Source organism: Prionailurus viverrinus, chromosome A3 (genome assembly GCF_022837055.1).
Source record: "Prionailurus viverrinus isolate Anna chromosome A3, UM_Priviv_1.0, whole genome shotgun sequence".
Taxonomy (NCBI): Eukaryota; Metazoa; Chordata; class Mammalia; order Carnivora; family Felidae; genus Prionailurus; species Prionailurus viverrinus.
The window spans coordinates 21,116,327-21,186,529 of record NC_062563.1 but is presented as its reverse complement, the minus strand read 5'-3'; the positions used below and the strand labels follow the sequence as shown (position 1 = coordinate 21,186,529).

At 50.9% G+C, this 70,203-nt stretch overlaps 2 protein-coding genes across 2 annotated transcripts; both read left to right on the top strand.

Moving 5' to 3' along the window:
* The first annotated feature begins 30,807 nt into the window (after positions 1-30,807).
* Positions 30,808-34,565, top strand: SLC32A1 (solute carrier family 32 member 1). Its single transcript, XM_047854397.1, has 2 exons — positions 30,808-31,200; positions 33,378-34,565. Exons 1-2 carry the CDS (start codon positions 30,808-30,810, stop codon positions 34,563-34,565), a joined length of 1,581 nt encoding a protein of 526 aa, XP_047710353.1.
* A 7,754-nt stretch (positions 34,566-42,319) lies between these two features.
* Positions 42,320-69,982, top strand: ACTR5 (actin related protein 5). Its single transcript, XM_047853221.1, has 9 exons — positions 42,320-42,759; positions 43,957-44,186; positions 46,292-46,461; positions 52,776-52,993; positions 53,794-53,976; positions 62,598-62,714; positions 63,650-63,789; positions 64,795-64,927; positions 69,367-69,982. Exons 1-9 carry the CDS (start codon positions 42,361-42,363, stop codon positions 69,622-69,624), a joined length of 1,848 nt encoding a protein of 615 aa, XP_047709177.1. The 5' UTR covers positions 42,320-42,360; the 3' UTR covers positions 69,625-69,982.
* The last annotated feature ends 221 nt before the right edge of the window (positions 69,983-70,203 follow it).

Genomic DNA, 70,203 nt, shown 5'->3' with positions numbered 1-70,203 from the left:
CAGCTCCTTGCCACTGACCTAGAGATGCTCCAGAGCAGGCATGGTCTCTTTTCACTGCACGAGCTGCTGCAATCAGTGCACAAGGCAGTGAGCAAGGCAGGGAGGGGACTCCGCTGGAGTGAGAAGATGAAGAAATCGAGAAGCCAGCACAGCAGTAGCGAGAGCTCATTGACTCCTTCTCCCCAAGGGCCAGGCCGGCCAGCTGGGGAGGTCTGTCATTAACTCTCTTTATTGTCTACATTTTCTGCCTCACTGGCTCATCTGAGAAGGCAAATGGGACTCCTTGCATGGACATTGCTTCGTTGGCTTCTGGAACTGGGAAGAGCTGGAATCACTGAAAACATTTGCTTCCCAGGAGGCGTTCAAACATGTGCGATGGGGAGCTGGGTGTACACATAACTTGGGGTTTCCCTGAGAGCTTATCCATAAAGGAGCGTGGTAGTTTCTGTCTAACCACGCCTTGTTTTGAGCCCAAAGTCTCTTACCACCACCATTTGGAGAGTCAGCCATGTCCTTTATAACCAGACTCATACATCTCCCCCCTTGAATTTTTTTTTAATTTTTTTTCTTAATGTTTTTTATTTACTTTTGAGACAGAGAGAGACAGAGCATGAGCAGAGAAGGGGCAGAGAGAGAGGGAGACAGAATCGGAAGCAGGCTCCAGGCTCTGAGCCATCAACACAGAGCCCGATGTGGGGCTCGAACTCACAGACCGTGAGATCATGACCTGAACCGAAGTCGGACGCTCAACTGACTGAGCCACCCAGGCGCCCCTCCCCCCTTGAATTTTAAAAGATGTGTTCATATGGTATTCCTCCACAAGGGTAGAAGCAGTATGGTATGGGCTTTGCATGTAGATACTGATGTGCTGCTTATTAGCCATAAAACCTTAGACTCTCTGAGACCCAGTCTCCCTGTCTGTAAAATGCGAAGGATTACACCTACCTTGAAGTGCCGAGTGAAGATTAATAGTATTATTTTCCATATTGAGCATTTACCAGATCTTAAGTGTTAGAATAGGTGTTATTTCAATCCAACGCTCCAAACAATCCAATGAAGTAGGTACTGTTAACACCCCTATTTTGAGGACGAAGAAACTGAGACACAGATAAATTAAGCAACTTATCCAAAGTAATACATCTGTCTCTCTCAACCTCCCCCGTGGAACTCATTCATTCCCATGGCTTCTATGTTTATTTTTCTAGCCCCATTCTCATTTCTGAGGTCTATCTTTGTACATCCTATGGCATACTTGACTTGCCAACTTGGGGGTTAAACAGACCTCTCAAACTCAACTGTCCCCAGACAGAAGACACTGAAGCAACTTGTCCAAGGTCAGAGAAACAACTAGGGAGTCATTGAGCCAGAATCTGAACCTGGGTCTCTGACTGCAAAGCTTGCACTCTTGGGCACACACTACCTATGAATTGATTTTTCTCTTCAAAATATCCCTCTACATTTTCTGGCTTATTAAGCCAGATCTTAGATAAGACTGTATATCTTATCTGATCTAAGTCAGAATGACCAGATCACCAGGAATTATGTTCTTGAGGATTTCAATGTGCATGAAGTATTAGGGAGGATCTCTGAGCTTTCCCCAAAGACTCATAGTATGTGACAACTCTCACTTATCCAAACTTTCTCTTATTCGCCATACACCTATCCCCATCTTGCCCAGTGTCAAGGTCCCTGTAACAGATGCTCTGTTATCTCCATCTGTAGTCCCATATTCAGTGTAGAACTCAGGCTCAGGCACTCAGATGGGAGTAGGCTATAAGACAGGGAAGCCGTTCTTGACTTTGCAAAGACAATTAGATAGCGAAAACTCCATCATATTCTGTTCCGTCATGGTTTGTAGTATGAGGATGTGATAGCTGGGTGGATTATGTGAGTTGTAGCATATAAAGAACTTAGCACAGAACAAGGCACAGTAAACTAACTTGCTTATCATTGTCATCCCTTCCTTCAAGTTCCTTCTCTGGCTGCTATTGGTGTATCTAGTTGTCCCAAGTCCTTCTTGTCCATGGTCAGAGAATTTTTATTCTCACTCACCTTGCCTTGGTGTTTTCTTCAACCACGGGGCAAGTTGAAAAGTACAGACCCAGAAATAATGCACCATTATTTGCCCTGCAAAAGAATTCTCCTTCCTCTTCCTTCATCATATTCTTTCCCCTTTTCCTCCCTCACTTCTCCTCCCTCTTTTCTTTTCTCCCTCCCTCCTCCCTCCCTCCTTCCCTCCTTCCTTCCTTCCTTCCTTCCTAGCTTCCTTCTTTCCTTCCCTCCACCTCTTAGTGGAAAACCTCACAACATGCTGTCCTTGGTACTGACTCATTTTTTCTCCCTTGTTTAGCCAAGGAAGGAAACTGTATACAAATGAAAATATGTGTAATGCCACACAGCTAGTGCAGATTGAACATTTCCCAAGCTAAGTTCTGTATTTTTTGGTGTGGCCAGGGCTGCCACAGTACCTTCAGAGAGATGCCCAGAGATGCCGTCTGACCTGGACTGGAGATGCCTGCCTGGGTGTTGCCCTTCCCCACGGCCATTGACTTCAGAGCTCAGAGCACAGACAGCGCCTTATCTGGGTACCCTAGAGACTGCTTTGGCACAGTGATGGCTCCACTGGGACTGTGAACGTGGAGCCCAAGCAGGATACACAGACCGGAGATAAGGCCAAGAACAGATTCCCTTTGGCGCTCAGGTGCTGTTCATCAGAAATCGACAGTCTCACAGCCCTGGCTGATGACAGGCACAGGGTGATAACAATGCCATGTGACCAGCAGCCTTGGAGGACGGCTGTCACTGTTTCTCAGAGATAAAGGAACAATGAGCAACACTTTTACCTAGGGAGGGGCCTGCACGGAGCCTACAGGGTAAATCAGCAAGAGCTGAAGCTTGCCTGGGCTCTCTCTTCCCAGCAGGCCCCCGGAGCTCCCTCCTGTCACTCAGGAACCCCAGTCCCTATTATGCACCCACCCTTCCGACCCCTGTTCTCTGGAGTTAATCATGTTATCTCTAGAGCACAGGCATTAGCGGATAACGGACAAGAGGTTTCTTTCCCACCTCTCTGCCCCACAGAGCCTGCTGAGAGAGTAAAGCATTGGCGGGGGTGTGGAGGGGTGTTGCTGGAAAATACATCTTCCTCCAAATGGTTTATCCAGGCCACAGACTCCACACTAACAACCCTCTCCACGATCAGACCCCTCAAGTCAGCCTCGGAGGCCAACCTGAGGCCAACCTAGGACTCTTAAGGAATCAGGAGGGTAGGCATGGAGGGGCTGCAAGCAGCAGTGTTTGGTATCTTCCCATCCCACCTCCAATGGAGCAAAGCTGCTGACCTCACGCCCAGGTCTTAGTTTTGGAACAGATTCTGCTCCCTAGTTCCTCTCTACCCTTCCCCCATTTCTGCACACCCCTTTCCCTCTCAGGTCACAATAGCCATGAAGTGGAGAGTCAGGATGGCTGGGTTCTGGTCCCTTCTCTGGCCCAACTTTGATGAGTGATCTTAAGGATCATGGGTGAGTCACTTCACTGCCCAGTCTCAGTTTCTTCACCTGTAAATTGGGTTACTAATGTGTGACTATCAGATCTACCAGGTGGTAAGAATCTCCAGTGGAGGAGGGAGGTCTGAGATTCGCCCTCCACAAAACAGGCCCACTGAGCAGGGCTGGGTCTCAGCCTGGGTGTCGTCTCTGCCTGACTCCCAGGGGGTGAGCTCACCCTCCCTCAGTGTCCCCTTTATATTCTTTCTGCTCCTCTTCTTACATGCCTATGCTGTGATTGCTCACAGCAATTGTGCAATTTCCCTCCATATCTGTCATCCAGTTGATGCCCCTTTGCTGATTGTTTATGCACATCTCTAAACCTCACACTGCTTTTTCACTTGCTGCCTGTGAGGGATGTAGGCAAAGGACTATTTACCTAGCCCATATTTTAATACTATTATGGGTGCCTTGGATGTTGTTATGGATGGTCATACAACATCCTGGAGTTGGGTACTTCGACCTCCTTTACCCTTTCTGTTTGTAATCACGGACAATTTTCTAGACTTTGTCATCACCCTTAATCTTCCCAACTTTGAAATATTAAACCTTCTGACGACAGCCTCCCATGTTCTTGGTTCTCTAATTCCACTCTGCCTTCTCTCTGACATTATTAAGATCTCCAGTTTCTTACCACTTCCATTTTTACCAACATACGTGCCTCCTGCTTGCACTATAGCCCAAGACTCCTGGATTCATCATATGAAATGTCTTTCTGTCACTAGCTCTCTTGTCCTTATGCTGTCCTCATTTTTCACCCACTCATTCATTTGTTTATTTATCCAATACATTGTTATTGAGCATCTAATACGCTCAGGCACAGTGCTAGTTTCTAGAGAGACTATGGTCAGCAAAATAGACATTAACTCTCTTCCAGAGTCCCAGAATTTAATCCATTCCAATTCACTCTTGGATCTTATGTTTGGGATACTGAATGTTCCTAAAAATGTCTGGTTTCCAACATTCTCTGGACCCTCATTGTTGCCAGAGTTCCTTCTATATGCTTTCTACACTCCTTCTCCCATTCCTCAGGGACCGTCTCAAACATTAACTCATTTTTAAGCTTCCACTATGAAAACTGTCCTGAATCTTTCTGGTCTGATGACCTTGTTTTCCGAATCTCTGCAAAAAACAGAGGCTATTAATTCTGAACAATGAGGTTATACTATATGTGGTATAAAAACAGGAGCGACCATCCTCTGCAATGTGTAGGCTCTAATCTTGCCTCTGGTATAGTCTTGCTGGGCAACCTCAGATGCTGCTACATTGGGTCAGTGGTTCTAGATATCTCACAGTCCTGACACCTTCAGAAATTGTACTGAAGCTATGAACACTCTCCCCAGAGGAGTACCCTTGCAAATACCAACAATTTCAGAAAGTTCACAGACTCTGTGAAGCCCAGCTAAGAGCTTGTGGATTAGATGAACACCATGAACCTTTCAACTTTCTAGCCTAAGAGTTGCTGATCATACGTTGCCTTCAACCCCGACACCAGTGTGGTCCCACATCAGGGTGCAGAGGGTAAGGGGTGAGTTCAGGAATCTGCTCGAAGGAGCAGATATGAAGGAAGATGGAGCAGGGCTTGTTCATTCCCTCCAATGGGCATAATAGTATAAAAGAACCTCTCTTCCTTTGTCAGTTTCCAAGAATGCCACATTGGGAAATGTGAATGTATTACCTATTTCTGAGTAAAAATAAATTGCCCCAACTTAGCAGTTTAAAACAACAATAAATATTTATTACCTCTCATAGTTTCTGTGAGTTAAGAATTCAGGATTAACTTATTCAAATGGTTTTGGTTTGAGTCTCTCAAGAGACTGTAGTCAAGAATCAGCTGTCACCTGATGGCTTGAATGGGCCTGAAGATCCACTTCCAAGAGGGTTTACTCACTTGGGCAACAGATGGGTCCTGGCTGTTAGTGAAAGGCCCCAGTGCCTCCCCACGTGAGCCTCTCCTTAGGCCCAAGTGTCCTCAGGACATGGTGACTGGCTTCCTCCAGATTGAGTGATCCAAGAGAAAGTAAGGTGGCACCTGTGACGTCCTTTCTGACCTAGTATGTGTCACCATTTCTGCAATACCCCATTGGTCATGCAGATCAGTACAATCCAATGTGAAAGAGACCTTCACCAGGGCACGAATTCTGGGAGGTGATCATCATTGGAAGCCATCTTGAGGGCTGGTTACCACAGTGGGAGATGTTCCCAGTGGGGAAGCCACCATGCTTGCTCAGAAGCTGGGAGTTTCTCAGGCACATGTGCCTGTACTTTGGGGGATGTCTGTTAGTCTTTGTTCATTTCCCTTTGTGTTCCAACTCCATGAGGCTAGCTAGCAAAGCACATTTTTCTTTTGTTACAAATGCAGTAAGTTACCACCATGTTGGGTCCAATGATAACAGCCACCCCCTTGTGCAGCAGTCACTTCATGCCGTGCACTGTCCTAAGCACCATACATATATGAACTCATTTAACCATTAAAAAGACCTACGAGGCAGAAGTCATCATTGCCCCCAGTTTACAAATGAGAAAATCGAGGCACACAAAATCAAAGTAACTTCCCCAAGGCAACACAGTTAGCAAGTGTCAAAGCAAGGGTTTGAACCAAGGCAATCTAGGGAGTATGTGCTCTTAACCATCACACGTGACCACCTGCAGAAGGTGGTATAGGTGGCATGGGGTATGGGAGTTCCCAAGTTCTGTGGGAGCAGAGCAGATCAAAGACTGGGAGCTGGGGGGCACAGGCATGTAAGGGCAAAGGAAGCACTTGGGAAGGGGATGGGAAGGGGCAAGCTAAGAGGCAGGAAAAGAAGCCGGAGCTGTGGATGGGAGGGGTGGGGATCAGACAAGACAGGAGAGAATTTGACCAAAAGCTTCACAGGCCACCAAGTGGTTGAGGAGAATGAGGATGACATTGGGGCTCTTGGAGGAAGCAGTTCGGGAGAGTGGGGAGTGGCAGCCAGATTACAGTGGGCTGGGGGCATGTGAGTGGGAGGCAGCAGGTGTAGACCAGTCTTAGGAGAGGCTGGCTGTGAGTGAAAGGGAGGCAGCCTGAGGAGTGGGGGGTGGGGGAGGGTGCAGGGCCATCCCAGGGCGACATGAGGGGTCCAGGACAGACTCCAGCCTGAGTCCCCACCTACTGCCCAGGCCAAGAAGCACAGAATCTGCCTGGCAAAGGCTTGTTCCCAACCCCAGAAGGAAACCCCCATCACAGGGAGTGCCAAGTGAGGCCTGAAGACATAAATATTTGCTCGGCTTCTGCCCTTCTTGTTCAAATAGGGCATTGCTTTGGGGATGGAGGCTGGCTGCATAGCAAGGAAGTGAGAAATCAGTGAGGGTGGAAGAGTGTGAAGGAGCAATGATTGCTCTTGGGGCCACTAATGAATCCCCCAGGCTCTGGAGCTACTGGAATCCATTAGCTCATCAAAGCAGCTAAATAACACCCCTGCTCCTTTATGAGACATCTGTTCAAACAAAGCCAACCTTTCCCCTCCCGGCCAGTCTCCACCCGCACCCTGTGCCTGCTCTGCTCTGTCTGCCTGTGGCTGAATCAGTCAGGTTGGGCTGTAGTTCTGCCTGTCTCCTTGGCTGTAACATGGTGTGCTATTTCAACAGGGTCTATTGTTATGTTATGACCCTGACCATGGGCTTCTCTGGGGCTGTGCCCTGCATGGGTTTCTTTATGCCAGTATTTAAGAATCTCTGTGTGCTAGCTACTGTGAACTGAGCTTATTGTGTGTGTGTGTGCGTGTGTGTGTCTGTGTCTGTGTATGTTTGCAACACTGTCTTGCTGTGCAACCATTTGTGTGATGTGTGGCTCTATCACCATAAGACTCAAATGTTGTTTTTTTTACATGCGGTGACAATCTGTGCAGTGTGTGTTGTGATGGTATGTTCCTGTGTATGACTTGGTGGGGTGCTGTGAGACATCTCCTCTGTATGTGTGTGTTGGTGTGCACATGGGCTGTAAAACTGTCCCTGAGCCTGTACATAGCTATGTTATGCCTCCTGGTCATATACAAGGGTACTTGAACAAAGTTGTGACCGTGTGTAACTCTTTGAAGTGGGCGTTGGGCTACGTCCAGTGAAGTCATGTTGTCACCATGAGACGCTGTTTTAGTAGGATGCTTTATTATGATTTAGGAAGGACCTAAATCCCTAATTTGTCTTCCCAGGAGACCAGGGCTACCCTGAGGAGCATCTGGCCAGATGTGGCAAATCTGGATGGATGGTAGATGGGGCAGGGCACCACTTCTCCTCAACTGTTGGATGTAAGTCCAAGCCCTGAATCCTAGGAAACATCAGGCCGAAGCAAAGGCAACACCCAAGAGGAAATCAGCCCAGTATTCAGATGAGGGGAAGAACCTGGAGAGAAGTGAGGCAGTCAGACAAGCCTGAGGAATCCGTGGCCAAGTGGGGGCAAGGACAGGGGCTAAAGATTCTGGAACTGGCCAGTGAATCCGTTGCCACCACGGTGTAGTGGGGTTAGACTAGCAGCTTCCACATGTATCAGAACCAACTGAGATATTTGTTTCAATGCAGGTTCCTAGACCCATAACCAAAGGTTCTGAGTTAGTAGGGCTGGGCAGGGCCCTGGTGTCTACATTTTTAACAAGAATCCTGGGTACTCAGGACCACAGTTTAAGAAAGCCTGGATTCCAGGAACCCTAGGAAAAGATGCTGAGAACATGAGGTACAGCAAGAATCTAGAAGGGAGGAGGAAAGCAAGTTGAGAAAAGGAGGGAGGGGAGGAAAGCTAGAGACCAGGGCATGGCTGTTGTCCTCGGTCCCCGCCCGTATCTCCCAGGTACACCCCATTCCAGACCGTGCCAGTCCTCTGGGCGCTTCATTGGAGCCTGTGCATAGGGCAGCCTGAGTGCCTGGGACTTAATCCACCACCCCCCACCCCACCCTCTGCACTGGGCAGCCTTCAGCCCAGATGCATGGGAGTGGAGAATAAACACCTGGCTCTCTCATTCTTCAGGGGGTACAATCAGTATAATTGGAGATGAGTTCTGCTGTGTCTCCCAGAGGGCCCCAGTGGGACCGAACCCCACTTGTCCACAGCAAAACCTGCTCAATAATTACCCATCCCACTTACTTGGGGCTTTTTCCCCTTCCTGCTCCCTCTTGCTCTCCTGCTGATGCTCCCTGGAATCCCTTGCCATCTAAACTACTAGCACCTACATCCATGTCTCAGGGTTGGCTTCTTGGGGGATTTCAACCTAAGACAGGGGAGGGAGAGAAATCCCCAAGCTCCTGAGCATGAAGAATCAAGGGATGCTGGATGGAGCAAGAACAGCTGGGGAGGGGAGTCCCAGGCTTCTTCCTCCTCCACTGGCTGTTTGAGACCTTCCCCTGCTTTTGGAGAGGGCTAGAGCGGCCTGCTCACGGCCCCTGAAGAATGAGTGAAGGTTCTCTCAATGTACCTGCTTCCCCTCTAGTCTTTGATGTGCCGGATCAACGCGATGGATCGTTGGGAGTCTCCACTTCCAGCATGTTGTTCTTGAGGCCACAGCTTGTGGCCCCCAGCAGTTCCACCCAAGGGCACCTTCTAGGGCCACCTTCTTAACCCTTGGCCTGGGGTGGTGGGGGGGGAGGCAGCTGTGGGCCTGGCAGGATCTGCTGAAACCTCCAGCAGCTCCAGTTCTGGAGGCTTCTTTCCAGCTCCATTTGGATTGAATTCCTCCGGTCAGCCTGCTTGGAAGCGGTCTCTGCACGGTCAGATGCTGCTGCTCTTTGGTAAGCCCAGCCTGGCTCCCTTGGGCAGCTCCACCATCTGCCTTGGCAATTTCCTGCAGGAATGTACTGCATGAAAAAAGACCCCTCTATGAGGAGACCCAGCTGCCCAAAGGTCAGCCCCTCTGAGTAGAGCGTTTGGGCTTTGTTCTGGGGTCATTTCAATGCCCAGAACTTCTTAGTATACACAGTACCGTCCCAGCCTTGCCCTCCAGTGCTGGGAAGTGGGGGCTCTGGGTGTGATCCGTGGGCCCATGGGTCTTCACTAGAAAAGCAAGTACGTGTCTTTGTGAATGTCACCCCGGTGAATGGCTGGCTGTCCAGGGCACCACAGTGAGACAGATTCTGAAGCTGTGTCTGGGCCCAGAGGAGGGTTGTGGAGTGGCTTGTTGATGGCCTGGAGTGGGGAATGGTAGCAGGCTGCTGACGCCCCACTCCACATTCCCTTGGCCACCTCCAAGCTCATCTCCAGCTTTGGTGGACAGTGTCTGGGCCTGCTGGCAGCTTCCCATGTCAGATGTCAGATTCCGTACTCTTCTCGGCTTTCTCTGGGGCCATGACAGTTAGTTCAACCCACTCTACGTGCAGCCGGAAGTGCTGGGGGGCAACAGACATGAGGGGTTGGGAGGGTGGGCAACCCTCAGCCTGCGAGGCTGGGAGTCAGTGGATCCATGCTCCAGGCTCCTCATCTGATGGAGGGACAATTCTGAGACACATTCTGCATGATTCCTCAGAGTCTCTCCAATGGATTGAGCCCTAATTGTCCCTACGGCACCCACTCATTCACACACCTTTCCTTCACTGGCTTTCTCCCTCCCCTGCTTCCAGGGACCACTCCCAAATACTCCACTTTCTCCCAAGTTCTTGTTTTTGGTGGGAACCCCGACTAAGACAAGCATGACAGCAAATGTGTCCATCCTCAATCTGTAATGTGGCCGTGATAACACTTTGTGTTAACAGCTTCTTACTGCCAGCAGGAGCTGGGGGCTTGGGGGAGGAGGACAAAGGCAAAAAATGGGCCAGAGCCAGAGCCTTGGAAAGGCCCAGTGTGCTGGGGCTGGTGGACACCTAAATAAATAACACAAGTGATGTCCTAAGTAACACAACACAGGGGGAGCACAGAGAAGGAAGCATTTGCTTCTGCACAAAGAGGCCAGCGAAGGCTTTCTTTGGAGGAGCTAACACATGAGCTGAGCCTTAGGAACGAACATTATTCCCTGTACTCCATGTCCACGATATCGTGTCCGCTCTTCTTCAAGAAGAGCTTTCCTGCTATCTCCTACCTCCTCGCCTGGGTCACATCCCCCTGGCATCGGCCTCTCCTGCAGAGCACTCCATGGCACAGGGCTATTTGTTGGATTATTTGACCAGACCTCTGGCTCCACTAGATTAGAAGCTCCATGAGGGCAGGGACTAGGCCTGGTTTTGGTGACTTGGCAGTCCCCAGCATGGAGGGCACCTCCTGCCCCTCCCTTCTGCTGTCACCTTCAGTCTGATTTCATCGCTTCCCACCTGGATGATGGTACCTGCCTCCTCATTGGTCTCTCTTCTCTTCAAAGTCACCCTGCACGACTGCTGGTGTCAGCATCTGCTTCCCCAGCTCCCGGAGGCTATAGTCAGTCCCCCCCTCCCAGGAGAGGAGCCAATTCAGACCTAGAAGGAGAGGGTTGGCAGCCCCTGCCCCCCTCCAGCAGGACCAGAATGTAGGCGCTGGGATTATTTCTGCCAGTTGAATCCTTCACAGGCCCCGAGTAAGTCCTGGACACCTACCCACTGAGCCAAGCCTTACCCCTAGCGTGTACAAGGTGATAAACTGAGGTAGATCCCCATTTTAATCCCTCAGAGCTCCTGGATTTCTCCTCCTCCAGGAAGTCTACCCTGGCCTGCTCCCTGAGCCAAGTCAAGTGCCTGCTTGTTATGCCCGTAGTCCCCATGCTTCCCTCTAGCATAGGTCCTATTGTGTAGCATATTTCATTCATTCATTCATTCATTCATTCACTCATTCCACAAATATTTACTGAGCCCGTACTATGTGAAAGACTCTGTTCTAGAAGCTGGGATATACCAGTGCACAACATAGAAAAAAAAAAATCTCTGCTTCATGGTGTTTCATTCTTGCGGGCAGATTGATACTAAAGAAGATAAACAACTTCAATATGCAGTAGATCAGATGACGGGAAGTGCCATGGAGAAAAAGAAATCCAAGACAAGTGACAGAAAGTGTGTACCTACAGCAATTTTAAAAGGGTGGGGACAGAGAGCGCTGCATCAAGACGGTGGCATTGAGGACAGACTGAAGGAGGAGGAGGAGGAAGCCATGTGGATACTGGAGGAGAGGGTTTCAGGAGAAAGGGACAGCCAGGGCAAGCTCCTGGGGCAGAAGAGAACCTGGCTGACCCAGCCAGTCCTCCAAGTACAATGGGAGCCCCTGGGCTTTGAGCAGAGAGGACAGGATGGGACCTAAGTTGGGACAGCCTCATCTGGGCATTCGTGTTGAGTGGAGACTCCAGGAGGGACAAAGACCAAAGCAGGCAGATAGGAGACTTCTGCAATAATCCAGCTGAGAGATGCTGGTGGTTTGGACTGGGCTGTGGTACATGCAGTGACCAATCTCTGGAGAGCAGACTCATTGAGTAGGAAAGCTGGTTTTCCAAATTTGCCTTCCAGGACCCTACTGGGTCTGGACCCCTGCCACAAGCCCGGCCTTCTCCAGACCCCCTCTTTCCCTGGGAACTGCTTCCTTTGCCCCCCCAGCCCTGGCCCACCCCATATGCTGGGATCGCAGTGCTGTTACTCCTCACAGACTCCTGCTGTCATCCCCACCCTGGGGTCCTGAGCACTGGTCCATCAGGTCCCTCTGACGGGGGGTGTCTGTCTCTGCCTCAGACCAGATCTCCAGTGCCAGCCCTTCCTACTCTTCAGCAGCCCACGTGGCTTGACCCTCCCTTTTGTACCAAAGTCTCTGCTTCCCTCTCTATGTCTGTCCCCTGCTACAGCCATGGAAATGCTTGCACATTCCCAAATGCACCAGGCCTTTTCCCATCCTGGGACCTATTAGAAAGCCCTTTCCCCACCCTCTTCACCTGGGTTGAACTCCCTCAGGGCTCAACTAAGGTGTCACCTCTTCCAGGAACCCTTCTGAGAGCCCTCAAGCTAAGACACACGTTCCCCCCATTCTTCTGGTCACACACTCTTTCTTTGGGGGCAGGCTCTCCCTCACAATACTCTAAATCTAAGCTCCCTCAAGTGAGCCCAGTTCTATAGCCTTGCTGCTGAACAGTCCATGGCTCCCTGATGCCTGATGCTTAAAAGACCATGTGGCCTCATTCATCCTTACAGCTCTATCTTTTGGACTTGCTTTCTCTGTTCCCCAGCTCCCCCCACACCTGACATTCCCATTTCTGGACCTTGCCCTGAGACTTTTCAGGTCAGCGGCAAGAGGTGGTTCAGCACACCCCCAGGACCGCCTCAACAGATACGCTATATGATGCCTAGACATTTGGAGCTGGGGGATGAGAACAGAGGCCTGCCCAGGGGAGCGAGGTGAGGCTGCAAATGCCCCTGTGTTCCTAAGAGTGTGGGATCAGACAGGCTGGGGGTTGAAACTTGGACTTGCCACATCCTAGCTGTGTCTCCTTGGACAAGCCACTTCAACTTTCTGAGGTGTGGCTTCCTCTTTGTAAGCGGAAACATTAATACCCTCTTTGCAGGCTTGCTGTGAGTCCCGTGAAATAATGAACATAGAATCCTTAGCCCATGCCTGTGGTAAATAGTCAGCATCACCAGATTGTAAAAATAATTGTCATGGGACAAGTCAATTGGAAAACCTCTGCCACTTTTCCAGCCACAGCGGTGACCGGAAGTGGCCATTTTGCTCACGCCTGGCCGTGCCCGGCTGGTGAAGGTTTGGGGTCCTCCGCAAGAACCAGCTCTGGGGGGTTCGAGACAAGCCAATGCAGTTTGGGAATCTGCATTGAGGAGCTGGGTCATGGAACTCTGCGAGTGAGGAGACTGGTCTCCTCTGTGGCCCAAGATGGGACCATGGGCATCCCGGCTGCAGGGAGTTTTTTTGGGGGGAGGGCGGGGGGATCCAGCTGCAGCCTTTCTCTTGGGCATCTTCATCAGATCTGTCCCGACTGGCAGAATTTTTTGGCCATGAGTCTTGACCAAACTGTAAACCCCAAGCTGAGGATTGAAGATGAGCTATGGGTCAACCAGCAATGGCTGGATAGGTGGGCTACCAACCGGGCCAGAGGGGGGCCTCAACTACAGACCCCCACACTACATAACTCTGCTCATCTGCTTTGAGCCTCCTACCAATTCTTCTGCCCAGGAACACTCCAGGGCTTGAGAACATAGCAGCTTTTTTGTTGCGGGGGGGGGGGGGGGGGGGAGGGGGGGAGGGCAGGGGGAGAGGTCTTTAATTCTCCTCTCATGTCCAAGCCAAGCTCTCAATCATTGGTGCAGGAAGCGCTCCCATAGCTCTGGCTTTGGCTAGATAAATTCACCTCTGTATCCTATGGGGCCATATCTGGTTTCTAGTTTGAGGTCTGTGAGAAATAAGGCCACTGTCCCAGTCAAAGGAGGACGCCGGAGGCTCGGAGCACAGTGAAGCGAGGCTTTAAACAACGTTCTTGCAAGAGCCGGTATCTGATGGACAGGCACACCCCGGGCAATCACAGCAGACAGTTTATCTCCTAGCGTACAAGTCCCTCCCCTAGTTCCTCATTGGCTAAGTACTTCAGAGGCAAGTCCCTCCCCTGGTTCCTCATTGGCTAAGGACTACAGAGGTCACAGCCTTATCTGGACGTTGCCTATGCCCACGTAAGGCAAAAAATAGTCTGACTGGAACAAACGTACATTCCCTGAGGTGATGCAGAGACTTTCAGTCCCTCCTCCCTTTATTCTATGGCGCATGCTCATTGCAAAGCCTGTGAAACTAAGCCCACGAAAAGGAGGGGGGAAGAAGGGTCTAAGGGTCCAGTGTGGGGATGTGGGGAGGGTTATACCTATTTCCAATAGGTTGTAAACCTATTGTTAACTAGACAGCACAGCTTTTATTTGGTATTTCTGGAAATGAATCATCTCACTCTTTTCTCACAAGGTCCTGCGTTTGCTCATAGTATCAGAGGCGTCACTTAACCTTGAACCTCCACCTCCAACCGGGGAGTGGTGAATAAAGCATGACCAGTACGTACACGGTCCCCTCCTACCCCCCAGGGCAAACATCACTAACTAATCGGATAACCCTTCCCACTGAGGATACACCTAGCCTCAGAATCCAGGGCTTCTGCAAAACACTGCCAAATGATTGGAAAACTCATCTGCATTTGAGCAAAAGTCTTTGGGCCCAGGCCACAACCGTGATAATGATGATGATAATGATGATGCTGGCGATGGTGTTGGTGAAGAGAGTGGTGATGACGATCGTATTCACAGATGTCCATTGTGATTTGAGGCTTGCAAAGTACTATCAGCAACCTCACTTCCATAGCTTTACCCCTTCAACCTTCAAAGATAGGTCGTTGCTTTATTCAGGCCTCATTGGGTTGTAACTAACAGAAGATTTTTCCCCCCTTCAAACATGCTTGAATAAAGCCCCATGGAGAATGCCGATGTCTAGGCCTGGGTCACAACTCTGTCCCTGGGATCCACAGAAGGATGATTATGAAATGGACAGGGAGCAAGTGATTCTCGGAGGGAATGGATTCTGGAGGTCCAAACGCACGAGTCCATGGGAGCATGATTGCCCATGCCCACCCTGTTTTCCAGAGGGGGGAATGGATGCTCAGAGATGGCAGATGCCTTACCCAAAGTCACACAGCCGGCAGGTGGGAGTGCCAGTATGAAAACCCAGGGTCCTAAATCTCTGAGTCCGGGATGCTTTTCCCTTCATTAAGGCTGCCCCTCAGAGGCTAAAACCAAGTGACCCTTACTACCTTCCATAAATTCCCCAGACCGAGCACTCTGCGGCCATCTCTAGTCCCCCTGGCCAGGACCACAAGGCCTTTTTATCGAAGTGGACAGAAGGGACCTCTGCTCTGTCATGATCCCTCCCCAAAGGGCTGGGCATGGGTTCAGAGGGGGTGGCGTGGGCAGGATGAGTAAGGACACTCCCAGCACTCCCACCCAGGCAGACCCATCCTGCATCCCCCATCCAGGAGACAGCAGGCGGCCAAATAGGCAATTAATTACTGCCTGGCGGGCTGCTGGCTCCCCTGCCCCCTCTGTTCAGCCAAGTGTGTAATGGAAATGAGACTCAAACAGACTCCCCTGCCCAGAGGGACCCTGGCCTGCTCAACAGAGGATCAGCCCCAGGGAGCCAGGGAAAGGGCTGTGACGCAGAGGTGAATTTATTAAAACAATGAGCTTCTTCTGGCTCCTTGTCCTGCCTTTTCTCTGACTCCTGGTGACAGGCACAGTCTTCTTGGGGGTGGGCTCTGCTCAGAAGTGGCCCTTTCTTGGCAGCCGGAGTAGAGGAGTATTGTTAGTATTAGTCTTCTGTAATATTAACCGCCGTGTATTGAGTGATGTCCTGCATTCTTTACAAGCATTATCTCTGCAAATGTTCAAGAAAGTCCTTTGATGTGATTGTTTTATCCCTCTTTTACAGCTGGAATATCCCTCTTTTACAGCTAAGAAAGACTAAGGCCCAGAGCAGTGACCCGGGCTCTCAGGGGATGGGAAAATGGAATGGTTGGAGCACAGACTCTCCCTCGCTACTCATTTGCCCTGAGCCAGATACTTACCTTCCCTGTGCCTCAGTTTCCTCATCTACGAAGGGGTGACGATGGTCACACCCACCTCATAGGGTTGCTCGGACAGTGTTTGGGTTGAATGTGAAGCATTCAATAAACGGCAGTTGTGTGGCTTTAGAAGGTAGACGGGGTGTTGTTGTTTTTTTTTTTAAGTTTATTTATTTTAAGAGAGAGTGCGTGTGTGGGAGGGGCAGAGAGAGGGGAAGACAGAGAATCCCAAGAAGGCTCCGCACCATCAGTGTGGAGACCAATGCGGGACTCAAATGTACGAACTGGGAGCTCATGACCTGAGCTGAAATCGAGAGTTGGACGCTCAGCTGACAGCCACCCAGGCGTCCAGAAGGAAAATGCTTCCATACCGTGTTGCACAACAACTTTAACACAGTAAATGCATTAGGTGCGCAACGTGGACCATAATACATGCTATTTGCACCCTACGCACATGATAAACACAAGTAACTCAAGAACGTTTCATTCACAAAATGCCGGGCATGTTCTGAATCTTCTCTCTCTACCTTCTTGATCCCTCAGCAGCCCACGCCTCAGGGGGCTAGCATTTTCCGTCCTTTGTATGAAGACTGTCGGGGGAATTTTTGTCTGTTCCCAGGTGAGTCATGTAAATTCTGCGGATGGATTTGTTTTTATTAAGCTTACACAGACACTCCCGCTACAGATTCTTAGGAATCGCCCAGCCTCGTTTGAAAAAGTATCGCCCCAGAAGAAAGGAAATTGGCTCTCCTGGACATCCAGATGGACAGACTGGCAAGCGTGCGGCCAGGGTGCAGTAAAGGGAAGAAAAGAGAAAGACCCGGTCCAGATCAAGGCACACAAAGAGAAGTCACACGCTGCCAAAGTCAGCCAGGGATTGTCCCCTCCCCCACTCATGGCTTGCTGGTGTCCTGGCGCCCCTGATCCTCTGAGCCCTGGGGAAAGGGCCTGGGAGAATTCACTGATGTCACCCCAGCACCCAGCATGAGACCCAGCCCTGAACAGGGCGTCTGGGAAGGCTGAAGAAAGAAACAAATGAACGAACGAAAGAATGAATGAATGGCATGTCTATTTGGAGGAAGCTGTAAAGAATAAAGAAAAGAGGGAAGGAGAAATAATTAGTGCTATTTTCGGTGCCTTTAGAATACTGAACAATCTCTATATTCTGATGTGAAAGATCTCCAAAGACAAATTAGGTAAAAAAAAACAAAAAACAAAAAACAAAAACCAAAAAACCCAAACAAACCAATGCACACAACTGAACGTAGAATATGCTACCTTTTTGTATTTAAAAAGGGGAAGGGGACAACAAGAACACATTTGTATTTACTTATATCCTTGTACATGTTGTATAGGCAAATGGAAGGGTCCTTAGGAAACCAGCAACAGTGGTTTTGGAGAAATGGAAGGTGGGTAGGCCGATGGATGACAGGAGCTACAGGGCCACTTTTCATTATATTTTATATAATATATAATAATACACATATTTTTTTTCTGAGCCACGTGGGAAAAAAATCAAGAAAAGGAAAAAAAAAAAAGAAAAAAAGAAAATTTCCCCTCCAAGAACACACACAAGAGTCACCCTTTGCTTGATGCTGGGGAAAGGAAAGGCTGCTTAGTTATCTTCTCAAGGACTTAGTTTAATTAAGGCCTTAGAGATCTCCTAACCTATTGATCTCGGACCAGAAAGCATTAGGTGAGTTCCCAGGAGCTCCAGGCTTTCAGAAATCATTCCCCTAAACTCCACATCTCTTTTGTAGCCTCTGCACCATTCCCTGGGGTGGTGGCCACTGGGACAACAGGCAGCAGGAGAGAATTCTTGGGGGGTCCGGAAGCTGTCCTGGAGGAGGAGAAGGGGAGAAGCCCAAAGGCCTGGGTACAAGAGGCCCAGGAGCAAAAAGAAGGAAACTTTGTCTCTGGCTTCACTGCACCCCTCCCCACACCCACCTGCTGAAAGGGCAGGAAAGATCCACCAGCCTTGGAATTAGGGCGGGGGCTGTCCTGGGTGGGGACCCTCTCCCGGATGTCCAGGGACAGAGAGCACCCGCTGACATCAGGGCTCCATTTATAACAGTCCAGTGTGGAAATCGCACAAGTGTTTTTATGCCACGCTGGGCACTGAGGGGCCCAGGAGCTGAGCCCCAGCACCGTGAACTGGGAGAATGGGGAAAGGGTGCCTGTAGTACCCACATCTGGGGTCAGATTGATTCAGGAGCCAGCGGCTGGGTCTCGCTGTCCAGGCACCGGGATCTTTCCATGTTTATGGGATCTAGACTCAGGGAGCCTGCAGAGAGCCCCTGCCTCAAGCAGGCCTATGGCCTTTGAATTTCTGACACTGAGGGGTGCCCTCTACCAGAGGCTCTTTGGTAAGTGCATTCATTTGGTTTTAATATCTTTGCTTGGAGGAGGCCTCCTAACCCTTCAGTGACCTTCACATTGACAATGTAGCCCAGGCCGTGAGGAAAACCCCAGCCTTGGTCTGCAGCGGGAAGGATCAAGGCCAGCGGGAGGACTCCTGCAGGCTCATAGAGAGCCCCATCCTTTGAACCTGCCCCGAAGCCCGGTCAAATCCCTGGCTGCCGTGACAGGCTGGGTCCAGGGCACGGTCTTCAGAACAGGGTTTGTTCATCCTCAGAACAGACCCACACGTCGTGGGCACCAGCCTCACATGCCTACCTGTGAGTGCAGCATCCTCTCAGGCTGAGCGTGGTCCACTCTGGTGATACCACCACTGTTAATAACAACAAAAGCGATGTTAATCCCAGCTGCCATTTACTGAGCCCTTCCCAAGAGGCACAGGACTTTGTGCACGTTATCTCCCTTGATCCTCACATCAGCCTCACCGGGGAGGTAGACCCTTATTTCCAGCTGCCTGGGACTTTTCAAACAGCCGGTCCCACTCTGGTGGTGACGACTTAGGATACGGGAGGCTCGAGAGCTGTAGGCAGTCATGTTTCCCTCAACCTGGAAGGCCAGGCAGAAAACAAAAGTTCCGTGCTGAGGGCACAGCCGCAGACGTGGGAAACGGAGAGGGATCCCCGGTCCCAGCTTTCCCGAGGCCGTGCCCCTGTCCGCCTTCCATAGTTACCTGAGACTGCAGCATGCTTCCAGCAATGCCCATCTGGACCTAAGCTAGGGGCTGAGGGTGAGGATAAATGAGATAACACATTTAGCTCTTTAGACGGAAAAAATGTCTTCCATAAGTGATAGCTGTTATCGCTCTAATTAAGAGGACACAGACTCGGGGCGCCTGGGTGGCGCAGTCGGTTAAGCGTCCGACTTCAACCAGGTCACGATCTCGCCGTCCGTGAGTTCGAGCCCCGCGTCAGGCTCTGGGCTGATGGCTCAGAGCCTGGAGCCTGTCTCCGATTCTGTGTCTGCCTCTCTCTCTGCCCCTCCCCCGTTCATGCTCTGTCTCTCTCTGTCCCAAAAATAAATAAACGTTGAAAAAAAAAATTTAAAAAAGAGGACACAGACTCAGCTCAATGCACACCCTGAGAGGCGGCCTCGGCGGGGCACAGGAGCACGATCTATTTTCCACGTGCTACCGCGAGTGGTCCTGGAAAGCCCCATAGACAGACTTGTGGGAGGGGAGGCTTGGGGGTTCACCTTCCTGGGTCCAGCCTCTTGGGGGCCAGGGGTGCTGGGCATCCCCATCTGCCCCTGGCGGTCAGCGCGATGGTTTGTCCAGAGGTTAGTAAGGAGCGTCCTCCAGGGCAGACTCTGTGCCCTGAGTGCCAGGCTACACGGACAAGTAAGACACAGGCCACACCTGTGTGTGCATGCAGCAGGCCAGGGCAAAGTATGAGAGGGTTGTAGGAATACTTGGGAGAGGTGAACCCAATCTTGGGGAATCGAAGAGGGCTTCCAAGAGGAGGTAACCTCGAAACAGCCACCTAAGAATGCTTAAGAATACTAGCTAATATCCACAAAGGGTGTATTATTATGAGATCTTTCAGATCCTTTACATCCTTTGATGTAATCCTTTCGGCCACCCTGGGAGGGAGGTCTGATTATCCCCATTGAACAGGTGAGACTCCTGGTCCCGCGTCTACAAAGTGGCGGAGATTGGATTTGAATTCGGCCCTTCCTGGTTTAAGTGTGGGTTCTGAGCCGCAGAAACGAGAGTGGATGGGAGCAGGGGTGGGCAGCAGGTCCCTCCTTGCAGGGGGAGCAAAGAGATCTCCCTGAGCTGCTGGATAGGAGGCTGCTGAGGCAGGCCTGGGGTCAGAACTCACGGGGCCTTGCCCACTGGGAGTGCTGGGGAGGGAGTTTGGACTTTGTCGTGAGGGCAGCTGGATGATGGAGAAGGCCAGATGTGACGTTAGAACCCTGCAAGTTAATGGGGCGCCTGGGTGGCTCAGTCGGTTAAGCGGCCGACTTCGGCTCAGGTCATGATCTCACGGTCCGTGAGTTCGAGCCCCGCATCGGGCTCTGTGCTGACAGCTCAGAGCCTGGAGCCTGTTTCAGATTCTGTGTCTCCCTCTCTCTGACCCTCCCCCGTTCATGCTCTGTGTCTCTCTGTCTCAAAAATAAAGAAACGTTAAAAAAAAAAAATTAAAAAAAGAACCCTACCAGTTAAGCGTCTGGCCACAGATGAAGCCTTAGGTGGCTGGGGATGGCGGGCCTGAGTGGGGCTCAGAGCCTCCTTCTGAGCCCTGCCTTCAGAGCCCTTCTGCCTGGCCTGGGGCCAGGGGCTGGAGGGAGGGGGCTGAGGGACTGGGTTTCCAGCCGCCAGGCTCAGACCCTCTTCCTCCAAGTGGGGAGCGAGCTGGTGCATCTCAGCCAATCACCAAGCCCACCCTAAATGAGCCATAATGACTCCTGATTGCTCCTTTGTCGCTGGGCTTTCAATGCCACTTCCATCTGAGGCTGTGGGGAGGAGGAAATAGGGGCCCTGTAGACCAACGCAGGCACGCTGCTTGGTTTTCTATTTTAGGATAAATGCACGTGGGGAGGGGGTTGAGCCTCCCCAGGCTCTCAGATCCACGTGCCAGGCACAGATGAGTGGGGGTGAAGGTGGAGACGAACGGAACCAGTTGCCACAGTTTACAAGGCAGATCTCTGACCGACTGACCGTGGGGTAGGATTGTATCCTTATTTGACTAATGGGTAATCAGGGCCCAGGGAGGGGTTAGTATACAATCACGGATGGTGAAGAGTGGAACCAAGTCAGCCGACATTTATTGAGCACCTACTCTGTGTCAGGCGCCACGCTACGTGTCAACTATAAACCCAGAGCTTTTCCAATGGTGACGACAATGATAATAGCTAGCTTTTATTGAGCATTTACTAGGTGCCAGGTACTCGTCATGGTACAGTTCGCCATTCTTGCCACCCACACCGTAAAGGAGAGTGAAACGGGCACTTGGATGGGGCAGGAAGTGTTTCTCTCTGTCTCCACAGACCTGAGATGGTTCACAAACAGGAGCATTCGGAGACAAGGAGGACTAGAGCCTAAGGACATAAGAGAGAGGGCCCAAAGGGGAGGGCTCATCGCAAGGTGGATGGCCACATGGACAATTCCAGAAGATCTGATCCAAGAACCCACAGCCTGCAGAGCCTGGGTGGGCTAATTAGAACAGAACACACACACACACACACACACACACACACACAGCCACAGATTGTGCTGAATTGAAAGATCCCGATGAACACAAAGTGATTCTTTCAATTTTTTAAAATTTTATTTTAAAGAGGCTCCACGCCCAACATGGCCCTTGAACTGAGGACCCTGAGATCAAGAGTCGCATGCTCAGGGTGCCTGGGTGGCTCAGTCGGTTGAGTGTCCGACTCTTGATTTCAGCTCAGGTCATGGTCTTACCCTTTTGTGGGTTCAAGCCCCGTGTCGGGCTCTGCACTGACTGACTGCACAGAGCGTGCTTGGGATTCTCTCTCTCCCCCCCTCTCTCTGCCCCTCCCACGCTCGTGTTCTTTCTCTCAAAATGAATACAAATTAATTAATTAGTTTTTGAAAAATCCCATGCTCTACCGACGGAGCCAGCCAGGCGCCCCTCCGTGTGCATTTCTGAGCACTGACCAGTTTAACAGTGAATGCCTCATCCCTCCTTCCTACTGCCTTCGTTCTAGGACAATCCTTTTTGTCCCTTTTTAATAGATGGGTAATTTGAAGCTGAGAGACCCTGAGCCACCTGCCCAGGGTCACTCGACCAACAGTGGCAGAGGGGACTTCCAGAACTGAGCTCTGAACCAGCATTCCCCTCAGGCTGTCCCTGGACCCACTAGTCGTGAGGCTGGCCTGGGTGCCCTGGGTACCTAGTGGGCAGCGGGACGATCAGCCTCTGCGCCCACTGTAGAGCAGCAAACCCCTCCCCCTCTTTCTGCCCCTCCTCCCCGCAGCCCGTCTGGGCTCAGAGCTATTAACCAGGTCACGCTGGCTTGTCCCAGTCCAATAGTTCCCTTAATTGCCTTTTTATAGCACGTCGTACAACTGTTCATTACGCTGTCATATTTCCCCTCGAAGGCAGCAGTGGGGGAGCCAAACTGAGGATGGGGACCCGTCCAGGTGGCAGGGGCTGTGTGTGGGGCACCAATGTGTGAAGCTTATTTTCTACTTGGTCAGAATGAATTAAACGCATGCTTCTCACACTTGAGCGATACACAAACCACTTTTAAAGGGGGAAAAAAATTACAGCCCCTTGCCAACAATTGATGGATTATCTTTATTACAATTTTACCGAAATATGTACAAACATAAAGCTAAGTATAAAGCTTTATCCTTTTAGCTCTATACAACAGGAAAAGCTAGGACGATGTGCTAGTGGGATACAAACAAAGCTACACACACACACACACACACACACACACACACATCAAAATAACACGATTAATTTAATGTGATGGATGATGTACTGCTGAAATTAAATCGCCACTTGCATAGTGAGTATGGTTCTGTGTGCTTTAGCATTTAGCCCCCCTCTGTTCTTTTGTCGTGAGACCTATGACAATTAAAGCAGTCTGGTCATCCAGGAGACCTAGAATCTGCTGGTAGACTTTTTAGATATAAAATAATATCATAAAGGGGCGCCTGGCTGGTTCAGTGGGTGGAGCATATGACTCGATCTCAGGATTGTGAGTTCAAGCCCCACATGGGGTGTAGAGATTACTTAAAAATAAAATCTTAAACAATAATAATAATATAGAGGCACCTGGGTGGCTCTGTCAGTTGAGGGTCCGACTCCGGCTTAGGTTATGATCTCACAGTTCATGAGTTCCAGCCCCACAGTTCATGAGCTGTCAGCTCAGAGCCCAGAGCCTGCTTCAGATTCTGTGTCTCCCTCTCTCTCTGCCCCTCCTCTGCTCATGCTCTGTCTCCCTCTCTCTCTCAAAAATAAATACACATTAAAGAATAATAATATAAAAAGAACCAATTCTGGGTGAGAGCTCACACATCACAGGTGAGGAAACAACTGATTTCCCAGGAGCCTTTATCAACTCTGCTGGGCTAAGCCATCCTGTGGGGGAAGAGCCACAAGACTCTTGAGGCTGGAAAGCCCAAGACACAGGACGCAGCTCCCCGGGACCAGAGTTTAGTGAAATCCACAAGCTCTCCTGAGCACCAACTGTGTGCCCACCCTGTGCCTCCCCACCTCCCTGTCCCAGAGGAGTCACCTGAATAGTTGGAAGAAGAAGGTGCCAGAGTGGACATAGACACCAGTCAGTGCATGGAGATCTATCTGGTCATTGGGAGCCAGATCCGGATTGTAGCCCCTCCCTGGAGCCCAGGGTCCAAGTCCTTCCAGGCGAGCTCACCTAGGGCACTAAGGTTGTAAGGACAGCTCTCAACCTGGGTTTGAATCCTGGATCTACCACAACCTATCTGTGAGACCTTAGGCAAGTTATTGAACCTCTCTGTGCTCCAGGGTCCTCATCTGTCAATGGACACGAAACCAATCCAAGCTCACAGGGACGCCGTAAGGCAATCACATACGAATACACGCACAGAATAAACACTTGTTAAATATTAACATTGGCATCTCACCCGGGGCCAGCTCTCAGCACGACTGGGAGGGAGACAAACTTAACAGATTGGGCTCTTAAGCTGAAGGCCATGGAGTCATCACGCGCAGGCTATAGAGAATTGGAAAGTCTGTGTGACGTGTGTGTGACCTAGAAAAATCTTTGCCCGCTAAGCTAGTGCTGGTCAGGGGCTGGCAGAGGCCCTCAGTGTCTTAGTCAGCTGGAGTGCCGTAACAAAACACCACAGGCTGGGTGGCTTACACAACCGGCATTAATTCTCTCACAGTTCGGAGGCTGGAACTTCCAGATCAAGATCTGGCAGGGTCTGTTTCTGAGGATTCTTCCTGGCCTGCAGAGGGCCACCTTGTCACTTTGTCCTTCCTTACCCGGCAGAGAGAACAAGCAAGGTTTGAGGGTCCAGGAGCCCCGTTGCACTCCTGGAGCCCGGGGTCCTCGAGGCAGGGCTCACCAGACTCAGAGCCTCCTCCGTGGCTGTCTCTCCCAGTCGCTATAACCAGTGACCCACAGATTCCTAAGGGTGCTGAGTGGTCTGGAAAGGAGTCCCTGAATCTGTGTGTGCACCCCAAGCCCATTCTGAACAAAGATCCCACCTTACATGCGTATTGCATGACTAGCTTTCAACTCTGCAGAAGGTGATGTGGGCATAAAAGACGGATCCATTTAGAGGGGCTACAGAACCCAGAATTCAGGGCTGGATTTTGGCCATTGTGTATGTGTGTTTCTTCAACCAATTATACTGAACGTTCATGGGTGCAAATGGTTTTATGACATCAATTTAACACAACCCCGCCTACGTTTATTGAGTGTCTACTGTGCACTGGGTACCCAGCGGGGAGTGAGGTCGCTGTGTTCCCTGTTTTCCAGCATAACAGGAGGCTGTGCTCCCAGAAAAAGGCAAAAATCACTGATCTAACCCATCAAGTCTGGTCCAGCACTCCTCCTTCACTTCCAGGCGGCTTCTTCTGGTTTCAAAGGCTGCTGAGGGCCAGGCCTGGGTCCCCACGGGCCCTGGCCCTGGACTCTTCTCAGAGCCACCTTCACAGAAGGCTTGGCCCTAGAAGCCCAGAAGTTATGAAATCCTGGAGCGCGTGGGTGGCTCAGTCAGTTGAGCGTTCACCTCTTGATTTCAGCTCAGGTCATGATCCCAGGGTTGTGTGATCCAGCCTCAATGGGGCTCCATGCTGACAGCATGGAGCCTGCTTAAGATTCTCTTTCTCGTTCTCTCTCTCTCTCTCTCTCCCTCTGCCCTTTTCCCCTGCTCTCTCTCTAAAATAAAATAAAATAAAATAAAATAAAATAAAGTAAAGTAAAGTAAAGTAAAATAAAATAAAATAAAATAAAATAAAATAAAATAAAATAAAACAAAAAGTTGTGAAATCCAGCCTCCCTTGCCCTGAGACAAGACTCCCTTGGACATTGTCCCTGATAGGAATCCAGCCTCTGCCTGCATACCCCCAGAGATGGGATGCTAATTCAGCAAGGAAAACCACTAATATTTAGTCATTAATGTATTTTAATATCTTTTACCCTGAGCTATCAGAGGCAGCACTGATACCCTCCATGGTCCCACCTGATTTGTCACACCAAAGCAGGGGAAGAATCGGGGTCTTTGTTCCACTCGGAACCGTCAGCCTTGCTGGTCCCTCTCCTCCTTTGTGCCCATAGACACAGCATCAGGAAATTGAGTTCCGGTTTCGGGCAAGGTAGCCGTGGCTTTCTCCAACCGTAGGAAAACCTCACCAATGCCCCAGCTTGAGGGAGGGGGCCTGATGTATAGAGCCAGCTTCTGTCCCTTCAGCAGGAAAAGGCTCACAGACAGAACTTGCTCTGGAAAAGGAAGAGGAGGAGGGGGGTCTGTCTGTGATCATTCAGCCCCGAAATGATGCTCATGATGTTGGCTTTCCAGGCCATTAATTCAAGGGCTTCCTGCCCCATCCCCCATGTTGCTGCCTGCTCTGGCAGATAAGCCCAGTTCTATTTAACCCTATTTATTCCCCCCAAAAGTGGCCTCCAACTCCATCAGCCAGGCATTTAACCCCTTGGGTACTGAAGGCATCAAAAAGAGAGAGACCGGATCTCATGTTGGGAGAGGGATACGTTTTCCCCCTGGGCTCAGGCTTCAGGACTGATCCAGAGTACTGTCCTTGTATCATGGGGCTTGGCAGGAGTCCTGGGGTCCCCTCACACTCCCTCTTATGTGGCCCAAGCCCCTCAAGACTTTAGGACCTTGTGTGGCCCTGAGAGGAGAGCCCCTGCCCCCACTCCCAGGGTGGGCTGCAGGGACAGGTCCTCCTCCCCCTCCACAAGCCCTCCCAGCTGCCATTTTCTTAGTCAGCATTGGTTCTGGGTTCTGGCATTGGCCAAAAGGAGGCAGTGGCACCTCTCTCTTTTGTGCTCCTGCCTGGAAGGTCCTCTTCCCTCTGTCTTCCTCTTCCCTCTTCCAGCACGTTCCTTTTTGTGTCTCCTCCACCCTGTTCCTCCTATTCCTCCCTTTTTTTCTCCCCTATTTTCCCCTTCAGTAATCAGATAGGGGTATTCTTTCGTTCGGGGGTGCCTATCGGTCTCAGTATGAACCTGCATGTGTGTTCCCATGTCTGGGCGTCTGTCAGTGTGTGCACAACTCTCCACGTCCATGCCTGTCCTGTGCTGCTGTTGTGTCTAAGTCTATTATCCGGGTGCCGGTGCGCATGGGGATCCATCTGTGGGTGTCTGTCCTGGCTTCTTTGTGTGGCAGGCAGTGTCAGTTCAAATCTTGTGTCTGTGTGCTGGCCTGTCCTTGACCTGTGTGCGTTGCCCAGTGTAAATCTGCAGGTGTACTTGAAGCTATGTGCCGGCCCTCGTTTCTTTGTGCATCTGTTGGTTGGCTTGTCCTTCTCTGTTGTGTGAGTGTATGTGTATATGTGTGTGTTGTTTCAACGCAGGGGGCCACGTTGCTGCAAATTCCTCTCTCGAGGGTGCCCCGAGAGGAGCTATCAGAAGAATCTGGAGGTTGATGGCTTCACTAGAGCGGGCCCAGCTCATTACCAGCTAGGCAGGTTGTCCGGTTTGCCTCCTGGGGCTGCCTGCCAGGTCCCCCGCCCTCCGTCCAACTCCTGACCTCCATTCCTTTCCTTGGAAGGGGTGAGGACAGGGAGGTGAGACAAAGACAGAAGACTGCACATGCCAACTCACTCTGACTTTCACACCCAATCACAGACTTTCTCTTGTACACTCACTTTTTCCTAAACAATGAGACCTGGCTATTTGGTATGGCAACAACAACAGGATGATAAAGTAATTGCTACCAAGCATCGGGCACTGAGCGTCCATTGCTCGGCATTTTATATACAGGACTCACTGAATCCTTTCAAGAACCGAATGAGGCAGTTATTATTTTCACATTTTAGTGTTGAGGAAGTAGAAGCTAAGGGAGGTTAAGTGAGTAGGCCAATGTCACACAGCTAATACATGATGGAGCAGAATTTTCTAGTAAAGGAAGGCTGCTTGGGAGCATGCCACCCTGGCCTGGGAAGAGGCATTTATTGCAAATAGCAAGAAAGAGGGATAAAGGGGCACCTGGGTGGCTCAATCGGTTAAGCATCCGGCTCTTAATTTCAGCTCAGGTCATGATCTCATGGTTCATGAGTTCGAGCCCCAAGTCAGGCTCTGTGGTAGCAAAGCCTGGTTGGGATTCTCTCTCTCCCTCTCTCTCTGCCCCTTCCCTGCTCACTCTTTCTCTCAAAAATAAATAAACATTAAAAAAAAAAAGAGGGATACAGAGGCTTTCCTCCTCCAACGTTGGCATCTAATTACTGCCAAAAGAACTAATGTCTGCTCGAAATGTCATCCCTTTTGACGGTGAGGTGACCGAATACCATACAACCAGGGAGAGGAGATGGGAGGACAGACAAGGTCATGGAAGAGAAGGCACAGGAGGGGCATCAGGATTCCTGCGGCCTAGACTGCCTCTACCCTGGGCTCTGAATGACCTTGAGCAGGACACCTCACTGCCAGGCCTGAGTGTGCCTATCTGTAAATGTGAGGCTCTGTTGAGATGTTTTAGGGACGGTGTAAGCATCGCAGAAAGGATGATTGGACTGAATATTCTCCAGTGTCCCCACCGACCCAAGAATTGCCACGGGAGCCCAGACAGGGGTCATGCTTGCATTGTCTTGGTGGTTCCCACAACAGTGGGAAGAGAGTCACATGCACAGTAGGGTGCTGAGAAGGTTTGCTGAATGCATGAATGATGAATGACACCATTTCTCACTAATGAAAGAACTTCCCAGTCCACCTTGGGTCTTAGGGCAGCAAACATCATAAGGGAAAAGGAAAGAGAGGATAAGCATTTTGGACCATCGTAAATCAACCCATAAATCAGGAATGACCAACTGATACATAGTTGTCAAAAGGCATCCATGGCCACCCCCAGGTGTATGGGGTGTATGGGGTAGAGGAAGACACTAGGGACCCCTCGTCTCTGCCTGGACCACCTCGTGTGGAACTAAAGAATTTCACCAGGAACAGAAAAGCTGGGATAAGGATGAGGAGGTGAAGATCTTTGCCTGTAGGAGTCTGTAGGGAGAGGGGATCTCTCTCCCCAGCCTTTGGGGATGGAGTGGAAGATGATCTCTGGGATGGGAGATCAGTTCTATTTCAAGTCTCCTTGGACGAGACAATCTGTGTTTGGGGAGGAAGGATTTCTGTTCTTTGTTCTAGGTCATATCGTGACTTGGGGGGTCTGTGTTTGGAGCTGGGCTCTATGGGGGGGGGTTTCTTGGCAGTATCTTCTCCTCATAGTGCAGGGGAGTGGATTGCTCAGGTTAGGGGGTGGGCTTCTGTCTTGGCTTCTGGTAAGCAGGCTTTTGGGAGAATATAAGAGAGTACCTGGGGAGGGATCAAGGGAGCATCTCCGTCCAATGTGGCAGAGGTTCCTATCTGGAGAAGAGCTTCAGGGAGACCGGAAGGCACTGGCAGTGGGGGGTAGGGAGTAGGGGGGAAGCCTGTCTTGTCCAGGAAGCTCCAACTCGCTGGTCAAAGCCCTCAGGCCGCCCTACTTGTGCGCTGACGTGAGCTAATCTAGGAATACTACAGGGGCGGGGGGCAGGGGGGCGCGGGAGAGACTGGGGTTCTCAGAGAGACAGAGCCTTGAGAGGGGGAGATTGGGGATCGCTTTCTTTTCCTTTCCTTCAGTTTCTCCCTCCCCCCACTCCCACCCCAGTCACAGCCGCTAGACCTCCTCCACCGAAGCCAGGTCGCCAAGCTGCTGTTTACTGCTCAGGAGTCGTTCCCGGCGGGAGCCCAGCTGGGAACACACGCAGGGACCCTTACCGAGCTGTGGACCCTCACGGAGACACAACTACAAAAGGGTTCACACAGGCAGAAACGCAGGCAAGCCAGTCGGCAACACTTATCCACACAATCCAGCACACAAGCTCTGCGCACGCACAGGCTGAAATGCGCACGAAACCACACATGTACAGAATAAACACAGTTACCAAATCTCACCCTCGGAGTCCTTTCAGATTCAGCCCGTAGCAGTATCTGATACAGTATCGGTCTTTGTCTCGGGGTCGCTCTCTGACTCGAGCACCCCACTCATCAGCAACGATCTAGGTTTTCACGGCCTCCGCGAGCGCACCGCGCACCTCTGCGCCCCGGGCCCGCGGCGAGCCCTTCTTCCCTCCGGGCCGGACACCGGCTGAGCCCCTGTGCGGCGTGTGCATTCGCAGACCCGCCAAGAGGCTGTCGAGAAAGGCCCTCACGAAGTCCTGCTCCTTCCAGACTCCTCAACGAAAAGAAAGTGAGAGCGGTTGGTGGCGGTTGGAGCGGATGGAGAGCGGCTGGTGGCGACCGAGGCGCAGAATCGCTTCCATCGCGGCGTCCCTGGACGGGTTGAGACAGCCCGGTGACCGAGGCCCGGCTGAGCATTCTTGAAACTGGACCAGGACGGACACTGTCTGCCTCCGAAGGGGGCTTGCGGCCAGGTTTCAGTGTGAGTAATTGGTACAGATAGACGCCCAGACGGCCGGCGCCGCCCGAGACAGGTAACTGCCCCGCTGCCTTTCTGGACGTCTAGACTGGTCCTTGGCCAGAAGCTTTGGGGCCGAAAGCCTCCCAGGCTCTGGAGGGTGTAGTCGCCGCCGCGGGACCGCTAGAATCAGCAGGCTCCGGCCCCCTCCCTCCTTGCGGCGGCGAGGTGGGAAGGGCTAGGATCCGAGCTTAGCACCTCCCCCAGAAATGCAGCACTCCAGCCCCCCCACCGTGCCCTCCGAGCCCCCTCCCCGGTGCGCTCCCTGTCGGTGCCCTCCCGCGGGCGCCCTTCTCCGGCCCCCATTCAGTTCTCCCGAGTCCCTTCGCGACCCTGTTTCTTCTCGCTGCCCTCCTCCCCACGCACCCCCTGCCTCCGGGTGTTTCCCCTTCCCCAGCGCCCGCCCCCCGCCTGATTCCGAGGGGCGGGAGCGCATTGGGCTGCGCACGGGTGGGGGCGCCGCGCCAGCCTCGCGTAGCTGCTCTGACGCCGCCGCCGCCGCCGCCGCCGCCCTCCGCAGCCCAGCGCGCGCCCCGCGGCAGCTCCGCAGTGCACTCGCCGCCGCCGCTCCGCCAGCCCCGCCGCCCGCCCGCGGGGTGGGCTTCGAGCGAGCCTCAAACGCCAGCCGAAGGGGTCATGAGCCAGAGCGCCCTGGGACGCCGCGGGGAAAGCGAGCGAAGATAGCGGCCTCGCGCCCCCCTGGCCCTCGCCGCCTTGCCGCGCGTCCCCCGCGCCCCCAGCCCCTTGTGTCCTTTCCACGGACCCCGCCGCAGCCATGGCCACCCTTTTACGCAGCAAGCTGTCCAACGTGGCCACAACAGTGTCCAACAAGTCCCAGGCCAAGGTGAGCGGCATGTTCGCCAGGATGGGTTTTCAGGCGGCCACCGACGAGGAGGCGGTGGGTTTTGCTCACTGCGACGACCTCGACTTTGAGCACCGTCAGGGCCTGCAGATGGACATCCTGAAAACCGAGGGCGAGCCCTGCGGGGACGAGGGCGCCGAGCCGCCCGTCGAGGGAGACATCCATTACCAGCGCGGCGGAGGCGCGCCCCTGCCGCCCTCGGGCTCCAAGGACCAGGCTCTGGGGGCCGGTGGCGAGTTCGGGGGCCACGACAAACCCAAGATCACGGCGTGGGAGGCGGGCTGGAACGTGACCAACGCTATCCAGGTGAGCGCGGGATTCCCTGCTCTGCCTGCCCCCACCCTCCACCTCCTTTAGCTCAGAGAACCAGGCCCTACCCCCAGCTGAGTCCCCGGGGGATCTCGGGCCGAGAGACCCCCCTCCCCTCCTCAGGACGTCGCCTTCCCCCTTCCCACCCGGCCCTGCGGGCGGGGGGGAGGGGGGGGGATCTGCAACCCTATAAGCGGCGGCTCCCGCCCAGATCCGCGCTCCCTCCAGCGGCGCCAGCCGCTGGACAGCCGGGCTGCTGTTTGGTCCGAGGCACTTGCCCTGAGACCCTGCAAAAGGGAGGGAAACAGGAGGAGGGGGATCGGGGAGTGGTGAGGGAGAAGGAAAATCAGGATTGGAGGGAACGGTGTCTCCCGGGACTCCGGAATGGATTCACAGCTGCATGTTGGGGAGGAAAAGAGAAGGGGGAACTGCTGAGCTGGGAGTCTCCTGCTCTGACACCGGCACCGACACACAGGCTCCCATTCCCCCTCCCGCACGAACAAACTCCCCGCACAGGTGCGCACGACATGCGTCTATATATAGACCACGGGGTTATCCTCAAACGCACCTTCATACGCCCCCACACAAGCACATACCTGGACATACCAAGCACACACACGAACCTATTGGAACATTCACAGGCACACAAGCGCAGACTCATGCAAACAGGATTCAGCCCACTTTCTCAAGTGCAGCCCTACTGGGGACATACAGGTGTACCCAAACCTAAGCACACATATTATGTGCCCACACAAGCACAAATGGCCCGTGGTACCTCAGTGCTTCTGCGCACAGACTCACCCCTTTCGCCCGAAATTCCGGCTACACCGCAAAGAGGCGACCAGCTTCTCCGCATGTGACCCTGGAGAAGCCGCCTCTGGATGCTCTGAACTGCCTCTACCCTCCAGGCCGGCCACCCCTTCAGGCTACTCGCAACGCCCCACTCCCCACCAGGAGGCGCCGGACTCTTCTGGGACCGGGTTTGGAATGCGCGCACAACGACCCCCGGAACTGGCGGAGGCGGGCAGGCCGCGGCACGCGGAGCGGAGGAGGCCTCAGCCCTAGGTGCCCCCGGGCCCTGTGGCTTGGTCCCCCTCGCGTCCCCGGAGCGCACGGTCGTTGGGACGCACAACGTGGGCCTCCCGGGAGCGGGAGGGCCGCGGCGGGTTTGCTCGGGGACCCGGGCTGAGCAGGGCCCTGCGCACTAAGTGGTCGGGCCCGAGGCGCCTCCCGCTCCCGGGGCCCTGCGAGACGGCCGTGCGGAACCGGGGGCAGGAGACCGCGACCGCCTCCTTGCCACCCCCGCCTTCTCCAGGGGCGTCTTTGAAGGCCCCGTTCCATAGGCCCGGAGCGAGGCCAGGGTGGGAGCCGGGAGGCCTGGAGGCCTCGGAAACCCTGGATTTCGTTAGCTTTTCTTCTCTTTGTGGATTCTAAACCTTCCTTCCACAGTCCGCCCGCCTGAGTCCACAGCTTGATTCCTGCTTGATTTAGCCTCTCAGTCACTGCTCGCGCTTCTCCTCCCCCCCCCACCCCGCCATTACCCTTCTGGCCTCTCCCCCCTAGAGCCTTCTGGCCACTCTCACATTTCCTCCGTTCTGGCCTCCCTCTGCTTCGCTCACCTGTAGCCCCTCTTCCGCCCTACCCCAGCTCTCTTCCCGGCCCCTGCTGTTACAAGGCTCCCTTCTCCAATCGGCCTTAGGCCCTCGTTAGCTTCCCTGTACCCCATTGGAGCCGCACCTAAAATCCCTCACCCCCTCTTCCTAGTGGCTCAGGCCCAGTTCTCTACCTTTCTCGCCGCCCTTTTCTGGCCCTGACCCCTCCAGCCCCTTCTTATCGACTTCCAAAATATCTCCATATACCTCTTCCCTCCTTGTGGCTTGACCCCACGCTCAGCCTCCTCCCCACCTCCCGGCCCTTAGCGCACCTTTCCCTCTCAGTTCCGTCCTTGAACACCTCCCTCTCCATCTGACTCGACGCCCGGGCTTCCCCCGGTGAGGCCGCGGGACGCCCCCATTGCAGCCGCCCGTTAACCTCCTTTTCCCGGGGTTGAAGCCCCGTTCTCACTCCGCGTAGCGCCCCCTCGCGGCCCCAGTTTTAAGCCACGCCTCTAGGCCCCCTCTGACGAGGCTGCTGCCGCTGAGCCCCGGCGTCTGGTTCCCTTTTCCGCTCCGCAGGGCATGTTCGTGCTGGGCCTGCCCTACGCCATCCTGCACGGCGGCTACCTAGGGTTGTTCCTCATCATCTTCGCCGCCGTGGTGTGCTGCTACACCGGCAAGATCCTCATCGCGTGCCTGTACGAGGAGAACGAGGACGGCGAGGTGGTGCGCGTGCGGGACTCGTACGTGGCCATCGCCAACGCGTGCTGCGCGCCGCGCTTCCCGACGCTGGGAGGCCGCGTGGTGAACGTGGCGCAGATCATCGAGCTGGTGATGACTTGCATCCTGTACGTGGTGGTCAGCGGCAACCTCATGTACAACAGCTTCCCGGGGCTGCCCGTGTCGCAGAAGTCCTGGGCCATTATCGCCACCGCCGTGCTGCTGCCCTGCGCCTTCCTTAAGAACCTCAAGGCGGTGTCCAAGTTCAGCCTGCTGTGCACTCTGGCCCACTTCGTCATCAACATCCTGGTCATCGCCTACTGCCTGTCACGGGCACGCGACTGGGCCTGGGAGAAGGTCAAGTTCTACATCGACGTCAAGAAGTTTCCCATCTCCATTGGCATCATCGTGTTCAGCTACACGTCCCAGATCTTCCTGCCTTCGCTGGAGGGCAACATGCAGCAGCCCAGCGAGTTCCACTGCATGATGAACTGGACTCACATCGCCGCCTGCGTGCTCAAGGGCCTCTTCGCGCTGGTCGCCTACCTCACCTGGGCCGACGAGACCAAGGAGGTCATCACGGATAACCTGCCCGGTTCCATCCGTGCCGTGGTCAACATCTTCCTGGTGGCCAAGGCGCTGTTGTCTTACCCGCTGCCCTTCTTCGCTGCTGTGGAGGTGCTGGAGAAGTCGCTCTTCCAGGAAGGCAGCCGCGCCTTCTTCCCGGCCTGCTACGGCGGCGACGGGCGCCTCAAATCGTGGGGGCTGACGCTGCGCTGTGCGCTGGTCGTCTTCACGCTGCTCATGGCCATCTACGTGCCGCACTTCGCGCTGCTCATGGGCCTCACCGGCAGTCTCACGGGCGCCGGCCTCTGCTTCCTGCTGCCCAGCCTCTTCCACCTGCGCCTGCTCTGGCGCAAGCTGCTGTGGCACCAAGTCTTCTTCGATGTCGCCATCTTCGTCATCGGTGGCATCTGCAGTGTGTCCGGCTTCGTGCACTCGCTTGAGGGCCTCATCGAGGCCTACCGAACCAACGCGGAGGACTAGGGCGGGAGGGCTCCCGCGCTCCCGCGCCCTTCCCACCCTCCCCACCCACCCCCACCAGCCCTGTGCGCCCTGCCGCCGCGCTTGGGAAGCCAAGCTTTAAACATCTCTGGTTCCTAGTTTCTGATTATTGGGGACGGGGGTGGGGTGGGGTGGGAGGGATAGGAATCCACAATCCATCGCGTCTGCGTTTCTGTTGTCCTTTCTTTCCCACAACACCCTAGTTTCTGGGGAGGCAGGGGGGCGAATTTGTGGGCAGGGCTTTCTGTCCTTCCCGGAGGGCCCCCTACTCTTTGGTCCCTGTCACCGAGCGGGTGGGAAGGGAGGGAGAAGGGGCTCAGCTCGCAGGCGCAGAAACTTGACCTTGGGGGGACATTTCACAGCCATCCAGTGCTCGGAATCTGCAGCGTCCAGCCATTTCCAGCAAGAGCGCTTCCCATTCCAGAGACATTTCAACCCTGCAGAGGGAAAGGCTGGCCAGGAAATCCGTTTCGGGTGGGCGATTTCCTTCCACGAAGCGGGGAGGCGAGAAGCCAAGGCAGGGCCGGCTTGCCTGCCGGCTTTCAGGAATCCAAACTCATCTTGTGCAATTTATCAGGTCGTGGAACTGTTCTACTGTGCGTGTGGTGTGCTCGTGGTGAATAAGACGAAATGTATATCAGAAAAAAAAAATCTATCTCTAATTTAGAGTGCGGTACATTAATTATATCCGTAAATAAAGAAGAAACAAAGGTGTGCGGGCTTCTTGTCGGTTCTGCATTTTTGCGCCCGCGGGGATCCCAAAGCGTTGGAGCGCCGGGAATGACTCTGGCCCGACCGGGTGAAGCAGGTGTGGATGGAAGAGCGCCTGTAGGAGAGCCTGGGGGGAGTGAGAAGCACTAAGAGGAGGCTCTCCAGGTGTTTGGGGGGAGGCAGGGGAAGGAGCCTGTGGGGCTTGCAGCAGTCTCAGTGTGGCCAGGGCCCTGCCGCCACCAAGATAAGATTTGTTCCGAATCCATCTGAGAGCATTCCAGAGACTCTCAACCTCCAATCCTGAAAGGAAAAAAAAAAAAAAAAGAAAAAAGACAATAAACAAAGGCATGCAGAAATTCACACTTGATTGTGGACTGTGAAGATACTATACAAAGGAAATCAGCCGCAGGTTGTGTATTTCCCAGGGTTCCCAGGGCCAGGGGCCAACCCGGCCTCCCAGGCATCTCTCACCCAAGAAATCCCCCCTCAAGTCCAAGCTGAGGTTTACACAGCCACAGCGAAGAGATCTAGCTGTTTAGAATCAACAGCCTGAGCTATCTGGATCCCAGTCTCCCCTCTCCTTGAGCAGCCTGTTGGATTTTTTTTTTTTTTTAATTACCTAGAGGGTCCAGTCCTTTGTGTGTGTGTGCAGATCCAACTGCGGGGTGCCAGTCCTGGGCATGGTTGCCGAGGGTCACAGTCAGAATTACCATATGGGATCCAGGAATGCAGGAAGGCTGGGCCATTCCTGGGGTCCTCTCTCACTTTGAGAGTAGCCGTGCGGGAGGTTTTTTGTCACCGCCACCAAGGCAGAGAGGACTAGTTTGGAACGAATTCTCTTGGTGTGATCTCTGCACCAGAAAGCACTGGGAGATTGCCTAAGAACAATGTCCATCCTCCCTGCCCTCAGCGACGGCTGTGGAGGCCTGTATGCGCATGTGTAGGAGATATAAAGATCTGCGTGTGGAGTGGACGGAAGTCTTGTGAGAGCCTTGATGAATGTGTGTGTGTGTGTGTGCGCGTGCGTGTGTGCAGAGCATTGAGTGGGCGTGCCTGTGGTAGAGGTGACCTCGCACCATCCTGATTCTGCAGCTATGGAGCAGAACAGGGATAAGATCTGCCCTCTGCTGCCCGGGGTTCTGACTATTTAAACGGGCTATTTGGGATGTCCGCTGTCTCCTAATCCCGCTTGTCACTATTGTCGCGCATTCAGGATCCAGAGCTGAGCAGAGGGTCCTGTTTGCTGAGCTCTCTGATGTCTCTCAGTCCCGAAGCTGACCACCCCTCCCTTCCCTACCCGCCACTTCCCAGTGGGTCCACAGACCCTGGGGTGCACTCTGAGTCGCAGGGAGGTGTGCAGTCTTCAGAAAAAGCCCGGGCTGCTGCAGTGGATGGGAAGGTGGGAGCGTCAGGCTGCACCAGCTCCATCCTTCCCGTCTTTAGAAGGACAAATGAGACAGCAGGCAGGTTCTGGACAGTGGCTGCCACCTCCGCGGACTTGCCCAGATCCACTCCCTTGCGTCCTGCTCCGGGCTTTGTGCTCAGCTTGCAGGAGAGCCTGGGTTCCCCCCTCCCCCACAGCGAGTCCGGAGGGTGAGGGTCAGGAGACCCAGCCTTCTAGGCGCCCCAGAAGAAACCCTGCACCCTCGTGGGTAGGACATCCATCCCAGACTCGCATTCAGGCAACTGGAAGAAATAGGGAGCCTGGGTAGCTGAGGCCCATCTCCGAACTCCTGCCGCCAACACCAAAGTGTGTGGGTAGAAGTTCAAAGAAAACATTCCGATTTTGCTTCGGGTACGAGTCCGAGGGAGCGGATAGGCCCGGTCAGATTCATCAGGGGGTCGAACTGAAGAGGAGAGGCGGAATCCACCTCCGGGTCCCAGGGTGCCCATCATTTCCCAGCACGGATCCAGATAAGCGGTCCCTTCCGGCGGCAGCCTTGCGACGGTGTTATTGGCGTACCTGGCTCAAGGCTTGGGAACCAAGACACTTGTCCCCGGAGGAACCCAGGAGTCGCCGCCTGCTCCAGAGCGATGTCCTACCTCGCCCCCCAGCGGTGAGAGCGCAAGCTGCCGGCCCTCACAGAAGGCTCTCCACCGTTAGATTTTGGGTAATCTCTTTCCTGCATACCCCAGATTCCTAACTGCTTCTTCCCACCCTGCCATCCCCCGCCCTGCCCCATTGATAATCACTGCTTACCTCTAGTGCTTTATTTTCAGGTCCTTCGTATTTCAAAAGTGGGCTTTTGATCGTTTTCCCCTCAAACAGAAGGAGGAGAAGGAGGCTATGTTGTCCAAGTGTTTCATTGAATGACATGTCCTGCCCCAGGGACTGATCTGTTCCCTTTATCCATGTGGATGGATGGAGGGAGCCAAATAGGCTCGTAGGGACCAGTCAGGAAGTTGAGAAGGATCCTCGACTTTCTGTTGGTGGGGATGAAAGATCTCAAGGGCAAGGGCCAGAGAGAGGCTGCAGTCAAGGAGGGGGCAGATCAGCTAGAGGGCTTAGTCGTCACTGCCAGTGAAGGTGTGGTGGGAAACCCAGGCCTGGACGTGCAGGGATTCAGGAGGTGGAGCTGGTTTGACCCCAGAGAACCAACCTTGGGTGTTTTTCCCACGGCTTTTATTTATTTATTTTTCTTCCTCTTCAAAGAACACTTGCGAGCTTACAGAAAAGGTGGAAGAATTCTACACTGACAGTGCATACGCCGGCCACCTAGACTGAACAATCGACAGTTTTACAGTGTTGGATGATCTACCCTATAGCTATCCATCTATCCAGGTAGCGATCCACCTTTTTAAAAAGTGTCCTTCCAAGTTGCAGCCGTCAGTGTATTTCCCTGTTATGGAAGCATGCAGGATCGGTACCAGTGACATTCAGATAGCACAGGACCAGTGGCAGTGCTATCTCTGCTCAGCCATCCCGAGTCCAAAGCAAAAGCAAAATATCAGCGATAAGGATCCTGTCTTGATTTCACATTTTATTATTTTGTTCATGTTATTTTGAACATTATGGTGCAGGCTTAAATCTTGATATTGATTTATTATGTATTTGTGTGTGTGTGTGTGTGTGTGTGTGTGTGTGTGTGTGTGTTGGCTCCATGCCCAATGTGAGGCTTGAGCTCAAGACCCCGAGATTGAGGGTCACATGCTCTACTGACTAAGCCAGCCAGGTGCCCCTGAATTTTGATCTTTAAAATAGTGCATCAAGGGGTGCCTGGGTGGCTCAGTCGATCGAGCCTCCAATCCTTGATGTCGGCTGAGGTCATGATCTCGTGCTTTGTGAGATCGAGCCCTGCGTGGAACTTTGTGCTGATGGCATGGAGCCTGCTTGTGATTCTCTCTCTCCCACTGTCTCTTGTCCCTCACCAGCCCACCCATGCATGCGCTCTCTCTAAATAAATAAACATTAAAAAGTAAAAAAAAAAATCGTGCATCAAATATCTCATTGAATTTTTTTTGCACTGTCTTAAACTTTGCTCTCTGAGCAAATGCTTCACTTGCCTCATGCTCATCCCAGTCCTAAGTGTGAGGTAGGGCTTGGGAGAGGAGTTCTACTTCCTTCCTAGAGGTTTGGAGTGAATCTGTTCAAGAGCCTGGCTATGACTCCTCCCACAGTGATGCTGTGGGTACCATCTCTGCCAGTTGTGGGGTCAAAGAGGGCCCAGGAGGGGAGAGACCTCTAGCCACAAATGCCCAGCAGGGTGGTCCAGCAGTGTTAAGGGTCAAGCTCTGGAAGGGGATGGGGAGGGGAGGAGCTTTACACCTGCCGGCAGCTCCAAATAACACTCCGTGGGTGGGATGGAAACAGGGCATACAGATGTAATTGTTAAGATAAGGTCAGGATGGGCCCTTCATTCAATATGACTGGTGTCCTTACAAGAAGAGGAAAAGAGATACAAACACAGGGAGAATTCCATGTGACAGTGGAGGTGGAGAGTGGAGTGATGTGTGTACAGGCAAGGACTACAAGCGACACCCAAATATAAGATAAAGGCGTGGAACGAATTCTTCCTTAAAGCCGTCAGAAAGAGCATGGCTCGGTCCACACCTTCTTTGGGACTTCTGGCATCCAGAACTACGAGAGAATAAATTTCTTCTGTTTTCAGCCATTCCTAGTGGTACTTTATTATGCCGACCCTAGGAAATGAATATAGTAGGCTTCTAATCTATTTTCTTCTAGTCATTTCTACGGGCAAATAATTACCACCATAGATTTTGTCTAGTGCTGTGTTGTACAACAGAGTAGCCACCAGCTACACGGGGCTATTGAAATGCAAACGTAAATTTAAATTAAATTAAAAATCAGCTCCTCTGTTGCACTACGCACATGTGGCGCATGCATTAGACATTGCAGACTGTAGAACACTTCCATCATGGCAGAAAGTACTATTGGATAGCATTAGTCTAGTGTGTCCATTTTCTCCTGCAGTAATGCTGCGTGGCAACCCAGAATTTCAGTGGAGAACAAACATTTTGTTGCTGTTCATGGATCCACGGGGCAGCCCACCTGTAGATTATGGGTCAACTTGGACTTGGCTCTAGGCTGCAGTTCGGGTTTGAGTCTGCTCCATGTATTTTCCATCCTCTTCACACTCCGGGCATGTTCTTCTTATGACTAACAGCAGGAGTGCAAAAGAGGGCAGTCTAAACCACAAAGCACACTTAAAGCCTCTGCTCAGATCACATTTGTTTAGCGCTGGCTGAACGCAAGCCACGTGGCCAAGCCCAGTATCAATGTTTATAGCGAGAGGCCCTACAAAGTTACATGGCAGGTGGTATGGATTCTAATCTTATTATATGGGAGTGGAGAACCAGAAACGAGAATCCAGTCTACCTAACTTATACACAGTGCTTTTTTTTTCCCCTGAAAAAGTAATACATTCACATGGCTAAAAATGTTTTAAAGTATGCTGTGAACATTTTCCCCATACCTGACCCTCCCACCTTGGCTCCTCTCTTTATAAGTATATTCTTATATTAGTTTCTTGTCTATCTGTATGAAAATACAAGCAAATCCATATATATTTGTCCCCACCCTTTCTTCAAGGTAGTTTACTATACACTGTGCTGCTTTCACTTACTTCTTTTAAAAATAAATCTTGAAGTTTTTCCCATGTTAGTATACATAAATGTAGCTCTTTTTTTTTAAATTTTTTTAACGTTTATTTATTTTTGAGACAGAGAGACAGAGCATGAACAGAGGAGGGGCAGAGAGAGAGGGAGACACAGAATCTGAAATGGGCTCCAGGCTCTGAGCCGTCAGCACAGAGCCTGACGCGGGGCTTGAACTCACGAACCGTGAGATCATGACCTGAGCCGAAGTCGGATGCTTAACCGACTGAGCCACCCAGGCGCCCCATAAATGTAGCTCTTGAACTTACATTCACTTATATTTACTGTTCTCTGTGTTCTGCTTATCCCTGCTTTCTCAGTTTAATGACTGATGAGATACTTTCAGATACTTTCAGACGAGATAATGGGTTTGCTTTGGAAGGCAACACGCTTAATCTGACTTTGCCACTAGGCTGGGTCTCAGTTTGGCCTAGAAGAGTTCACAGAGATTTTGAGAAAAGTTTAAGGTTTCATCTCTTGCTGAAAATGTTACCATTAAAAAAATTTTTTTTAATGTTTATTTATTTTTGAGAGAGAGAGAGAGAGAGAAAGGGGACAGAGGATCCAAAGTGGGCTCTGCACTGACAGCAGTGAGACCCATGCGGGGCTCAAATTCACAAACTGTGAGATTAGACCTGAGCCGAATCTGGACACTCAACCAACTGAGCCACCCAGGTGCCCCAAAACGTTACCATCTTTTATAACTAACTTGCTTTTTTCAATTTCTTTTTTTTTTTTTAATGTTTGTTTATTTTTGAGACCGAGAGAGACATAGCATGAATGGGGGAGGGCCAGAGAGAGGGAGACACAAAATCCGAAGCAGGCTGCAGGCTCCGAGCTGTCAGCACAGAGCCCGATGCGGGGCTTGAACTCAGGACTGCGAGATCATGACCTGAGCCAAAGTCGGCCGCTCGACCGACTGAGCCACCCAGGCGCCCCTAACTTGCTTTTTTCTCTCAAAGTTGCAGGTTCCAGACCTGAAAGCGTACAGTCAAGGGATGTGCTTTTAAACCTTTTTATACCCCTAGCTGGGAGAAATGGGGCAGGGGAGAGCTTGCCCAATCCTTTTAGAGCTAAACTGGAAAGGAGGTGTCACATTATCTCCACTCCCACCCCACTGGCCAGAATTTAGTCACAAAATCACACTAGATGAAATTTTGAGGGAGTTATACCGCTAAAAGGAAGAGAGAATGTATATATTGAGAATCAATTAGTCCTTTTCTCAGTCTTTGAGGTCTCAGTGAGAGGGCTGTGGGAGTTACTAAATAATAAATAATTGAATTATTTAATAATGAATCTATTAAAAGAGTTCATATTGTATTACAAAAGACTACACACAGGAAAGTGCACAAATCGTTAAGTGGACAGTTTGATGAATTTTCACAAACTGAAAGTGTGTACGTAGCGAGCTCCCTGGTCAAGAAATTGAACACTGTCAATACCCCCGAGTTTGTTTCCCTGACGGCCGGGCTAAGGGCTTCGTAACTCTGTGGAGGCGGAGCCAAGGGCGATTGAAGGTGAGTTACCCGGGAAATGGGGGTGTGACTAGGAGAAAAGGCGGGGCCTGAAGTAGTTTAGGGACAGGTTCTGGAGGCCCGGAAGGGGCGGGACCTGGTGGCGTTATGCATCCGGGGCGGGGCTAACTGTCCGGCGTCCCGGCTGGAGCGAAGGGGCGTGGCCAGATCGGATGTTGGGGGCGAGGTTAAGCAAAGGCGGGACTTCGAGGCCAGGATGGGCGAGGCCTAGCGATCCCAAAGGCCGCCCGGGTCGCTAGGGGCGAGTCAGGCGAAAAGACTGGCGGGGTTTCGTGAGGGGAGGAAGCTCGGGAGCAATCGTCACGCACGGGGCGGAGTCTCGTGTCGTCTGGGCGGGCATTGCGGTGAGGGGCGGGGCTTCGCGTCGTTTGGGCGGGCGTTGCGGCAAGGGGCGGGCACAGCGCGCGCGCTCCAAGATGGCCGCGGCCAGTGCGGCCGGACCGGTGGCGAATGTGTTCCCGTTCCGCGATGCCCGCGCCGCACCAGACCCAGTGCTGGAGGCCGGCCCGGAGGCACACGGGCCACTGCCAGTGCCACTGGTGCTGGACAACGGGTCGTTCCAGGCCCGAGCCGGCTGGGCATGCCCCGGGCCGGACCCGGGCCCCGAGCCGCGCCTGCAGTTCCGCGCTGTGTGCGCCCGCGGGCGTGGCGGGGCTCGGGGCGGAGCGGGCCCGCAGGTGGGCAACGCGCTTGGCAGCCTGGAGCCGCTGCGCTGGATGCTGCGCTCGCCCTTCGACCGCAACGTACCGGTCAACCTGGAGCTGCAGGAGCTGCTGCTTGACTACAGCTTCCAGCACCTGGGTGTCTCCTCACAGGTGAAGCGACGGGGAGGTGGGTTGGGCTGGAAGGGAGGGGTGAGGTCTTGTGCCCGCGCATTTCGCTCAGAGGTCGTAGTCACTACAGTAACTCTAGCTCTCATTGTCATTTAGCCATTCCTTTCGTCTGTCGAGCAAATCTTAAGCGCCCAACGTGTTTAAGCCCTGTGCTGGGCTCTTGGGAAATAGCAGTGGACTAAACAACGGTCCTTTTCTCTTGCAGCATACCTTCGGGCATAGGTGCTCATTCGTTGATAAATTCATTCATTGAGCACCTACCTACTCTGTGTCAGGCACTTTTCCAGGCGTTTGGAATACATCCATGAATGTAACACAAAATTACTTACGCTATGGAGCTAGAATGGAAAGACATTCTAGTATGAAAAGGCAGCCAATAAACAATAGAATTAAGTAGTAGATTCTGCGGCATGGTGGGGGGGGGGGGCGGTTCACGTCTTTTCGGATGGTCCGGGTAGGACTCGGGGAGAAGGGGATGTTCAAGCAAGGATTGAAGGAGGTGATTGAGGGAGCAAGCCATGGGAATATCTGAGGGAACAGTATTCCAAACAGAGGGAACAGCCGGTGAAAAGGCCCTGAGGGAGAAGTGTGCCCTAATCCTAAGTGAGAGCAGCGAGAGTGAGAGGAGAGTAGTAAGTGGAGAGGAAGTCACAAGTGATGAGGGGCAAATCACACACCTTATAGGCTCTTACTCGGAGTGTAACGAGGAGTCATTGCAGAGTGTTGCGCGGAGGAGGGACATGACTTATGCTCCAGAAGGCCCGCCGTGGCTGCTGTATGAAGAATGGACTGGCATGGGTCATAGGGTAGAATCAGGAGGCCAGTTAGGAGACCATTGCAGTCACCCAAGTGAGTGATGATGGTGACTAAGGTGAAGGTCAGGGGAGGGGGATGTGGCAAGAAGCAGTTCGATTCTGGAGGTATTTTGAAGATCGAGCCAATATGATTTGCTGACAGTCTGGTTGGGGCTTCACTTAATAACTTTCGATTGACCGTACTTTCATATTCTCCCAAAACAACCTCCAGTAGAGATGAGATGAGCGTTTTACAGTTGCTTCTGGCCAGGTGTTTGAAGACCGAAAGCAAATTCAGTCTTTACAGTAGGCCTTTGGTTTCTTTTATTCTTTAGGAAGAGTATTCTTTTATTAGTGGTCTGTTCTCTCTTTTCTTTCAAAGTAGGGCTGTGTCGATCATCCCATAGTTTTGACGGAAGCTGTGTGCAACCCGCTGTATTCTCGACAAATGATGTCCGAGCTTCTTTTCGAGTGCTATGGGATTCCTAAGGTTGCCTATGGAATAGACAGCCTCTTCAGCTTCTACCACAATAAGCCAAAGAACTTGATTTCCAGCGGGCTCATCATTTCATCTGGTTACCAGTGTACCCATATTTTACCCATCTTAGATGGGAGGTGAGTAGCACTTAGGGCACTGGAGAAGCATTCAGGAAACATTTGTTGGGTGCCCACCTTAAAGGTGGGGTGGAAAGAACAAGTATTGGACTGGGAACTAGCCTCTGGCCTTGGCTCTGACATACTTCACTATGTGACTTCAGGTAAGTCACTTCACCTTCCATCCTTTGTGACCTGGAGGGAGTTGTTGTAGATGGTCTTCGAAGTCCAACTCTATAATTGTAGAATTTTACTGTTTTGATTATGGCAAGATAATCACCTGCAAGTAGCAGGTGCCCATAAAAAAACGTTTTGAAGAAATTATTTGAATAATTTAAATGGCCTTTCTGTTCTGGAGTCACTTTTTTATTGAGGGGTTATTTTTTTAGGGGGGGAGGTTCTGGGTTTTCAGGTCAGTCACGACCCCAGGGTTGTAGGACTAAGCCCCACATCAGGTTTCACACTGAGTGTGGGGCCTGCTTAAGATTCTTTGTCTCTCTCTCCCCCCCCGCAGCTCTCCTCCACTCATGCTCTCTCTAAAATTTAAAAAAAAAGAGAAAAAGGTTATTTTTTAATTTAAAGCTCTTTAATCACAGTTGGTTAGTACTTTTCAGATACAGTGCCTGGCACATAATATAGATACTTATTAAATATTTCCAAGTTGGATAAAAGGTGAGGGTAGTTTCTCTCATTAAAAAAAAATATATATGTATTTATTTATTTATTTTGAGGTGGAGAGAGGGGCAGAGAGAGAGGGAGAGACAAATCCAAAGCAGACTCCATGCTATCAGTGCAGAGCCTGATGTGGGGCTCGAACCCATGAACTGTGAGATCATGCCCTAAGCCGAAGTCAGACCTTAACCCACTAAACCACCCAGGTGCCCCAGTTTCTGTCATTTTTAGACCAGTTTTCATTTTATAGTTGGGCCTTCATTGTTGGAGAAGAGACTAGGCCAGCATCGTGCTCTCGGGAGAAGGTTTCTTATTGCATACAGAGGGGAAGTAGGGAGCAGAGCCCTGGCTTTGGAGTTAAATGCCTGGGTTTGTGGCCCTGCTGAGGATGAGGTTATTTACCCTCTCCACTTAGCCTCTTCTTAACATGTAAAATTGGGAAAAACTAATTTTTCAGGGTTACTCTGAGGATGAAGTGAGATAAATGTAGGTGATGGCACTTCGGGAACTGTAAAAGAGTCTGAGTATTTAAGTCAAAATAAATGTTGAATTTATTGAGACCTATAGTGGTAATTTCTCTTGAAGGTTCTACAAACATTTATGAAGATAGAAGTATTTATTTTACACGTTACCAAACACTCCTTATATTTGGAATTTTTTTTTTATTTTATGTAAACAGAATGTACAGAAAAGTATTGAGAGAAAAGTGTTTTACCTGAAAGTTAAGACATGATCACATTGGAGCCTGTCCTGTTCTATGCTGGCATCTGCTGGTGATGCGTGATATAGCAAAAACTTTGCAATTGCGGCAAGATCCTAGTGTCCTGCTACCCTTTCTCACATTAAGAAAGAGGCTATTCTGATTTCTCTTCCCCTTCACAAGATGTGGAGGGGACCTGGTCCTTTCAGGAGGTTACAGTAAGCCAGAATGTGTGTGGTTACTTAATGTGTATGCATCAGCAGAAGTGGAGTGGCCAGGGGAGGGTTCTCAAACTCTAGCCTATGTTAGACTTACCTAGAGAGCTTGTTAAATAAAATGCATACTCCCAGCCCTACCCCAAAGCAAATGAGTTCCGGGAATTGGCACGTTTAACATTTCCCCCAGCTAACTCTACCAGGACCGCAGTTTGAGAAATGCATGACGAGCTACATAAGGGTCTGACTTCAGAGTACATATTCTTCCCGTTGAACCTTGTTTCCTTGTGACACCCTTGCCAGAAGTTAGATGCCACGTGTCTGTATGTGGACTAGGAATTCCTGCACTGAGTCAGAGGCTGAATCGAGGGAACTTCAGAGTCCCTTCATCTCTAAAGTTTTCTGTTCCCCGGGCTGCTCTGTCTCTTCCTCGTTCGTCTGCGTTGTCACCCTCCCCCCGAGCCCCCCACGAAGTGTTCCCTGTCCTTTCTCCCATGTTGCCACAAATTTCAGTGCTCTTTTCCATTCCTTGCTTATAGGTTAGATGCTAAAAACTGCAAACGCATCAATCTGGGGGGAAGCCAAGCAGCTGGCTACCTCCAGCGTCTCCTGCAGCTGAAATACCCTGGGCATCTGGCAGCCATCACTCTCAGCCGCATGGAGGAGATCCTGCACGAGCACAGCTACGTTGCTGAAGATTATGTGGCAGGTAATGGAGACGGCCTCTGTTTGTGGCATTTATTTATTTGTAATTTTTTCAAAGAGTTTTTAAAAACTGTTGATTATTTTTCAGAGAGAATGTGTGAGCAAGCATGAGTTGGGGTGGGGCAAAGAGAGAGGGGGAGAGAATCCCAAGCAGGCTCCACGCTGTTGGCGCAGAGCCAGGTGCAGGGCTCGGACCTCGCGAACCGTGAGATCATGACCTGGTGAAATCAAGAGTCAGATGCTTAACCCACCGAGCCACCCAGGCGTCCCTGCTTGAGGCTTTTAGATATTGTCTGTGTTCAGGGTGTTCCTTAAATCGTTTCCAGGATGACTCTCTTGCTCACTTTTTACTCTCATTAGCATCCCCTTTTCTTTTTGGTATTTACTTAAACTATTCAATAAACTGCTAACTTACATCTGTAGGTTTTGTTTTTTTTTTCCAAAATGGTTTTGGCTATTTTAGTTCCTTTGCCTTCCCATATCCCACATTAGGATTATGGGGGTGCCTGGGTGGCTCAGTCAGTTGAGTGTCCGACCCTTGATCCCAGAGTCGTGAGTTTCAAGCCCCAAGTTGGGCTCCCGTGAAGCCTACTTAAAAAAAAAAAAAAAAAAAAAAGTTAGGATTAGCTTCTTCATGTCTACAAAAATGTTCTGTTGGGATTTTGATTGAAAGTATATGAAATCTATAGATCAGGTGGGATATGAAACAACAGCATTTTTAATATAAACCCAAACATAATATTAAGTTGAGATGTAACATTAAAGGTAGATTGGGGAGAAGTGACATTTTGTACCATGCTGGATCTTCTACTCCGTGAACATAGTAGGTCTTTCCATTGACCTCGGCCTTCATTGATTTCTTTCATCAGCATTTTGTAGTTTCTGACATACAGATCCTATACATGTTCGGTTAGATCTGTGTCTAAGTTTTTGCTTTTTTATTTCACTTTCCGGCGGCTCATTGTTCATGTTTAGAAGTGCAATTAATTTTTATGTGTTGACCTTGTTACGTTTATTTATTTTTAGTCTTTTGTAGATTCCTTGGGACTTTCCACATAGACATGTCACCTGTGAATAGGAACGGTTTTGTCTCTTCCTTTGCAATCTGTTTGCCTTTCTTTCTCTTTTTATTATTTTACTGGCTGGGACTTCCAGTACAGTGTTGAATAGGAGTGGTGATAGTGGGCATCCTTTTCTTGTTCCCAGTTCCTATTTTTGGCATGGTGGGGGGACATAGTCTTTCACTATTAAGTATATGATGTTGGCTTGAAGTGTTTTACAGGTGTCCTTTATCAAGCTGAGGAAATTGCCTTCTGTTCCTAGTTTTAGTGAGCATTTTTATCATGAGTGAATTTTCAATGTTTTCTTTTTCTGCACCAGTTGATATGATCCTATGGTGTTTCTGCTTTGGACTGTTCATATGGGAGATTATAATGATTGCTTTTTGGATATTGAACTGGGATTGATTTGGGGGCGGTAGATGCCACTTGTTCATGTATATTTGTCTTTTTATATGTTGCTGGATTTGACTTGGTAATATTTTGTGGGCTTTTATGTCTATATTCATGAGGGATGTTGATCTGTAGTTTTTCTGTTTTCTTTTTTTTTTTTTTTTAATGTTTATTTTTGAGAGAGAGACAGAGTGCGAGTGGGGGAGAGGGAGAGGGAGACACAGATTCAGAAGCAGGCTCCAGGCTCTGAGCTGTCAGCCCAGAGCCCGATGCGGGGCTTGAACTCACAAACTGAGATCATGACCTGAGCTGAAGTTGGATGCTTAACTGATTGAGCCACCCAGGTGCCCCTAAAAAAATTTTTTTTTAATGTTTATTCTTGAGAGAGAGAGAGAGAGAGAGAGAAAGAGAGAGAGAGAGAGAGCTCAAGTGGGGGAGGGGCAGAGAGAGAGGGAGACACAGAATCCCAAACAGGCTCCAGGCTCTGAGCTGTCAGCACAGAGCCTGATGAGGGGCTCGAACTCAGGAACCATGAGATCATGACGTGAGCTAAAGTCAAATGTTTAACAGACTGAGCCACACAGGTGCCCCCAAGATCATTCTTCTTGTAATATAAGCATTTAATACTGCAAAATTTCCCTTTCAGCATTGCTTTGTCTACATTCTACAGATTTTGTTATATTTTCATTTTTACTGAGTTCAGGTATTTTCTTTCTTTTTTTTAATTTGAGAGAGAAAGGACAACTAGGGGAGAGGGGCAGAAGGAGAGAGAGAGAGAGGGAGAGAGAGAGAGAGAGAGAGAGAGAGAGAGAATCTTCAGCAGGCTCCACGCTCAGTACTCGGCCCAGTGCACAGCTCGATCCCATGATGCTGGGATCTTGACCTGAGCCACGGTGAAGAGTCAGATGCTCAACTGACTGAGCCACCCAAGCGCCCCGAGTTCAGATATTTTCTTATTCCCCTCAAGACTTCTTTTTATGAACCATAGATTATTTGGAAATGTATTGTTTTATTGGGAGTACATCAAAATAAAAAGCTTCTGCACAGAGAAGAAAACAATCAACAAAACTAAAAAGCCACCCACCGAATGGGAGAAGATATTTGCAAATGACATATCTGAAAAAGGGTTAGTATCCAAATTATATAAAGAACTGATAACAAGGCAACACCCAAAGCACAAATAATCCAATTTAAAAATGGGCAGAATTTTCTTAAGTATTTAATGAAGATGAATTTTTTTAAGTTTACTTATTTTGAGAGAAAGAGAGTGCAAGTTGGGAGAGAGGCAGAGAGAGAGAGAGAGAGAGGGAGAGAGAATCCCAAGCAGGCTCCACACTGTCAGCATGGAGCCCAACGCAGGGCTCAATCCCACAAACATAAGATCATAACCTGAGCTGAGATCAAGAGTCAGACGCTGAACCAACTGAGCCACCCAGGCGCCACGGAAGTTGAATGATTTCTATAATGTTAACTCAAATGAATATAACTTAAAATAATTGTTTCTCAGGGTTCCTGGGTGGCTCATTTGGTTAAACGTCTGACTCTTGATCTCGGCTCAGGTCATGATCTCCTGGTCGTGGGATCCAGTCACATGTGGAGTGGCTCAGCATGGAGCCTACTTAAGATTCTCTCTCTCCTTCTCCCTCTGCCCCTTCCCCCATTCACATGACTCTCTATAATAAAAAAATAAATAAAATAAAATAGTTGCTTTTCATGTTTAAGTCTATTTTACAAAGTGAGTAATGTCTTACGTTACTCACACAGGATTCTTTAGAAGCGATTTCAGTTTGTTCATTTCTGTTAAAATGAAAAGATTTATATAATTTTTGTTTGATTGTATATATTTGAATGAGAAGGGTGACTTGTATAAGGTTTTTAAAATGAAGAAGAGGGCAGAAGACATGAACAGACCTTTCTCCACAAGAAGACATCCAGAGGGCCAACTGACACGTGAAAGATGCTCAACATCACTCATCCTCGGGGAAATGCAAATCAAAACCACAGAGAGATAACACCTCGTACCTGTCAGAATGGCCAACATCAACAACACGAGAACAAGTGTTGGTGAGGATGTGGAGAGAAAGGAAGCCTCTTACACTGTTGGTGGGAATGCAAACTGGTGCAGCCACTGTGGAAAACAGTATGGAGGTTCCTCAGGAAGCTAAAAATAGAACTACCCCGTGATCCAGCAGTTACACTACTAGGTATTTACCCCAAAAATAGAAAAACATTAATTCAAAGGGATACATACACCCCTGTGTTTATAGCAGCATTATTTAACAATAGCCAAATTTATGGAAGCAGCCCAAATGTCCACTGATAGATGGATGGATCAAGAAGATGTGGCATACATAGAAACTTTTAGCCATAAAAGTGAATGAAATCTTGTCATTTGCAACGACATGGATGGAGCTACAGAGTAGAGTGCTGAGTGAAATAAGTCAATCGGGGAAAGACAAATATTGTGTGATTTTACTCATATGTGGAAATTAAGAAAGCAGATGAGCAAAGGGAAAAAAGAGAGGAGGGCAAACCGAGACACAGACTCTTAACTATAGAGAACAAATTGATTGTTTCCAGAGGGGAGGGGGTGGGGGATGGGTGAAATAGGTGATGGTATGAAGGCGTGCACTTGGGCTGAGCACCGGGTGATGTGTGGATGTGCTGAATCACTATATCGGACGCCTGAAACCAGTGTGACACTGTATATTAACTCTGGTAGAATTAGAATAAAAACAGTCTTCAGGTTTTAGGGGTTAAGTCCAATTTGATATTTTAAAAAATAGTTGATGTGGAAAGCAGAAAGTAAAACAAAAAACAAATGTGTTGTTATATATCCAAGTATTTGGGGATATTCCTGTTACATTTTTGCGATTTATTTCCGGCTTAGTTTCATTATGGTCGAATATCAGGGAAGCTCGTGAAGGTTTGTTTCATGGCCCAGGCACGGTCTCTTTGGGGAATGTCCCATTCGTGCTTGGAAAGAACATGGACTCTGCTGTTGGGCGGAGTGTTCTGTGACGTCGCTTGGGCACGCTAGTTCGTGGTGCTGCTCGGCTCTTCGGTGTCCCTGTTCCTTTTCCATCCGCTAGCTCTGTTGTGTATTAAGAGTTTCGAAGTCTCAAGGGATGATTTGTAGATTTCTCCTTTCATTTCTGTCAGCTTATGCTTTCAAGTATCTAAAGCACTTTGGTTAGGTACATATTTAGGTTTCTTACGTCATCTTGACAAATTTACCTTTTATCAACAGTATCTTTTTTTATGCCTTGCAATTTTCTTGGCTTTGAAGTCCACTCGGACATTAATGTAGCCACTCCAACTTTCTTTTGATGCGTGCTTGCATGGAATGGTCTTCCCATCGTTTAGTCTACTTATACCATTATACCCAAAGTGAGTTCAGTAGCTGTCTTTTTAAAATCTGTTATGTCAGTCTCTATCTTTTAATTAGTATGTTAAGACCTTTTTTTTTTTTTTTTTTTAAATTTTTTTTTCAACGTTTTTATTTTATTTTTGGGACAGAGAGAGACAGAGCATGAACGGGGGAGGGGCAGAGAGAGAGGGAGACACAGAATCGGAAGCAGGCTCCAGGCTCTGAGCCATCAGCCCAGAGCCCGACGCGGGGCTCGAACTCACGGACCGCGAGATCGTGACCTGGCTGAAGTCGGACGCTTAACCGACTGTGCCACCCAGGCGCCCCAGACCTTTTTTTTTTTTTAATTTTTTGAGAGAGCCTGTGTGCTCACCCACACTTGGGGGAGGGACTTAGAAGGGGGGAGGGAATCCCAAGCAGGCTCCACACTGAGTGTGGACGCAGAACTTGATCTCATGACCTGAGATGGGGGCCCGAGCCCAAGTCAAGAGTCAGACACTTTTACTGACTAAGCCACCCAGGCACCCCAAGATCATTTAAAATTAATTCTATGTTGAATTTAGTTGTACCATTGTATTATTTGTTTTCTGGTGTTCCTTCTCTTTGTTGTTCCTGTTTCTTTCTCCTGCCCTCTTTTGGGTTAGAGTATTTAAAACTTTTTTTGGTACTGGCATTTTAATTTATCCGTTGTGTTTTTACTGTATCGTTCTGTGTAGTTTTTTAATGGTTGTCCTGGGGTTACAGTAGACAGACTTTTCACAGTGTTCTTAGAATCTGTGTTTTGCGACTTCAGGTGGAACGTGGAAATGTTAGCACCCCAGAGGCCCCTTTAGCCTTCCTCTTTTATGTTGGGTTGTCCTATGTATCACATCTACACACAAGGGAAACCCAGCGGACCTGTGATGGTTTTTTACTTGGAATTGTCAAACATACTTTAAAGAACTCAGGAGGAGGTTAGCCTATCATGTTGAACCAGATTTTCGTCCTTTCTATTGCTCTTCCTTCATTCCCAATGTTCTGAATTTCCTTCTGGTGTCATTTCTGTCTGGCGAACTGTATTCGACAGTTTTTTTTTTTTTGTTTGTTTTTTTAATGTGTATTTATTTTTGAGACAGACACAGAGTGTGAGTGCGGGACGGGGAGTATCAGAGAGAGAGGGAGACACAGGACCCCAACCAGGCTCCAGGCTCTGAGCTGTCAGCACAGAGCCCGACATGGGGCTCGAACTCACCAACTGCAAGATCGTGACCTGAGCCAAAGTCAGCCACTTAACCGACTGAGCCACCCAGGCTCCCCCTTTACTCGACAGTTCTTTGAGAAGGATCGGTGGGCCTTATGTTCAGGTGTTACAGCTGCATTTTGTTGACCGGGTGGATTCAGAAATTGGGTGGATTGTGCCTTCTCCATCTTCCCCGGATCCAGAACCCTGGTATCGCCTTTCTGATTTCTCTGCTAATACTGTTTCCATTTCATAACTTCAAAATGATTTCTCCGAAGAACTGCAGAAATGGCGGTGCCCTGATTACTACGAGAACAACGTCCACAAGATGCAGCTCCCATTTTCCAGCAAGCTCCTGGGCAGCACTCTGAGCTCTGAGGAGAAGCAGGAACGGCGGCAGCAGCAGCTGCGGCGCCTGCAGGAGCTCAATGCCCGCCGGCGGGAGGAGAAGCTACAGCTGGACCAGGAGCGGCTGGACAGACTGCTCTGCGTGCAGGTGCTGGCGGGTCCCGCGAGGGGCTCCGGTGTAGGCTCAGCATGGGGGGCCTCTACCCGGTACACAGCAGCAGGTGTCTCTGGACTTGGCCTCACTCATTTACTTTGGCCTTATAATCGCCTTTGTTTCATAACTTCTTTTTAAAGTTTATTTATTTTTTGGAGAGAGAGAGCGCGCGTGAATGTGCAGGCGAGTTGGGGAGGGACAGAGAGAAAGGGAGACTGAGAATCCCAGGCGGGCTCCACGCCGTCAGCACGGGGCCCAATGCGGGGCTTGAACTCATGAACCCGCGACATCATGACCTGAAACCAGGAGTCGGATGCTTAACTGACTGGGCCAAGCAGGCATCCTGTTTTACAACTTTTTGATTGAAACGTAGCACACATACTACAAAGTGCACAAGTCTTAAGCGTGTGTATATAGCTCGATGGATTTTCACAACGTGGAACACACCATGTGTCTGCCATCCAGAGCACCTCCAGCATGTCCCCTCTTAGCCAGTTACCTTCCCACCCTGCTCAAAAGGTAACATTTCTGACCTCTGTCACCATAGATTAGTTTTTCCGAATCAGGTGGTGCTGAGGCCCTGACGCGATGCAGCCTAGAGACAGCTGGGGAGGAGGGTGGGGTGTGGAGCTCCGGTGGGAGGTGAGATTTTGTGGAGGCGCAGGCTCTGAGTGTTCTGGGAGCCCCCTCCTGCTGTAGTTTCTCTCTGTTCGGCTTCTAAGCTACTTCTCTCTCCTTCCTGTTTGTGAGCGCACTGACATCTTTGAAGTGAATTGTGACCGCTCTGGTTTCAGGAACTTCTAGAGGATGGCCAGATGGATCAGTTTCACAAGGCTCTGATAGAGCTGAACATGGACTCCCCAGAAGAGCTGCAGTCCTACATACAGAAGCTCAGCTCGGCCGTGGAGCAGGCTAAGCAGAAAATCCTTCAAGCAGAAGTCACCCTCGAGGTGGATGTGGTGGACAGCAAGCCAGAGGTACCAAGGGCCTTGGGAGGAGGGTCCCGTAGGGTCATTTAGAGAGGACAGCCCTTCCTGGGGACGGAGGAGTGTCTTGAGGAGGCTGGCATAAAGAGGTGTGACCAGACTTGGGAAAGCGATGTGGGGAGTACCGTCTGTGGGGACACGCGTGCCGACTGAAGTTCTGACCTGAGAGATTTCACCCTGTGGACCTCTGGCCCCCTTGGGCGGGAGAACTCTGTATGTAGGGTAGGAAGAGCCTTCGCGGACGGGTCGTGTGGTGCCCTCTTGAACCTGAACCTTCTCCTCCAATGGTTATTTGCGGTCCCTTCCACTTTTTTCTGATGTTTACTTAAATATATTGTGGTTGATACTTCACTTACTTCCTTTCTGTCTTGACGCCCCCTACTGTCGGAGATCGTGCTTCGTAATAGTTGATGGATTTTTTACAGCAACTGGTAGACGTGGTTGGGTGGTATCTGTGGGTTGATTTAAGATCAGCCTTTTATTACTAAAACTGAATAAGCCGTTTGATCTCTGTCTTACGCTTTTTGTGTCCCTGCCAGTGGACTCTTAGTGTTGAGGTGGCCTAAGGTCAGGTGGCAGGGCTGAGATGGGGCCCTGGGTGCTGCACAGTAGCACCGAAATCAGTAGCTGGTTGCCTGTCTTTAGAACTGGAGGAGAGTAGGGGCACCTGGGTGGCTCAGTTGGTTAAGCGTCCAACTTTGGCTCAGGTCGTGATCTCGCGGTTTGTGAGTTCGAGCCCCACGTCGGGCTCTGTGCTGCCAGCTCACAGCCTGGAGCCTGCTTCAGATTCTATGTTTCCCTCTCTCTCTGCCCCTCTCCCACTCACACTCTGTCTCTCTCTCCTTCAAAAATAAACGTTAAAAAAATTTTTTTTAAAGAAAAAAAAAACTGGAGGAGAGTGTTAATAAGTGTGTGCATTGTTCCTGAATCTGTCAGCTCTAGAGTTCTAAAACAAAGGACTTGTTCATTGCCTTGTGACACTTCTGGACCAGGATTAACCAGGCTAGCTTGGTGGGTTTTGTTTTAGTTTTAATATTTATTTATTTATTTATTTTTAATTTTTTTTTTTCCGATGTTTATTTATTTTTGGGACAGAGAGAGACAGAGCATGAACGGGGGAGGGGTAGAGAGAGAGGGAGACACAGAATCGGAAACAGGCTCCAGGCTCTGAGCCATCAGCCCGGAGCCCGACGCGGGGCTCGAACTCACGGACCGCGAGATCGTGACCTGGCTGAAGTCGGACGCTTAACCGACTGCACCACCCAGGCGCCCCTATATTTATTTATTTTTGAGAGAGAACGAGAAAGGGAGAGAGAGAGAGAACAAGCAGGGGAGGGGCAGAGAGAGAGGGAGACATAGAATCCAAAGCAGGCTCCAGGCTCTGAGGGTCAGCACAGAGGCCAACATGGGGCCTGAACTCATGAACTGTGAGATCATGACCTGAGCCGAAGTCAGGCTTAATTGACTGAGCCACTTGGGTGCCCTGGTGGTTTTTGTTTTTAAATCGACTTTCTTTAAATTCTAAAACCTATACTTGTAGATATGGAAAAATCCAGTTTGGTGCAGGGTGGTGTGGTTACTTGCCAGTGACTTGGGAGCTGTCTTTGGCTCAGCGGGGAGCCTGTTCTTGAGATTCCAGCTCTCAGCTGGAGGCTCACTCACACACTTGCTGCGCTCAGCCTCCAGCTCCAGCTCTCCCACAGCTGAGATTCCCGGAGGCCAGCAGCTGGCCAGGGCATGTGTATCAGATAGAGCAGACCCCACGTCAACCTTCGTAGACATGGTTCCCCGGATGGCTGAGGTCCTACTCTGGCATGGCGTCCCAGGTCAGCCTCACAGCACCCAATGGGGCCTTCCTAGTTCCCCTCTCTGAGAGTTTTCGGTTGTGCTTCAGATCTCAGCTATTTATTGGGATCCAGACCCGTGTTGCCTTTGTTGTTTATTCCCCCATATTCAGTTTTTGTCATGCCCGACAGGACATCAGCATCTTTATACCACAGATGTGTTGCTGAGCCACTGGCAGGTGGGCAAGGGATTTCAAATTTAAAATGAAAAGCCTGGGTGGTTCAGTCCATTAAGCATCTGACTTCAGCTCAGGTCATGATCTCATGGTTTGTGAGTTTGTGAGTTTGAGCCCCATGTTGGGCTCTGTGCTAACAGCTGGGAGCCTGGAGCCTGCTTTGGATTCTGTGTCTCTCTTTCTGTCCGCCCCTCCCCTGCTCGTGCTGTCTGTCAAAAATAAAAAACACACATTAAAAAAAAAAATTATAAGATGAAAAGCCCAAGTGACTGTAAAATGTGATTCCTGAGCAGTTGGAGACCTAGTTTTTCCTTCTGTTTGTTGATTTTTCTGCATTTGTTACATGCTGTGATTCAGCCCCTCTTTCATGCATTTAGCAGGTATTAATTAAGTCCCTACTTTGTTCTGTGCTCTGGGGATATGCATTCTCGTTCTCTCTGGGCTTGGGGAGATTTTGAGATGTTGGACTTTAGTTTCTCTGTATACAACAAATTTGATGAGTTGATCTGTACCCAAAGCTATGAGGGTCAGTCAGCATTTATTGAAGGTGATTGTTAGTGATCAGGGTCGATTACGTAACTTTCGTGGGCTATATGTCCCGTGTGACCGCATCACTGACTGGCTGGTTCTCAAAAAGTATTTGTAGTGTTTTCCAACCATGTAATTCTTTTAGAATGGAGAGAATGGATTTATGTGGAATCAGAGCTCATATTGAAATGCCATCCGAGCAGTAATGCTGTATTGGATTAATTCAGCAAAATTTTTAACTTACAGTGTTTTCTAAAATCCATTTGTCCCCACAGACCAGTCCATTCCAGCCCTTGCTGTTCTGCAGATATTCTGATGAGGGTGTTGTAAAGGAGTAGGCTTTGTCAGCATTCCTAATGAAGTATTTGAAGTAGAGGATGTTGGCTTTCCGTCAGGAGGGGGAGCACAGTTCTAGAGCACATCGCTTGTTGGAGAGCACAATGAGCTTAATATAGAAGGTTCTCTTGCCTGATTAGCCAAGATGAGAGCTGGCCCCTGCTTGTTCCTATGCCACGCAATCAAGACTGTTCCAGGGAACATGCTGCATCTTCTGTGATGTGCTTTGGCAAACTGTCGTTCAGTTCAGTTCCAAAAGAATGCCTATTTGTGTTCCTGAACGCCACACAATACGTGTGGAGACCCTGGCAAACCCTAGAGGGAGAGGAGCCAGCCACAGTGGAGAAATCTGTTCTCTGTTGGAGGCCCGTCGTCCGCTCTGAAATCACTAGCTTTGTTTCTCCGTGAATCGTATGAATTTGGATAAGTAAAATATCTTCGTATCGTTTTATTTTTTTAATTATTTATCTTGGAGAGAGCACAAGCGAGGGAGGGGCAGACGGAGGATCTGAAGCGGGCTCTGTGCTCCTGGCTGACAGCAGCGAGCCTGATGTGGGGCTCAAACCCACGGAACGTGAGATCATGGCCTGAGCTGAAGTCAGATGCTCAACCAGCTGAGCCACCCAGGCGCCCCTCTTTTTATCATTTTTAGTGAAGCTTAGAAGTTATCTTTAAGGTAGCATGCTTTTGAATGTAGCTAGGTGAAGGTGGATGATGCTATCTTTGCTGTAGCTGGAGAAGCCTTTTGAAAGTCAAACATTTGATAATCCTCTGTTCCAGGAAAATTTGAGGGTAGCTCCCAGGGGCTGACCGCTCAGTGGTAGGCATGGTATGCCAGGGACTAGTGATGCAGATGCACGGTTCTTGCATTCTTTGGTACCTAAAAAAATAGGGCCATCGCATCACACTTAGTTGACTGTAATAAAGCTTATCTGGTGTGCTGGCAGATGGTGTGGGAATTTAGGTGAAGTTTTTTTTGTTTTGTTTTGTTTTTTAAATATTTATTTATTTATTTTGAGAGAGAGAGGGAGAGAGAGAGAAAGAGGGAGAATCCCAGGCAGGCAGCGCGCTGTCAGCACAGAGCCCAGTGTGGAGCTTGATCTCATGAACGATGAGATCATGACCTGAGCCGAAATCAAGAGTCCGACACTTAACCGACTGAGCCACCCAGGTGCCCCTGATGAAGTTTTAAGAAAGTCTTGGGATATTTGAGCTGGGGCCTGGAAGATGATAGGATTTCAGTAGGTAGCAGATGAGGAGGGCAGGACATTATAGACGGAGACAGTTCGATGCCAGGAAGCACGTGTGCAAGGGAGCCCGGTAGGTTTGGTGTGCGGTGTGGGTGATGAAGCAGGGAAGTGGGGGCGGGGGGGCAGCCTACAGAGGTCCTTATCAGTCAGCCTGGGTATTATCCTTCTGACGGAGCCGTCGGAGGATGTCCGGCAAGGAACTAATACAAGGAGACTTGATGTTAGGAAGATAACTGCTGGCAGTTAGGATGATGGGTTTGGAGAGAGGTGAGGCTGGAGGCGGGAAGCAGGGTAGAAATGTGTGTGGTAATCCGGGAGAAAGCTCATGGGGGGTGGGAGAGTAGCCATGGGCATGGCGGGTGCAGGAGACACTTCAAGGGTAGCGTCCGGGTGCCTGGGGGGCTCAGTCGGTTAAGCGTCCAATTCTTGATTTCGGCTCAGGTCATGATCTCATGGGTTCATGAGATCGAGCCCCACGACAGGCTCTGTGCTGCCAGCAGGGAGCCTGCTTGAGATTCTCTCTCCCTCTTTTTCTGCCCCTCCCCGCTCACGCACGCACGTGCGTGTTCTCTCTCTCTCTCTCTCTCTCTCTCTCTCTCTCTTTCAAAATAAATAAACCTAAAAAGGTAGCATCCAGGGATCTTGGTGCCATGTAGGGGCAGTGGTGACAGGAGTGGCAGTTGCTGATAATAGAACGTGTGACGTGTGCCAGACCATGAGCACTTCTGCCGGTGCGGTCTTGATGAATCTTCGCGGTTGGGTAAGTACTATCGTATTTCCGCTTGACAGATGAGGCAGCTGGGGCGCAGGGGTGAAGGAGTCTGCCCGAGGCTGCGCAGCCGGAGGTAGTGCCGCCCATCTTCAGACCCAAGCAGTCCGGTTGCAGGTTCGCTCTGGTCACACAGAGGCCATCCTGAAAGGCGGTGGGTGGAGGCAGCCTTGGGGTTGAGCACCTTGTCTTTAAAGTCTCAGGGGGACTTCAGGTGGAACTTGCCGGGATCCAGCCACGGAAGGACCTGGAATCGCATGGGGAGTGAGAGAAGAAGGATGCCCGGGTCCACTGCTTAGGGGCCCTGGGGTGGAGGAAAAGCTGGGGGAAGAGACAGAGGAAGAGCAGTTAGAAGAGAGCAGCGGGGGGGGGACGGGAGACATGTCAGGCGGCGGGTGGTAGGCTCCACCTGGGAGGGCGCAGGAGCGTGAAAGGGCCGGGGAAGAGGTGAAGGGGTGGGATGGAGGTAGGTGGGCAGTAGGCTTTCTGAAGCGCGGGAGGCCATCTGCCGAGGACCGCGAGTGGTGGCCAGAGGGGCCGAGGAGAAGTGCTGGGAGAGGCTGAAGACCCTGCCCCGGGGGACGCACGGGGAAGCTCAAGAGGACGACAGGCCCGCCCGTGGCGGCCTGCGGCTTTCTCTCTCCTGCCCACTAGGAGCGCGTTTCCCTCACCTGCCGTCGTGTGGAAAACCACTCCACACTTAGCAGCGTGAAATGATGACCATTGTGTCGTGCTTCCAAGTTTGACGGGTCAGGGGTCCAGAGAGAGCGTAGCAGGGATCTCTGCTCCGTGACGCCCACCTGGGGCCTCCGCTGCGAAGGCTTGGATAGCTGGGGACTGGGACCCCACAGGGTTTTTCACGTCACTGGCACCTGGGCTAGGGATGTGCTGTGTCAGCGGGAGGGTGGACCTGAGCACCTACACGTGGCCTGAACGTGTGCCTTGGGCTTTTCAGCATGGCAGCCGGCTTCCAGGAGGGAGCTCCCCAAGGGAGAGCAGCCAGAGCGCGAATGTTTCAAGATGGTCAAGGGGAAGGAGGCTGTGTGGCCTTTTATGACATCACATTGGAATGCACGTGACACCGCTTCCACCATACTGTGTTGGTTGGAGCCTCACGGGTCCCTAATAAGATTCGAGGGGAGGAAATAGAACCCACCTCTTCATGGGGAGTGTCGAAGTCCCATTAAGGAAGAGCATGTGGGATGGAAAATACCGTGAGCGTCTTCGAGAAGTACGGTCTACCCCGGAGCAGAAGTGGAAGGACCACCGGGTGGTGACCTTTAGGCTTCGAGCGTGGCCGCTGGAGCAGCAGAGCGGATAGAGTAGGGGTGGGGGTGGCAGTTGTGATCGGGCTCCAGGTGGGTGGAGGGAGATGCGCGTGCACTGGGGAGCTCGTCACTGGGAGGCCAGAGAGGTCAGAGGAGTGGAGGTTGGGATGGAGAAGAGGACGACGGAGGTGTGGGGAGTAGAGCGGGGGGTAGGTGAGAGCTCCCTGGAGCTCATTCACTCGTCATTTGGGGGCCGGGGTCCATAGGTTTTGCCTGTAGTTATTTTAAATACACAGGTGCCATCTGTGTGTCTCCAGCCTGGTATAACAGTTATTTAAGGGGCCAAAGTGAGTGCCTGGCTAAAAGAGAAGGACGAACTAACTGTTCTCGGCCCACCGTCGCCCTAGGGTCGTGCCCTGCTTACAGAGGAGGACGAGGCCTCAGACTGCGCCGCTGTGACCTTAAGTAAATCTTTGCCATTCAGAGCGGGATCCGTGTGATCTCAAAGCCTCATCTCTTTTCTGCAACAGGCCACTGCTCCTGGTGGCTCATCATCCACGAGCCACCCAGTGAGAGGGAATTTTCACGATCTGCATCTGACCCTCTGTTGGGACCCCTGAGCTTAGTGCCGAGCCGGAACAGGCACAGGTGCTCCCGGGGTTGGGGCTCCTTTCTGGAAGATGAGAGTCTTGCAGATTCGAGACCGCAGACCTGCGGGGGGAGCGTTCCTTCACACACGCTCTGCAGCCCCCGCTGGTGCAGAGAAGCCTGTCTGTCATTCACTCCGCTGGCCTTGCTGCCGCATGTAAAATCTTGGGTTCTCATTCATTCACCATGACCTCAGGTAGATGTTTCCCGTACTCCTCGAGCCCGGCTGTCCCGTCACACTCAGATTCATGATGTATGGAATTTCAGCTGGAGGCAGAGCGAGGACTTTGGAGTGAGCCATCTGTCTTAGGCCAAGTTTCCCCCACTTCCTAGTGTCACGTGATCCTGGGCAAGTCATTTCACCTGCTGAGCCCGTTTCCCCACCCGGGAAGGGTAGTAGTCGTCTCTGCAGGGGGATCGTGCAAGGAGCAGGTTCCCTGCTCCCGGATTGGATGCAGTATTCGGATGGCTCTTGCCTCCTTCACTGAGGGTGAGGTGCTTAGATTCTTGCCTCCCAGCCCACCCTCTTTCCTCCTTAAATCACCTATTTCCAAACCAGTCCCTCTCTTCCTGTTCTCTAATCTCAAGGGAAGAAGTGTCCTCGTCCTTTCCAAGGTTTACCCTCCCCTTAAGTATGGTAGAATCATCTATATTGAATAGAACTTAGGATTCATCGTACCTCGTTCTAGAAGCTATATATGCACGTGACTGTTCTGGTATGTGTTTGCTGGATGAGTGTTGAAGAGCGTTGTTTAAGAGTGAATTTGGATGCTAGTGTACGTTTGAGTATATGTGGCCGTGTTCTAGAGAAGTTTGTGTAAGTGTTGTGAGTTGCGTCGCTAGTTTACATACGTTGCAGACTCCAAGGGTAAGGACAGGCTCACAGGACACTTACTCAACGCAGGGACCTCCCCTCAGGCATGCCAGGCGGGCAGTATTGAGTCAGCTTGCACCCTCCCAAGACACCTTGTGAGACAGTCCTTTCTATAGCAGCTGTCACTGTTAGAACCCTTTTTCAAGGAAGGCGACGCAGCATTTTTTCCTGTAACTTCTCCCCCTTGAGTCCAGAGGTAAAACTCCTCTGCCTTTCACATGGCAGAACCACAGATGGCTAGAGATGTCATCTAGAACCGCACTACCGCTGCCCAGATTCCTTGTCCGGGTCCAAGTTACGGCGGGCCCTGAACCTTCTGTTGGGAGCGGTGCCAGCATGCGTAGGCTCCACCCAGGTTCCCTGTGGCTGAAGAGGAAAGCCTGTTGTGTGGGGCGCCACAGTTCCGAAGCTGTCACCTCGGGGGCTCTTAGTCACGGCTCCAGCCCGGTGGACTGGCTGTTAAGGGACTGGCTGTTAAGCCCATTAGTGTTGGCAGTTGTATTTGTTAAGCAGATAAGAGATTTATTTAATTTTGCTGGTGTCTGGGCCACTTTGTGGGACGCCAGCTCTTGCACCCTGGCCCCCCGAACTGTGCGTGCGGTGTGTGCCTGCCCTCCCCTGGGTCCCGTTTGAGCAGCCCCACCGCAGGGCTTCAGAGAGAAGGTGGGGTCGGGGGGCTGTTGAGGTTTGTGTGAGGTAGGGGACAGGAGCAAAGCCTGTTCCTGGCTTTTTAGGGTTTTAATCCTTGTGTTCACTTGTCTTCCTCTTTTTTTTTTTAACAGTTTAGAAAATTTTCATCGTTTTTATATCAACTTTTAGGACATGGAGCGAAACACCAATTCTTGTCCGTGACGGTGAACTGGTAGAGTGAAGGCCTGAAGTTACAGGTGCTGTTTCGTCCTGTTTGTTCTGTCCTTAGACCCCTGACCTGGAGCAGCTCGAGCCGACTCTGGAAGACGTGGAAAGCATCAATGATTTTGAACCCTTGTTTTCAGAGGAAACCCCTGAGGTGGAGAAGCCAGTCGCTACTGTCCAGGTTGGGCTCCGATAACCTGCACCATGTTTCTGCTTTGAAACTGTTGACATAAATGACCAGTCTGGTCTAGTCTGCTTGTTTAGGAATGTTTAAAAAAAAAAAAATTCCTGGTGTATTTTCTAGGAAGGCGGGAGGTGGGGGTACTAATGCTTATAGCTTCTGCAGTCAAAACTTTTCCTGCTGGTTAATGGGGTTCCCGCCCTAAGATCTGTGAACCTGTGGGAAACAGTCTGCTTGGCAGAAACATTTAGGCAAGTAATTGAGAAGTTTAGACTTAAAGACTAGCTTTAGTGGTTTCATTTATTTTATTTTTGTTTTGAAGTCTATTTATTTTGAGAGAGAGAGAGAGTGAGCATGAGTAGGGGAGGGGCAGAGAGAGGGGCGGAGAGAGAGAGAGAAAGAGAGAGAGAAAGAATCCCCAGCAGGCCCCGCGCTGTTAGCACGGAGCCTGACACAGGGCTCGAACTCACGAACCTCGAGATCATGACCTGAGCCGAAACCAAGGGTCAGACGCTTAACCACTTAACGACTGAGTCATCCAGGTGCCCTGTGGTTTCATATACATTTAAGCCAGTGTCATTGTGCTTAATCCTCATTTGGGCCCATGTTTCTGTCATTGCAACGGCAACCAGACAGACTGATCCGGGTCTGAGGCTCACCTGGGAGAAAACTTTCCGCTGCTGCTCTTCTTGAGGTCTCTTTTCTTGCAACGCAGGGACCATTTCATGATGCAAAGTTGTAGGCATTTGTGACTCAGAAGTGGAAGAAAGGTAGAAAATGGAATTAGTGTATCAGGAGAGCTGGGGAGAGGTTGTTCTGGCACGAACAAAGGACAGAAGCTATGTTGGAATAAGAAGTGCGGTTTGAGGGAACTGGCAACTGGAATGTTTGTCACTGTGGCCTAAAAATATCTTCTCAACCTTGGGTTTTTAAAGCCCGTGTTTAACTTGGCAGCCTATCATCAGCTGTTTATTGGGACAGAAAGAATTCGGGCTCCAGAAATTATCTTCCAGCCGTCTCTCATCGGGGAAGAGCAGGCGGGGGTCGCAGAGACCCTTCAGTACATCCTGGACAGGTGAGGCTGGTCCTTCTTTGCCTTAGATTTACCAGAACCGTTTCCTTGGATTTTGCACTGAATGATAGATGAGATGGGTCAGGCATTTGAAAATGTGCCTCATGTCCTCCTTTTCATTGACTTGCTGTGCTCAGATGGTATTCTTTTCTCTCTCCCCAGCCCTGGCACAGAGGAAGGACTCTGTAATTCTTTTCTGAACATGTAAATGCTCAGTTGATTTGAGGAGCTTTAAGAAATTCTTTTATGTTTCAGCAACAATAACATATGTGCGTTGGTTTTCGTATAAACCTTGACGTTATTGAAGATGAGCGATTTTTAAGTGCCCTAAATATGTGCAGAGCCTATAAAAGTTTTTTCCTCCTTGCAGACATTGTATTTAAGAGTTTGCAGTTCTGTAAAATGCTCCTCCCCATCCCATTTCTACAGGTGTTTTCCTGCAGTGCGAGTTTTCATAGTTCAAGCTGGACAAGCCAAGAGCATGATTTGTAGTCCTCTGGCCACCCTTGGTTGAAACAGGGTGAAAACTGTCACTGGCAAGGAAGGAGACTATGGCAGCCACTTTGTTGGAGTGGCTTTAAGCTTTGTCATAACAAGAAAGTGCTCGAACATGTATAAGATGAAGCTATTATATATATATATATATATTTTTTTTAAATAAGCACATAGGTAGAAAGATGGGCTTTTTGGGGTGATGGAACTGTTCTGTATCTTGTGATAGTTACTAGGATGTATAGGTTTATCAGACCTCGTCGAAACGTTTGTAAATCAGTCCTCCATAAAGTCACTTTTTAAAAAACGTGTCAAGGCACAAAACTTCTAATCCTGCTACGGAAATGAATTCTATAAAGTTGTAAGTGAAAAATGCCGGGTGTTTTTTTGTTTTTTTAAACACTTTCTGTGCAGATGTTTTCTTTTTTGTGCCAAGGGTTTTTATTTCTACGTCTGCATTCTCCCCTGAGCTTCAAGTTGGTAGGAGTATACTGGAAGGAACTGTCTCTCTCCTAGGTACTCCAAGGACGTTCAGGACATGCTGGTTCAGAACGTTTTCCTCACCGGTGGGAACATGATGTACCCTGGGATGAAAGGTAGAGTCGAGAAGGAGCTGTTGGAGATGAGGCCCTTTCAGTCTTCTTTTAAGGTACTGGTTGTTCATGTAACCGGCTGTTTCGTAAATAGCATTAGTGTTTTCTGATAGCAGAAGTAATAAACAGTAGTTTAGAGGAGGAAAATTACTTTCTAATTCCATCATCCACAAATATCCACTGTTAACATTTTTGTGGCTTTCCTTCTGGTCTTTGATATCCGTTGAATTGTTAAAGCAGAATGGGAATCATGTTTTTAATATTTCTCTCTCTTTTTTTTTTTTTTTAACTGAAAAAAGACATACAATCTAATAAAATTCAGAGAATACAGTCAGTACCCACTAAGAATAGTCATTCTCTTCACCCATCCCTTATTCTACAGGCAAAGCTTCTCTTTCACAGATTCTCTATACTTGAGGGTAACCTGTCTGGTAACCGACGTTTCTTTAACCCACCATGAGCGTTTCCTGATGTCATTCTTCCAGAGTACTATTTTTTTTTTTAATTTTTATTCTATGGTGTGGATGTCCCATAACGTATCTAGTGAATCTCTGATCGTTGAGAAACATGGTCTGAGCCCCCATCGAGGACCAGGCACCTTGCAGATGCCGACATGTCCTAGACACGGCCCTTAGCTGCAAGGAACTTGCTACCAGAGGGACAGCAGCTGACTAAATAGGCCATGATAGCCCAGAACGTGATGGACGTTCAGGTATGGGCACCTGTCAGTCTTGGAGGTCAGGAAAGGCTCCGTGGAAATGAGTTCTTCCTAGGATGAGGAGGTGTTCTCCATATAGACACTGGAGAGGGGTGGGATGGAGGGAGCATTGCAGACCGCGATCAGCATGAGCAAAGGCTCAGGGGCCCGAGGCCGGCTGAGGGCGTAAGCTGCAGCTGAGTGTGGCTGGAGCATTGGGCTGCTAAAGAGGAGTGGAGAGGGGTGTGGTGGAGAGCCATGCAGAGCCCACGCGTCCTGCTGAGAGGTGGCCTTGGTCCCCTGTGCTGCATGATGTATTACACAGTCACGGCGTGGGTTTTGGGCTTTGGTCCCTACTCCATCATCTCCATTACTGGATTTTGCCACGCCTTTGTTTTCTCCCTGGTACAAAGAGGTAATCCTGCCTCCGGTTTGCAGGATTCAGTGTGCTGGTGCAGGTCAAGTGCTCAGCATAGGGCCTGCACAAAACGAACACTCAGACCTTGACTGTTGTAGGGGGCAGCGGGGTAGGGGAGGGCTCCCTGGGATCATTCCAGGTTCCATGATTGGCTAGGGCTCACAGGAATCCACATATAATCATACTCCTGGCTATGACTGGAAAGGAAACAAAGCAAAATCAGTAAGGAGAAAAGGTGCATGGGGGGAAGTGCAGGGGAACGAACGCAGGTGCAAGCTCCCAGAGTCCTCACCCGGTGAAGTCGCACAGGGCACATTGAATTCTCCCCAGCAACGAGCTGTGACAACTTACGTGGAATGTCACCAACCAGCGAAGTTCGTGAGAGACTCAGTGTCCAAGGTTTTCACCGGGGGCTGATCGTGTAGGCACCCCCGCGGGGCACGTACCCAAATTTCCAGACTCACAGAAGGAAGCAGGTGTTCAGCATAAAGCACATTCAGACATCGGGAGCACTGAGCTGCTTTCTCGAGTCTCCTGAAATCCAGGTCCCCGGGTGCCAGCCAGGGGCGGCCTCGTAAGCAGTCAGGCCTGCGGGCCAACTTTCCTGCATAGCTGTTGTTACTGTTAGGCCACGTGGGACCGAGAAGGAGTCTAAGCATGGGAGTTGTTTCCTTCGGTTTGAATTTAGGAAGATACTGTTGACCAATGCGGAAAATGGGAGAATCAGGAGAAATATCGGAAGCAGGGGAACAGTTAGGCAGCAACTCCTGGGCTTTACGGTGGAGTCCTCACTCCTCACCACAGTCTGCAGTGTCTCCTGTGATCTGACCTTGAATCACTCTCCCTGCCACCCTCTACTTTGTTCCCCAGTAAGCCATGTTTTCTTGCCTCAGGGCGTTTGCACTTGCTCAGTCCCTTTGCCTGGAACACTCCATCTCAGTCCAGTGTCCCACGGCTGGCTTACATGTCACTTCCTCCAGAAGCCTTCCCTGTCCTTAACTGTACTCCTTACTAGGCCCGCCTGCATTAGGGAAGAACGGACTGTCCTGTGAACTGTCGAGTGCCGGGCCTTGGCTCGGTGTCATTGGTAGCTGTGCAGGAAACATGCAGCAGGCATCAGGAGAGAGCAGGGGGACGTTGATGTGGCAGAGGTGAGGGGGGTGAGCTGAGTAACAGGCCAGATTTGGGGAGAGAAGGGTGGGACCCAAGACAACCCCCAGGTTCTGAGTTGGGTAGCTGATGGGATACAGATGACCTCCGCTGGACTGGGGAATGGGAGAGGGAGAGCAGGCCAGAGGGTGGATAAGGAGTTCCACTCCTGCGGCGGGTAGAGTGGAGTTTCCGGGGGAATGTCCAGGAAGCAGTGACTCCTAGCCAGCTGCCGAGTGCTCGAGAGAGCGGCGGGAGGGTGGACGCAGAGCCCCTAGCGTAACCGTGTCTTTAGAGGGCGCTGTTGGGAGGCTGGGTGATGTCCATGGTTAGGCTTACATGACACCAGCATTTAAGGGCCTCGGAAGGGTGGAGGTGCCGAGACCGTGGGGGTGATGGCGCAGAGGGTGGGGGTGGGGGTGGGTGTGCGCCAGTGGCCGTGACTTGTGATGACAGAACTGAGCACACGTCGTATTACTGGATTTTTAAGCTCTATATCTTGATCTTCGTGAAAGCCTTTCCCGTGAATTACTCTGAACATTCGTTGTAGGAATGCTGCCAGGGCTCCCTTCCAGCTGTCCGTCAGCTGGTTCGGTCTCCTGTGGCACAACCCCATCTTCCGTCTCTTCCTCCTGTCCTGCTCCTTTGCAGCTGCTGATGTAACAAGTGTGCGTCATGTCAGAACTACCCCTGATCTTCAAAATTTAGGTTATGTATTCAGCAGTGGCTCAAACATGAACCATTTAAGACCCTAAATGTGTACTTTTGCATACTTTACGTTTCTTTTGGTTCTTTCTCCTCCCTCCTCCTCCCTCCCCGTCCCTCCTCCTCCCTCCTCCTCCCTCTTCCCCGCTCTTCCCCCCTCTTCCCTTCTTTTCCCTTCTCTTCCTTCCTCCTCCCTTCTTTCTCTCTCCTTCCTCCCTCTTTCCTCCCTCCTCCTTTCTTCTTTTGAGAGAGAGAGAAAGAGTGTAAAAGGAGGGGGGGGGGGGAGAGTGAGGGAATCTTAATTAGGCTCCGTGTCCATCGCCAGGCCCGACCTCACGACCCTGAGATTATGACCTGAGCTGAAATCAAGAGTCGGATGCTTAACTGACAGAGCCATCTGGGCGCCCCAGTTTTTTCTTATTTAACAGCAAAACATTTTAAATCCAACTGTAGTAGTGTTTTAAAAGTTACATGAACTTTTAAACGTGTATGATTTTAACTAAAAAAAGAGAATGTCGATGGCTTATTTTGTGACCTGTATTTTTTTTTTTTAACTTCTTAAATTACTGTTTTGCTGTGTCAGTAGGTACACGTTTGAAGCCTCTTTTGTATGGCTGTATCATATTCCATTGTTATATTCGTGTATCTGACTGCTTTTTCACTGGTAATAACAAAAGCCACCGGTTGTCACTCACTACTCAGCCGGTGCCAGGAGTGTCCCCCTGCTAGCGCTTGTCTCTCAGTGAGTTTCTGGCCAGAGCGCAGGGTCCTTGTTACCCGCGTTTATTCGCGGTCTCTTATCGCAAGTCCCTCCCACGGCAGCCCTGTCCATCAGCCTCCTGACTTTGGTGTTTATGTGCTTCATCCGCCTCCATCTGTGCCCGCCGATCGCATGCCGTGTCGCCTGCCTGTTACTTCAGAAAGTTCTGAACCCACCATCCCAACCCCGGGCTCCTGGGTTGGGGGAGGGAGGGGGGAAGGAGGCGGGAAGTCAGGTAGAGACTCCGGGAAGCAGGAAGCCCGATTCGAGCTACAGAGGCTGTTCCCCACTCTGGTCGGGTCAGCCTCGTCGAGGGGCCCCCACGGGGCCGCTGACCTCAGCCTCGCTGTGACACTAGGCCGCGGAAAGAGCACTGGCCGCGTCCTGGAGAACGCGCCAGGTGCTGCTGTTCGGTCTCCGCTCCAAGGCTTGTCTGCTGCCCAGGCTGGAGCCGCCTCGCATCAGCCTCCGCTGCCCTCCGCTTGTGGACAGCGCGGGAGCAGGGGCGGGGCAGCTGGGCCCTCTCTGACCCAGCGCGGGCCTGGCGTTTGCAAAATAGCTGCCGACCGTGGATTCAGGTCGAGTCTGGTGTGCCCTGCGCTCCTGTGTGCTCTCTCGGAACGTCCGCGGCGTCTCCGCTCGGCCGTGTTTGGAGGGTGGGGGCCGTCCCGCGCGTGTGTTTCCGGGGATGCCACGGAGGGGGCTGCAGCCGCGCCTGTGCACCCTCACTCCTCAAGCCCTCTGCTGAGCGCTGTTTGTGTTTCAGGTTCAGCTTGCCTCCAACCCGGTGCTGGACGCTTGGTACGGCGCTCGGGACTGGGCCTTGGATCACCTGGATGATGACGAGGTCTGGATCACCAGGAAGGAATATGAAGAGAAGGGAGGAGAGTACCTCAAGGAGCACTGCGCATCCAACATCTATGTCCCCATCCGCCTGCCCAAGCAGGCCTCACGCTTCTCAGACGCCCAGGCCCCCGGCAAAGGCTCGGGGGCCAGTGGAGGTGGCGCTGGCGAACAGGCGTAGCAGGGCCCCTCTGGGACCCGGGGCCGTGTCGGCCAGCATGACGGACGGTGGCTGTGCCAGCTGTTGTCCACTCTGAGCCCTCTGGTAGCGCTGGGGTGCGAGCACGGGGGAGAGCAGTGAAGGGACCCTGGGAGTTACTCTTGGAACTGCATTCACTTGGGGCTCCTGCAACGAAGAGACTTTATGTGACCCTCTGGTGTCTTCGCTGAACCACGGATGAGCTGTGGCATCGGCTTTCCGCAGCAGTAAATGAAGACCGGGTGGAGGACAGGGATGTACAAAATGTAAAAATTGTATTTCTTCATTTCAAAAACATCTTTTTTAAAGAAAATCCCTTAAAAAAATCCTTTAAAATTTATACTATCAGTGTAGACGTTTTTCTGGCTTCATTCAGAATTGTGTGAACGCCCAGCAGGTGGAGGCCTTTCGCACGTGTACAAAAAATGGTGATGTTGGTGTGACAAAAGCAGTCACCCACAAAATCTCAGGAGCCTGGATTTGGGGTGGACCCTCCATCCAGTGACTGGTGTCCTTGTATAAGAAATGACACAGGGGAGAAGGCCATGCGAAGACAGAGAC

Excerpts from the sequence above, each read along its gene's own strand:
- SLC32A1 (XM_047854397.1), top strand. The coding sequence starts at position 30,808 with ATGGCCACCCTTTTACGCAGCAAGCTGTCCAACGTGGCCACAACAGTG. Across the intron at positions 31,201-33,377 it reads ACGTGACCAACGCTATCCAG|GGCATGTTCGTGCTGGGCCT; the intron begins GTGAGCGCGGGA and ends TCCGCTCCGCAG.
- ACTR5 (XM_047853221.1), top strand. The coding sequence starts at position 42,361 with ATGGCCGCGGCCAGTGCGGCCGGACCGGTGGCGAATGTGTTCCCGTTC. Across the intron at positions 46,462-52,775 it reads TGCTGAAGATTATGTGGCAG|AACTGCAGAAATGGCGGTGC; the intron begins GTAATGGAGACG and ends ATTTCTCCGAAG. Across the intron at positions 63,790-64,794 it reads CTTCAGTACATCCTGGACAG|GTACTCCAAGGACGTTCAGG; the intron begins GTGAGGCTGGTC and ends TCTCTCTCCTAG.